The sequence below is a fragment of the Hypanus sabinus genome, unplaced genomic scaffold (assembly GCF_030144855.1).
Source record: "Hypanus sabinus isolate sHypSab1 unplaced genomic scaffold, sHypSab1.hap1 scaffold_421, whole genome shotgun sequence".
Taxonomy (NCBI): domain Eukaryota; kingdom Metazoa; phylum Chordata; class Chondrichthyes; order Myliobatiformes; family Dasyatidae; genus Hypanus; species Hypanus sabinus.
In genome coordinates, this window is record NW_026781300.1 from 47,957 (window position 1) to 120,045 (window position 72,089).

At 44.9% G+C, this 72,089-nt stretch overlaps 2 protein-coding genes across 7 annotated transcripts in view; one reads left to right on the forward strand and one right to left on the reverse strand.

The window, feature by feature from the left end:
- Positions 1-16,298: 16,298 nt before the first annotated feature.
- Positions 16,299-52,678, reverse strand: LOC132388829 (zinc finger protein 235-like). Of its 3 annotated transcripts, none has more exons than XR_009510352.1 (4): positions 52,623-52,669; positions 33,518-33,631; positions 20,662-20,828; positions 16,299-16,618 (listed from the first exon to the last, which is right to left on the reverse strand). XR_009510352.1 is itself a non-coding variant. In XM_059961257.1 (2 exons), the coding sequence occupies exon 2, from the start codon at positions 45,122-45,124 to the stop codon at positions 43,994-43,996; it is 1,131 nt and encodes a 376-aa protein (XP_059817240.1). In that variant the 5' UTR covers positions 45,125-45,531; positions 52,623-52,678; the 3' UTR covers positions 41,609-43,993. The 3 variants fall into 3 exon arrangements, 1 of the variants encoding a protein (XP_059817240.1); XR_009510353.1 differs by lacking the exon at positions 52,623-52,669 and adding an exon at positions 37,019-37,105; XM_059961257.1 differs by lacking the exons at positions 16,299-16,618; positions 20,662-20,828; positions 33,518-33,631 and adding an exon at positions 41,609-45,531 and having other exon boundaries at positions 52,623-52,678.
- Positions 52,679-61,204: 8,526 nt separating this feature from the next.
- Positions 61,205-72,089, forward strand: part of LOC132388828 (zinc finger protein 420-like) — an 18,745-nt gene continuing 7,860 nt past the window's right edge. Inside the window, exons 1-2 of one of the 4 annotated variants that reach the window (XM_059961253.1) lie at positions 61,205-62,026; positions 63,421-63,571. The gene's annotated coding sequence lies outside the window, so the exon portion shown is untranslated. The other 3 variants (XM_059961255.1, XM_059961254.1, XM_059961256.1) reach the window with 3 other exon arrangements.

The following is a 72,089-nucleotide window of genomic DNA, read 5'->3' on the forward strand; positions in this document are numbered from 1 at the left end:
TATTTGTCTTCCACATTTAAATTTCAATCAGGTTCGTCTTTAGGAACAGGACAGAAATATTTTGTTTCTCCTTTGTATTGTTAATGGGCTTCATTATCTCTCTGATTAAAGTGACACCTTTGGTGAGAGACCTATTGGAAGAAAAGCCCAAATCTGGAAGCAAACCACAAACGTAGACGAGGGAACAGCAACAACTGAACCAGCACGAAGACTGAGAACATCAATTGGAGAAAACCCTTCTGACTCAAAGCTTCCATTGATTCAGTGAGGAGAAAACTTGTTGAGTGACATTCACTCAAACTCTGGTGCTTCAGACAATACATATCTGTACAAAGGAAGGTACGAAATAGTTGGAGTGAGACTGAATGTGCCTAGAAGTACGGGTTATGCATCTGTGAGATCGAGTTGCAATCTCTCCATTACTGGTATTGTGCTGTCAGCAGCACAATTCATTAAAGTCACTCACATTCCCTCACAGCGTTTGTTCACTTTAGGATCTTGTATCTTCCGACGCAGCTTTTGGTCAATTCAGATGTTTCTTTGCTTGGCTGTGTCACGTCATAATCATCTGGAAATGAGTTAACAATTTCCTCCCTTTTCAAGATCCCCGAAGTGCTTCGTGCTGTGCTAATTGCAGAAATGTGTAATTGTGATGAACTGCACAGACATGTTTTTGATTCCTTTGGATATTGCTAGCTGCAATGATATACTTACTCTCCAGTATATCGTCGTGCAAGCCTCTGCTAAGAGCAAACCCTCTTGAAGCAAGGTGCCCCAACATCATATTTGCTTCAGTCCACACTAGCAAACGACAACAAAGTATTTATATTTACGTACATCAGGCCTCATCAAGTTTTTATTTAACTAATTAAATTGTCAGAACCTGTGGACCACTAATAAAACAGAAGTAGTAAATGGAATGAAGTTATGTTCCATTTTAACATGTATAAAATGGTCGAGATATGCCAATGTACTTGTTGTCAAATCTACAAGAGCTGCAGGTTAGGGTTTAACTCGTCTAGCTGGAGACTGTGAGTCAGATTGGTAGGTCGGGTTTTTCGAGCAATTGATATAAAGTGATATGCAAAGTTCAGAGAAAATATGAGTAGATATCGTGCAGTCAGTTGAACCATGTTTACTTTAACACAATCAGTATTAAGAACAAGAATTAACTTAGAACGTGTGGAAAGCGGCCAGTGAGTGAGTGGGCCAGTGAAGGAGTGGAGATTTGAAGCTTTGACTCTAGTGGGATCGACGAGGAGACGCAGGACGAGCTTGTTCCCAGTTAGTCTTTACAATGCCTGCTGAGACGTTGATGTCCTTCTCCTGTGAGATGTGGCAGTCTTGGGGGAGCTCCGCTCTCCCGCAGATTCACATCTGCTAGAAGTGCTGGCAGCCGGGCGATCTGGAAGACCGTGTGAGGAATATGGAGCAGCAGCTGGATGACCTTCGAATCACAAAAGGGAGAATGAGGCAGAGTTAGATGAGAACTACAGGGAGGTAGTCACACCTAGGCTGCCGGAAGCAGGTCCCAGGGGAGAAACCGAAGGAGTGTAGACAGGTAGTGCAGAGCATACCTGTAGTCATTTCCCTGAATAATAAGTATACCGTCCTAGATGCTGTTGGCGAGGACGACCGACCAGGTGTGAGCCACGGTGGCAGGGCGTCTGGAAATGTGTCTGACCCTGTGGTGCAGAAGAATGGGACGGAGAAGTGGAGAGCTGACGTCATCCAAGTCTCTATAGTCAGGGGAGCAGACAGGAGATTTTGTGGACGTGAGATAGAAACCCGCATGGTTAGTTGCCTCCCGGGTGCCAGGGAAATGTACTATGGACATGTGGTCGACGTTTCAGGATCTCTTGCAGGATGTTAGGGATTAATTTGTCCCGGTGAAGAAGATAAAGAATGGTACAGTGAAGGAACCATGGGGGACGTGGAAAATCTAGACAGGTGGAAGAAGCAAGGTTCAGATGACTCTATTGAGGAATATAGGGTAGCAAGAGGAGCTTAAGAAGGGGCTTGGAAGAGCAAGAAGGGGTCATGAGAAGGCCTTGGCGAGTAGGGTAAAGGAAAACCCCAAGGTATTCTTCAATTATGTGAACAAAAGGATGACAGGAGTGAAGGTAGCACCGATTAGAGATAAAAGTGGGAAGATATGCCTGGAGCCTGTGGAAGTGAGCGAGATCCTCAATGAATACTTCCCTTCCGTATTCACCACTGAGAGGGAACTTGATGACGGTGCGAACAATATGAGTGAGGTTGATGTTCTGGAGCATGTTGATATTAAGCGAGAGGAGATGTCGGAGTTGTTAAAATACATTAGGACGGATAAGTCCCCGGGGCCTGATGGAATATTCCCCAGGCTGCTCCACGAGGCAAGGGAAGAGAATGCTGAACTTTTATGGCTAGGATCTTTATGTCCTCGTTGTCCACGGGAATGGTACCGAAGGATTGGAGGGAGGCGGCTGTTGTTCTTCTTGTTCAAAAAAGTTAGCAGGGATAGTCCAGGTAATTATAGATCAGTGTGCCTTACGTCTGTGGTGGGAAAGCAGTTGGAAAAGATTCTTACAGATAGGATCGATAGGCATTTAGAGAATCATGGTCTGATCAGTGACAGTCAGCATGGCATTGTGAAGGACAGATCGTGCCTAACAAGCCTGATAGAGTTCTTTGAGGAGGTGCCCAGGCATATAGATCAGGGTAGTGCAGTGGATGTGATCTACATGGATTTTTGTAAGGCATTTGAAATGGTTTGAAAAGGCAGGCTTATTCAGAACGTCAGAAGGCATGGGATCCAGAGAGGTTTGGCCAGCTGGATTCAGAATTGGTTTCCCTGCAGAAAGCAAAGGGTCGTGGTAGAGGGAGTACATTCGGATTGGAGGGCTGTGACTAGTGGTGTCCCACAAGGATCTGTTCTGGGACCTCTACTTTTGTGATTTTTATTAACGACCTAGATGTGGGGGTAGAAGGGTGGGTTGGCAAATTTGCAGACGACACAAAGGTTGGTGGTGTTGTAGATAGTGTAGAGGATTATCGCAGATTGCAGAGAGACATTGATAGGATGCAGAAGTGGGCTGAGAAGTGACAGATGGAGTTCAACCTGGTGAAGTGTGAGGTGGTACACTCTGGAAGGACAAACTCCAAGTCAGAGTACAAAGTAAATGGCAGGATACTTGGTAGTGTGGAGGAGCAGAGGGATCTGGGGTAAATGTTCACAGATCCCTGAAAGTTTCCTTACAGGTAGATAAGGTAGTTAAGAAAGCTTATGGGGTGGTAGCTTTCATAAGTCGACGGATAGGGTTTAAGAGACGCGATGTAATGATGCAGCTCTATAAAACTCTAGTTAGGCCACACTTGGAGTATTGTGTCCAGTTCTGGTCTCCTCACTATTGGAAGGGTCTGGAAGCATTGTAAAGGGTACAGAGGAGATTTACCAGGATGCTGCCTGGTTTAGAGAGTATGGATTATGAACAGAGATTAAGGGAGCTAGGGCTTTACTCTTTGGAGAGAAGGAGGATGAGAGGAGACATGATAGAGGTATACGAGATATTAAGAGGAATATATAGAGTGGATAACCAGCTCCTCGAGCCCAACTACGTTGTGGCCATTGCGAATAATTGATGGTGGCAAGGGCAGGATGGGTTTTTTGATACTCCAAGGTTTCAAAAGGCATTTGTCTGGAGCTGAATGACTGACAAGTGTGATTACTAATAAGGTATGGCATCATTGCTGCAGAAAAGGAGGATATCATGGAGGGACTATTCTCAGATTCATTTTGGGTGATAGTCAGAAACAGGAAGAGAGCAATCCCTCTAGGAGTATTCTCCGGGACCTGCCAATTGCCACCGTGAAAATGAAGAATAGAAAATTTCGAAAATTTTTGAAAAATGCAAATATAACAGGATTGATAATCAATGAGACAAAATGTGTAGCGTGTCCTGGAAGAATTCCTTACATAGTATGTCAATGGGCCAACTGGAGGAGATGCCATACAGTACCGAGTACTAGGCAACGTTTCTGGTCATGTGACCAACGTCCTGGGTGTTGCACCAAGTCACCAAAACACCCCGGCTTTCAGCATGTGTCCAGGTCCCTAGTCATAACTAACCTCTCAAAGCTCTTCATCACCGTAGATATGCGTGCCATCTGATGATAGTCATTAAGGCAGCTTAACCTGCTCTTTTTCCGCATTGCTATGATTGATGCCCTTCAGAAGCAGGTGGGAACTTCCGACAGTATCAAGAAGAGTTTGCAAATGCTTTTGAACACCCGACATTTCGTTGGCAGATGTTTTCAAAGGCCCACCAAATGCATTATCATTTCCTATCGCCTTGCGAGGGATCACTCTCTTCAAAGACGTTATGACGTCGACCTCCGAAACAGAGATCACAGTGTCACCGGGCGCTTCACAGATCCTCAGAACTGTAGTTTTATTGTCCCTTTGGAAGCAAGGATAGAATAGGTTGAGGTCATCTGGAAGCGACGGACGCATCGTTTCCATTCATGATGTTGGGTTTCGCTTTGTAGGAAATAATGGCCAGAAAATCTTGCCGAAGTTGACGTGCATCCGATTCAGCCTCCAACCATGATCGGAATTTTTCATTTACTCATGAGATATCCCTCCGTAAGTCGTGCCTGGTCCTTCCGTATATTCCTGGATCACAGACCAAAATGCATAGAGCAAGCCCGCAGTAGTCTATAAATCTTCTGGTTATCCATAGGTTCTGATTCCGGTATGAATGGTATATTCTCGTAGGCACACACTCATCCATAAAGTTTTTAATGAAGTAAGTGACAACTGTGGTGTATTCATTCAGACTCGTAGATTTATCCCTGAATACTCTCTAGTCTAACAAGTCAGAGTTGTCCCTCGTCTATATTTATTTGCTCCTCTCTGCTGGTTCTGCGGGCTGCGGTCATTGCCTGTAATCAAAGAATAGTAATACAGCCAGGCGATCTGATTTTCCAAACTGCAGGCGTGGGATGGCATGGTAAGTTCTCCTGGCGGTCGTATAAAAGTGGTCCAGTGTGCTGTGTTCTCTGTTTCCACAAGTGATATGACTTTTTAAAACACCTAAAATGGTGGGGGATGCGTCAGAGTGAGCGGTTTCATGCCTGTGGAATATGTCACTTAGCTCATGTAGAGCTTGTCTCTCACGGGACTAAGGTAGGATGCATACCGCTCCTACCAAACTGATGGACGGCATTTATACCCCGGTTGTTTCACCCGAGTGAGCAGGACTGAAACAGAACAGTCACATTTGTTCACCACAGGAAATTAATCATAATACATAGTCCACCTTATCTGCCTGTGAAAGACTCATCAGTCATATCTTGCTGGTGAATTGAGAAGACAATGACTTGGGTTGCCGCGAATGGAATGGCAGGCAATATATCCGTTAATAAAAAAACACCAACCCTGATGCCCCTCTGGTGCAGCAATCGCACTCCGTGAACTTTGAATTTCATTTACCGGGGACTGTATAGTTGATAGCAGAATCGCCTAGGTGAACCCGGGCTGGTTTTTTAAATCAATGCCTAGATTGACCAACAAGAGGAGAAGCTACTGGATATGGTGTTGGATAATAAGCCCGTCCAGGTAACCGGCCTTTCAGTAGGGTACATTCAGTAATCTGTAAACACAACTACATGTTTTAAAATAGCTATAGATAAGGATAAACATGGACCTTGTGACAGAGTATTAGGGGAAAAACAACAAGAGAGTAGCAGGACAGATTACGAAAGCATTAGGCAGGAACTAGGAGGATTTAATTGGGAATGGCTGTTTTCGTGCAAGTCTATACATACATCACGAGCAACAGGACAAATAGGGACGATTGAAAGATAAGAGAGGGAGTCATTTGCTTGGATGCGGAGGGTGTGGGTGTGGCCATTGATGAGAACTTTCCATCGATATTTACAGAAGCAGAGGACGATGATGATGGGGAGATCAGTGCTGAGAGTATTAATATGCTGGGGCATTTCAAACTAAAGTGGGAGGTAGTTTCGGGTCTGTTGAATATCATTAAGGTGGATAAGTGCCAAGGCATTATGAGATGTACCCCAGATTATTGAGACAGACAGGTGAAGAGACTGCTGGGGTCTTGAACAATATACAGTATCCATGTCCTCCCTAGCTTCAAAGCGTGGAAGTGGCTAACAGGAAGGGGCATGGTTTTCAGGTCCTCGGAAGTAAGTACAAGGGAATAGAAGAGGTTTTTTTTTCACAGAGAGAGTGGTGGGTGAGTGGAATATATTTACTGTGACGTTGGTAGAGACGGATACAATAGGGTCTTTTATGGGACTAGAAGAGATTAAACGATGAGAGCCCATGGAAGTACAGGAGAGTTACAAACATTGGTGGAGCATTAGCTGATCGGCAGAAAGCAGAGATAAAGGGAACTTATTCTGGCCGGCTGCCGGTTACCAGTGGATATCCATGGGGTCGGTGTGCTGATCGCTGCTTTTTACGATGTGTGTCAATTACTTGTACTTAAATTCAATAAGCATAGCGTCGCATCTCTTATACTCAATAATTTAAGAAGCCCAATATGAAAAGAAAACAAAAGCTTTCTTTATGGCCCTGTCTACATGTGACGCCACTTTCAACGAATTATGGACCTGTAAACTTCGATCCCTTTACCCTACCATATTCCTTATTGACCTACCGTTCACTGTGTAAATCGCACCCTGGTGGATTCTATCTAAGTCAATTCTATCTGATTCAACATCTCGCAAATCTGCATTATTTTCCATCTGCCATTTTCATCCCATTTTACCGGTCGGTCCACATCCTGCTGCAACCCATGACAGCCTTGCTGATCTGTACACCCCACTACACCCCCGATCTTGGCGTTCTCGGCAAATGTGCTGATGCAGTTAACCACATTATCGTCCAGATCGTCCACATAGATGACAATGAACAACGGTATCAGCACCGATCCATTAGTCAGACCTCCAGTCAGAGAAGCAACTCTGTACCACCAGCTTCCCACAAACCCAGATCAAATCGAATTTACTACCCCAGCTGGAATACCGAGCGATTTAACCTTCTCTAACAACCTCCCATGAGGGACCGTGCCTTACTGAAGTTTTTGGCAAACGACATCCACTGAATTGTTTTCATCATGTTTCCTGATAAATTCCTCGAAACATTCTAGTAATTTGGTGAGACATGACCTACCACGCACAAACCGATGCTGACTATCCTAAAGCACTCCATGTCTATCCGATTACTCATACATCCCAACCCTCAGATTACTTCCAAAATCTTCCACTACTTATATCAGAATCACATGCCTATTTTTCCTTGTTTTATATATAGAGCCTTCCTTGAACTGCGGAACAAAATTGGTCATCCTCCAATCCTCTGCTAACTCCCCTGCCACCAAGGATGATTTAAATATCTGCATTTGCCTCTGACAGGGTCGAAGGGAACAGCTTGTCAGGATGTGGGGAATTATCTTCGCGATGGCAAGAACCTCCTTCTCTGTAATCGGTAGAGGGTCCATGAAGATGATACCACATTGCCTCACATATATTGATCCTGTGCCCGTCGCTGCGTAAATACAGATGCACAAAAATAAGATCTCTCGTTTGGCTCCACGCATCGATTAACCATCTGATCCTTCAGATAACCAATTGTGTCCCTTGCAACCATTTTGTTCTTATCATATCACTAGTGTCCTTAGGATTCTACTTCAACATGTCTACTCAGGCAAACGCATCCCATCTTTTTGCACTACGGATTAATTTCTTAAGTGTTCTCTTGTATTTCGTATACACGACAGGACCCAGTTTGTTGGGTTTTGGCAATGCCTGGTTTGCACTTCCATTTTTCTTTCTTAACTAGGATTTCATTAATTCCTTAAAAAAAACTAAGATCGTTTACACCTGTTATTCCAGAATATGCAAAACTTACACTCTCACAATTTCGTTTTTGAAGGCCTCCCACTTACCAAGTATACTTTGTCCCAGAAAATATCCTACACAATCCATACCTCACACATACTTTCTGATACCATCAAAATTGCCTTTAATTTTCAAAAGAATTTCAACCTGCAGACCAGACCTATCGCTTTGCATATTTACTTTGAACTAATAATATTGCCATCAGGTTTTTCCCTGCACAAACCTTTGTCAGCTGCCATGTCCCTAATAGTAGATTGTGTCGCGCTCAATCTCAGTGGGATTTCTGTGTACTGTTAAAAAAAAACTTTCTTGAAGATGCTTGAAAGATTATATCTCATCTTATTCTTTTAGAATATGGGAATTCCGGACTATAAGCTACTATAACAATCATATGTTTCTTTGAACAGTCTGCGCTCTCTTCACAAATTTGTCTCTCTAAATCTCGCAGACCATTAGTTGGTCAGTATTATAGCCCCATTAAGGTGATCACACTTCTTTTTCCTCCATTCTACATATAGGTTTCCATACGAGTTCTCCAGTCTATCCTGCCAAAGCATTGTCGTGGTGTTTTCCATTGATTATACGGCTAATAGGAAGGGCTTTGAGAAGGAAATTAGGAGATCCAGAAGGGGCCTTGAGAAGGCCTTGGCGGGCAGGATTAAGGGAAACCCCAAGACATTCTACAAGTATGCAAAGAGCAAGAGAATTAACCATATATAACCATATAACAATCACAGCACGGAAACAGGCCATCTTGGCCCTCCTAGTCCGTGCCGAACCCTTAATCTCACCTAGTCCCACCTACCCGCACTCAGCCCATAAACCTCCACTCCTTTCCTGTCCATATGCCTATCCAATTTTACCTTAAATGACACAACTGAACTGGCCCCTACTACTTCTACAGGAAGCTCATTCCACACAGCTATCACTCTTTGAGTAAAGAAATACCCCCTCGTGTTTCCCTTAAACTTCTGCCCCCTAACTCTCAAATCATGTCCTCTAGTTTGAATCTCCCCTACTCTGAATGGAAACAGCCTGTTCACGTCAACTCTATCTATCCCTCTCAAAATTTTAAATACCTCGATCAAATCCCCCCTCAACCTTCTACGCTCCAATGAATAGAGACCTAACTTGTTCAATCTATCTCTGTAACTTAATTGTTGAAAAAGACGTAAAAGAATAGGACCTATCAAGTGTGACAGTTGGAAAGTGTATATGGATCCAGAGGAAATAACAGAGGTCCTTAATGAATGCCTTACTTCAGTATTCACTATGGAAAAGGATCTTGGTGATTGTAGTGATGACTTGCAGCAGACTAAAAAGCTTGAGCATGTAGATATTAGGAAAGAGGATGTGCTGAAGATTTTGGAAAGCATCAAGTTGGCTAAGTCGCCGGGACCGGATGATAGGTACCGCAGTCTATTGCGGGAGGCGAAGGAGGAAATTGCTGAGCCCCTGGCGATCAGTTTTACATCATCATTGGCGACGGAAGAGCTTCCAGAAGAATAGAGGGTTGCGGATGTTGTTTCTTTACTCAAGAACAGGAGTAGAGATAGTCCAGGAAATTATAGACCTGTGAGTCTTACCTCAGTGGTTGGTAGGTTTATGGAGATGATCCTGAGAGTCAGGAATTATGATGATTTGGAGAGGAAAAATATTATTAGGGATAGTCAGCTTGGCTTTGCCAAGGGCAGGTCGTGCCTTATGCCCCTGATTGATCTTTTTGAGGATGTGACTAAACACACTGATGAAGGTAGAGCAGTCGAAGTAGTGCATATGGATTTCAACAAGGCATTTGATAAGGTATCCCATGCAAGGTTTATTGAGAAAGTAAAAAGGCATGGGATCCAAGGGGATATTGCTTTGCGATCCAGACATACCTTGCCCACAGAAGGCAAAGAGTGGTTGTCGACGGGTCATATTCTGCATAGAGGTAGGTCAACTGTGGAGTGCCGCAGGGACTTGTTCTGGGACGCTTACTCTTCGTGATTTTTAAAAATGACCTGGATGAGGAAGTGGAGGGATGGGTTAGTAAGTTTGGAGGTGTTGTGGATAGTGTAGAGAGTTGTCGGAGTTACAGCGGGACATTGATAGGATGCAAAACTGAGCTGAGAAATGACAGATGCAGTTCAACCCAGATAAGTGTGAAGTGGTTCATTTTGGAAGATTAAACATGATGTCAGTATATAGTAATAATGGTAAGACTCTTTGCAGTGTGGAGCATCCGAGGGATCTGTGTGTCCCAGTCCATAGGACGCTCAAAACAGCTGCGCAGGTTGACGCTGTGGTTCAGAAGGCATACGGTGTATTGGCATTCATTAATCGTGGAATTGAAATTAGGAGCCGAGGGGTATTGTTACAGCTAGATAGAACCCTGGTCAGACACCACATGGTCGCATCAGTACAGGAAGGATGTGGAAGCCGTAGAACGCGTTCACAGGAGATTTACAAGGGTGTTGCCTGGATTGGGGAGCATACCTTATGAGAAGAGGTAGAGTGAGCTCGGCCTTTTCTCCTTGGAGTGACGGAGGATGAGAGATGATCTGATAGAGGTGTATAAGACGAAGAGAAGCATTGATCGTGTGGAGAGTCAGAGGATATTTCCCAGGGCTGAAATGGTTGCCACAAGAGGACACAGGTTCAAGTTGCTTGGGAGTAGGTACAGAGAGATGTCAGGGCTGCCGACAACGGTGGTGGAGGCGGATACGATAGGATCTTTTAAGAGGCTTTTGGATAGACAGACAGACATACTTTATTGATCCCGAGGGAAATTGGGTTTCGTTACAGCCGCACCAACCAAGAATAGTGAAGAAATATAGCAATATAAAACCATAAATAATTAAATATTTATAAGTTAATCATACCAAGTGGAAATAAAGTCAGGGACCAATCTATTGGCTGGCACACCGAGGGAGGAGTTGTAAAGTTTGCTGTCCACAGATAAGAATGACTTCATATGACGCTCAGTGTTAAATCTCTGTGGAATGAGTCTCTTGCTGAATGTAATCCTGCGCCTAACGAGTACATTATGGAATGGATGGGAGCCATTGTAGAAGATGGCATGCAACTTGGATAGCATCCTCTTTTCAGACACCACCGTCAGAGAATCCAGTTCCACCCCCAAAACATCACTGGCCTTACGAAGAGAGTTTGTTGATTCTGTTGGTGTCTGCTCCCCTCAGCCCGCTGCCTCAGCATACAACAGCGATCATGATAGCACTGGCCACCACAGGCTCATAGATACTCCTCAGCTTCGTCCGGCAGATGTTAAAGGACTTCACTCTCCTCAGGAAATAGAGACGGCTCTGAACCTTCTTGTAGACAGTCTCAGTGTTCTTTGACCAGTCCGCTTTATTGTCCATTCGTATCCCCGGGTATTTTTTAATCCTCCACTATGTCCACACTGACTCCTTGGATGGAAACAGCGGTCACCGGTGCCTTAGCCCTCCTCGCGTCCACCACCATCCCTTTAGTCTTTTTCACATTAAGCTGCAGATGATTCTGCTCACACCATGTGACAAAGTTTCCCACCGTAGCCCTGTACTCAGCCTCATCTCCCTTGCTGATGCATCCAACTATGGCAGAGTCATCAGAAAACTTCTGAAGATGGCAAGACTCTGTGTTGTAGTTGACGTCCGAGGTGTAGAATGTGAATAGGTACATGTAGCTTAGAAAACGGAGCGCTGTGGCTAACGCTAGCAATTTCTAAGGTAGGGACATGTTTGGCACAATTTTGTGGGCCGAAGATCTTGTATTGTGCTGTAGGTTTTCTATGTTGCTATGACGAATAACGCCACCGCTCCATCTTTCTTCCCTTCCACTGTGTCGTGTCTAAAACAATGAAACCCCGGACTATTGAGCTGCCAGTCCTAGCACTCCTGCAACAATGGCAGGAATATCATAATTCCGGGTGTTAATCCATGCCCTGAGCTCATCCCCCTGTCGTACGATACTTCTTGTTGAAATATACGCAACTCTGGAAATGAGTCGCACGATGCTCAACTTCCTGTTGTTTCTGACTTTGCTTGAGTTGTTCACAACATCTTCCTCCACAACGTCTTCACGAACTGCTCTGACACTCTGGTTCCCATCTCCCGGCAAGTCAGGTTTGAACCGCACTGTTGAGGATGAAAATAGTAATTCCACTCCGGTTAATGTACCACCCATCTCTTCTGCCCAGGTTCCAACTTCCCTGTAAGAAAGCCCAGAGATCCAAAATTTTAAGCCCTCCCCTCTTCACCAAACCATAGGCCACATGCTTACTTCCGGCCTGAATACCTCGTTGCGCCGGTAGCAATCCTGAGATTACAACGCTGGAGTTCCTCCCTTTTCCTCATCACCTAACGCCATGAACTCTCCTTGCCGAACCTTGTCACATTTCCTACCGCCGTCACTGGTACCAAAATAGACCATCTCCAACGGGATCACACTAACGAATACATTTTTCCCTCCCTCTCTCTTTCCGCTTTTCGCAGGGATAGCCCACTACGCGACTCCCTTGTCCACTCGTACCCCCCATCTCTACCCACCGATCTCCCTCCTGGCACTCATCCTTGTAAACGGAACAAGTGCTACACCTGCCCTTACACTTCCTCCATCACCACCATTCAGGGCCCCAGACAGTCCTTCTAGGTTAGGCGACAGTTCACCTGTGAGTTGGCTGGTGCGGTATGCTGCGTCCGGTGCTCCCGGTGTGGCCTTTGGTGAGACCCGACACGACTGGGAGACCGTTTCGCTGAACACTTACGCTCGGTCCGCCATAAAAAGCAGGATCTCCCAGTGGTCACACATATTAATTCCACGTCCCATTCCCATTCTGATATGTCTATCAGAATTTATTTATTTAAAAAGGGCAATAGACAGAAGGCTGGGAATTATAGGCCAGTTAGCCTAAAATCTCTGGTTGGAAAAATATTGGAATCGATAATTAAGGAAACAGTAACAGGGCATTTGGATAAACATAGCTTAATAGGACAAAATCAGCATGGCTTTACAAAAGGGAAGTCATGTTTGACAAATTTGTTGGAGTTCTTTGAGGACATAATATATAGGGTAGATAAAGGGGAACCAGTGGATGTGGTGTAATTGGACTTCCAAAAGAAATTTGACAAGGTGCCACACCAAAGAATATTACTTAAAGTAAAAAATCATGGGATTGGGGATAATATTCTTACATGGGTGGAGGATTGGCTTTCTAACAGAAAACCGAGAGTTGGGATAAATGGTTTATTCTCAGACTAGCAGTTGGTGACTAGTGGTGTTCCGCAGGGGTCGGTGTTGGGACCCAAACTCTTTACAATCTATATTAATGATTTGGAGAAAGGGACTAAGTGCAACGTATCGAAGTTTGCTGATGACACAAAGATGGGAGGGAGTGTAATGAGTGCGGAGGACATTGAAACCCTGCAGGGGGACATAGATAAGCTGAGTGATTGGGCAGACATTTGGCAGATGAAATATAATACTGACAAGTGTGAGGTCTTGCACTTTGGCAGGAAAAATAATTGAGCAAGTTACTATCTAAATGGAGAGAAACTGGAAAGTGCTTCTGTGCAAAGGGATCTGGGGGTCCTGGTGCAGGAAACACAAAAAGTTAGTATGCAAGTACAGTAGGTGGTCAAGAAGGCCAATGGAATGCTGGTTTTTATTGCTAGGGGGATGGAGTATAAGAACAGGGAGGTCTTACTGCAGTTGTACCGTGTATTGGTGAGACCACATCTGGAGTAATGTGTGCAGTTCTGGTGTCCATATTTAAGAAAGGACATACTGGCTCTCGAGGCAGTGCAGAGAAGGTTCACTAGGTTAATTCTGGGGATGGGTTGGTTGATGTATGATGAGAGGTTGAGTAGATTGGGACTCTACTCATTGGAGTTCCGAAGAATGAGAGACGATCATATTGAAACCTATAAGATTGTGAAAGGGCTTGATCGGGGGGATGTGGGGAGAATGCTCCCAATGATGGGTGAAACTAGGACTAGGGGGCATAGTCTTAAAATAAGGGGATGCCGTTCCAGGACTGAGGTGAGGAGAAATTTCTTCACTCAGAGGGTAGTGGGGCTGTGGAATTTACTGCCCCAGAGAGCTGTGGAAGCTACTACACTCAATAAATTCAAAACGGAGATAGACATTTTCCTGGATAAAAATGGTATTAGGGGACACGGTGAGCAAGCAGATAAGTGGACATGAGGCTAGGTTTAGATCAGCCATGTAATCTCCTGGGTCAGTTTTCGATAGTCTGGATGGGTCGGAGAGGAATTTTCCAGATTTTTTCTCCTCAATTGACAAATCGTTTCCCCCCCCCCCCCCACCCCGGGTGGTCACATGGGTTTGGGAGGGATGAATAATAAAATAAAATGGACGGCATGGTATCCTGTTGGTTGGCACTGTTGCCTTGTGGGATTCGGTGAAAACTAGAGTTAAGATTGGATCAGCCATGATCTTGTTGAATGGCGGAGCAGGCTTGAGGGGCCGATTGGCCTACTCCTGCTCCTATCTCTTATGTTCTTATGTATCCATGGCCTCCGCTATTGTCAAAATGAATTCAAACTCAGGTTGGAGGAAAAACACCTTATAATCGGCTGGGTAGCCTCCAATCTGATGGCATGAACATTGACTTCTCTAACTTCCGTTAATGCCCCTCCTCCCTTTCTTACCCCATCCCTGACATATTTAGTAGTTTGCCTGTTCTTCCTCTCCCTCTGGTGCTCCCCCTTTCTTTCTCTTGAGGCATCCCGTCCCCTGATCCTTTCCCTTCTCCAGCTCTGTATCACTTTCGCCAATCACCTTTCCATCTGTTCGCTTCATCCCAGCTCCTCCGGTCTTTAATCATTTCGCATTTCCCCCTCCCCCACCACTTTGAAATCTCTTACTATCTTTCCTTTCGGTTAGTCCTGACGAAGGGTCTCGGCCCGAAACGTCGACAGCGCTTCTCCCTATAGCTGCTGCCTGGCCTGCTGAGCTCCACCAGCATTTTGTATGTGTTATTTTTTGAATTTACAGCATCTGTTTCCAGGAGTTTGTTTGTTGAAATGTTTAGAGATGCGCTGTATTGGATATACTGTACACCACATGTACCGCTAACAAAAATACATATCCTGGCATGCAATGACTTTGTACAGCGTTACTTAGAAGATATTGTAACTATGTTTAAGAAAACCTTGTGTTTGGATGAGACTAACGTGGGACTGATTGTCCTGAAGACAGAGCAAGACGTGTAGCATAATTCTAATTCTGCGCATCAGCCAGGTAATATCAACCCTACTGTAAAGACGTGTGGAGGTTTCGTCATGTTATAGGGAAGCTTGTCAACAACAGGGATCTGGAAATCTGTTCAGAACTGTTGGAAAGAAGAATGCTGTTGAATATAAATAAACCTTGGCTAAAACTTGTTGGGGTCTGCCTTTCAGCTGTACAACGCCGCAAAAGATACCACCAGTCCAACCATGGAGTTGCTTCAAATGGAGAAAATTGAAGTTTTTGAGTGGAGACCTGGCCTAAACCCCATCAGAGACCCCTGGCAAGACCTCAGAAACGCTCTGCTATTCGGGGAACAATGAAGCCTGATATTAATTCCAAATGAATCAAAATCGTTGCTGCTACCCGTGAACAGCGAGAGGTGTTTCAAATAATTACGCAACAAAGATAGACGACTAGGTTTAAACTGCTGACATTACAGTTTTTTGATTTGTTTAGTTATTTTTATCATTTATAAACATAGAAAACCTCCAGCACCATACAGGCCCTGCGGCTCACATAGTTGCGCCGAGTATATCCCTACCTTAGAAATTACTAAGCTTACCCATAGCCCTCTATTTTACTAAGCTCCATGTACCTATTCAAAAGGCTCTTAAAAGACCCTATCATATCCGCCTCCACCACCGTTGTCAGCAGCCCATTCCACGTACTCACAACTCTCTGAGTAAAAACCTTACCCCTGACATCTCTACTGTAACTACTTCCTCATCTGTACCTTCTCCAAAACACCTTAAAAACGTGCCCTCTCGTGTTAGCCATTTCAGCCCTGGGAAAAAGCCTCTGACTATCCGCACAATCCATTCCTCTCATCATCTTATACACTTCTATCAGGTCACCTCTCATCCTCCGTGACTCCTGGGAGAAAAAGCCGAGTTCACTTTACCGATTCTGATAAGGTATGCTCCGCTGGATTTGAGCTCAACTGTTGAAAAGAGGGGAGCATGTGATTCATAAATAAAATCCCTGGATCAAAATCCATGGTTGTAATTTCGATTTATGTGAGCCAAGGGTTCGGGGCTGAATGCCTTTTCAAAGTCGAATCCGGTGAATTGAGCTAGCCGCTTATTTGGGACAGTCTTTGAAAGCAAAAACAGTCGATACAAAACTCGGGATTTCTATTGTTTATTTGGGACACTGTACCACTTAATTGGGACAGGAGACTGTTGCTGGCAGTTTCTAACTTCTGTCAATCCCGTGTTTCATAACTCTTTAACCTGGGTTTGCATTTTGCAGAGAGAAACGCAACTGACATGGGTGTCATAATTTCATGCTTGGAAACTCTGCTGGAATGTTTCACGGATAGAGGAGATGATCGTGACACAAAATCGAGTGACAGTGAACGAAGATATTTGATTGAACGTACTCAACGCAGAGGAGATCCAGACGCAGGAGACATAGCCATTTTTCATGAACTTTCTCCTGTCAGCAGAGATGTTTCGGAACCGTCTGAAAGCTTTGGAAATAGAGCAGGTTAGTAGATTGCAAGTAGTTTTAAATTAGCCATTAAGTGATTTGTCAAATAACACATAAGAATACTGTCTAATTCTGAAATTGATGAAAGGATAGCATACTATGACAACAGACTTATCAAGGGACAGACATGATGGATTAGTCTGCTGGACATTTTCATAAAATACAGCTGGTGAGGTAGATTAGCGTGAGTCAGTGGACACGTCATACAACGTAATTCTCCATCCCCTATTCTCCATCCGTTGCTACGTATAGCAAGTCGTAAAATCCATGCCGCTAATTGTACGCGTATGTCAAACTAACCTATTAGCCCAAACGTCTTTGGAATAAGTCAGAAAACCGGAAAAGTATAGACACTTCTGTTCTTACATCGTCGAAGTTGAAGACCTCGACACCATTTGATGATGGTGTCGAGACTAGCTCGGGATTTGGATTTAAGTGAGGGAGAGTTGCGCAACGTCAGGCTCAATCTCTCTTCCCAAATGCCATCTGGTTCCATTGGCAGCACAAGAGTCGAGATGGCTGGAGATGGGACTGGGCGCAGTGGATGACCAGGACAACTTCTGTGTCTTGTGCTCTACGCGTTCCACGACGCTTGAAGAGATCGCCTTCTTGACCATTGGATCTTCCATTGGTCTCGTCGGCTCAGTCCGCCGGAGCCAGTCTTCACATGCTGGGAAAGACAACTCCCTATCTCACCGAGGGTTTGAGACCCATAGGCTATCCTTACCTGGTTTAGCCGGCTTGTCGAAGCCTTTGCCCGGAGTGTGGCCGCTGTCGCATGCAAACAGCTACGGGGAGTCACAAGTAATAGTGTGGACCAAAGGTGGACAATGCTTCCTGAAATGGACGCGACATGTTCCCCCACCAGAGGCGCTACCCCTCCCTGACACCCCATGCACTCCCTGTCAAAGAATTAAACTGGCAGCTGAAAGGAGGAGAGAACTGTGTGGAGTTTTAAATAGCCGATATGGTGGCATTGTTGTGACTCTACAGTCCCATCAACGTTGGACAGGATACAGGTTCAAAACTCAACACGGGATTTGGAATAGTGATGTGAAGAAATATCATAAATCAGTGGTGAACGGCCAACGTCCATAATTTTCAGAAGCAAATTTGTTCATATAACCCACCCAAGGAACACGACCTGAGCCCGTTACTCCACATCAAATATAGCATGTAATCTAATGGCAAGAAATCTCAACTTTGCTTTAATAAGACTTAAAAACCTACGTCCAGTTGACTTCAGTCTCCCACATGCCTTTTGGGAAACGAGGTTAGATTTCATGTGAGTTTTTTTATCAGTGCCTTTCTCTTTGACACTCTCCCATAAAGCTCTGAACTGTGAAGCTCCCAGGAAAAGGTGTTGTCTGCGCAGACTCTGCTATCTCAGCCAGTAATGCTTGTGACTCCTCCGGAGTTGTCATAGGTCTGTTGGTGGCCTCTCTCACCAGTCCTCTTCTTGCACGGTCACTCAGCTGCTCTAGGCAGATTTACAGCTGTGCCATATTCTTTCTATTTCTTCATGATTAAGTTAACTGTACTCCAGAGGATATTTAATGACTTGGAAAGTTTCTTGTATCCATCTCCTGACTTGTGTTTTTAAGCTTGGAGTATTCTTTAGTCTATTGGGTGTAGGTTTTGCCAGGATACTGACTCACCAACAGCTGGACCTTACAGATACAGTTGTATTTTTCTACAATCAATTGCAACACCTGGACAACATGCATGCCTCCAAAATCATATATCCATAAAACTAATTATGTGAGTTCTAAAATCATTTGGCGGCTCCAGTGTTGATTTGGTGTGTCATATTAGAAGAGGACGAATACTTACACAATCAGTTATTTTGTGTTTTATATATGTAATTAATTAAGATGACTTTGCAGAGATCTGGTTTTTACTTTGACATAAAGGACATTTTATGTTGATCAGCGTCATAAACACATGAAATCTACAGCAACATTACAGTTCCACAATGTTGTGCCGACCATGTGACCTACTCTAGCAACGGCCTACAACTTCAATACCTCATAGCGCTCAATTTTTCTGAGCATCTAAGAGTCTCTGAAAACGTATTATTGTATCCCCCTCCACCACCGTCACTGGCAGTGCATCACACGCACCCTTCACTCTCTGTGTGAATAACCTATCACTGACATCCCCCTTTTATCTGCTTCCAAGCATCCTATAACTATGCCCCCTCGTGTTAACCATTTCAGCTCTGGAAAATAGCCTCTGGCTATCCACAGGATCAAATCCTCTCATACCTCATACCTTTTACACCTCTATCAGGTCTACTCTCATTTTCCTTCGATCCAAGGAGAAAAGGTTATTCACTAAACCTTTTCTCATAAGTTACGCTCTTCAATCCAGGCAGCATCCCTGTAAATATCTTCTGCACTCTCCCTACGGCATCCACATCCTTCCTGTGTTAAGGTGACCAGAACAGAACACAGTACTCTGTGGGGCCTAACCAGGATTTTATATACGTTGAACATTGTCTCACGGCTCCTGAACTCAGTCTCACAATTGATGAAGGCTATCACACCATACGCCTTCTTAACAGCACTGTCAACCTGCACAACAGCTTTGAGTATCTTATGGGCACAGATTTCAATCTCTCTCTGAACCTCCTCAGTGCCAAAAGTCTTACAATTAATATTATATTCTGTCTTCAAACTTGACATTCTGAAAAGAACCACTTCATACATCTGGATTGAACTCCATATGCCACTTCTCAGCCCAGTTCCGCATCCTATCGATATCCCGTTGTAATGTCTGACAACCCTCCAGACAATTGCCCATCATTGCGTCATCAACAAGCTTAATAGCCCACCCTTCTATTTCCTCTGAAAGAGGAGGGGTCCCAGAACAGATCCCTGCGGAAAACCACTGATCGCCGTCCTCCATGCATAATTCGAAACAGCTACAACTACCTTTTGTCTTCTGTGGGCAAGGCAATTCTGGATCCACAAAGTAAGGCCTCTTTGGATCCCATGCCTGATTACTTTCTAAAAGAACCTTGCATGGGAACCCTTATCAAATGTCTTACTGAAATTCATATACACTACATCCACTGCTCTATCTTCATCGATTTGTTTTGTTACATCCTCAAAATTTCAGTCAGGTTCAGTAGGCATGATTTGCCCTTGAAAAAGCCATGCTGACTATCATTAATCAGCTTATGCCTCTCCAAATGCTCATGAGTCCTGCCTCTCAGAATCTTCTCCAATAGCTTGCTCAACACTGAAGTAAGACCCATTGGTCTATAATTTACTGTCTTACCTCAATTCCTTTTCTTGAACAAGGGAACAATCTTTACAACCTTCAAATCCTCTGGTACGTCTCCCGTCAGAGGCTCAGCAATCTCCTTCTTCGCTTCCCAAAATAGACTGGGGTATATTTCGTATCAGCGGTTATCTAACTTAATACCTTTCAAACGTTCCAGTTCAAGCATTTTCCTAATGTCTATACACTCAAGTTTTCAGTCCACTGTAAATCATCCCCAGAATTGGCAAGGTCCTTTTCGTGGTGAATACTGAAGCAAAGTATTCATTAACTACCTCAGAATATTTAAAATTATCTGCAGGTTCAGAAACAGCTGTTGAGAATGTAGCAATGAATTCTAACTAAACTAAGTTGCCCTTGCTGGCGAACCCACGGATTTATTACACTTGCATGACGTCCCATGATCTCCAATAATGGTTGTAATAAAAGTCGATGCACAAGTGTAAGTTCAACGTATTTCAGTGGATAACAACAAAAGGTATGACATCCGTCAGTCCCCAGCCGTGTACCGCACAGAACAAATCACAAATATGTAACTGAGCAGCCACCCACGAGTCTGCGGTGTCTTTTCACTCCTTTCTATCACAGGTTCAAATTCACATTTTTGTGATTGTATATACAGTATCTATTTCCCGGTTGTTATTTAATCTAACTTGATATCCAAAGAATCAGAGTTCTGACACCTATCAGTCCTGTGATGTGTGAAAATTCAAACCCATTCTCCCTCCCACTCACCCGATGTTCCTCTCCGCTGAACTGATTCTCGGCCGTTAACGCCAGGCTCACTCCGTGCACCGCACCTTCCATCGCCTGCTCCAGCCTGTCCCGGTAGAAGTCCGTCAACTGCAGCAACTGGAAATCGTCCCAGCTTGCCAGGAGCTCGGTGATCACTGAGCTCAGACCTGTGAAGGAAAATGGGGAGCATTAAAGAAATTACTGACACCATATAGGGAAGTAACTTTCTGTCTGGAACCTGAAAATGGTGCGCGCCAGGTCACCAAACACAGTCTGAAGTATATATGGGGGGAATGGGCGCAGTCAGGTGGGGGGGGTGGTAGGCGGGGCGTGGATCGTGGGGTTATAGTTCCATCTTTTGAAGGCTGCTGTTTCTTGTCACCGAGAATAACCACTCGGTTTGAAAAAGACTCAGCTTATTCCTGAGAATATAGAGACCCATGAACATCACTATCTTGGTACTGCCCATCGCCACCGCTTTGGTCTGGTCAGTTTCTAGTGCTCTGCCTGCCTGGTCAACCGCTTCCTCGGCAAATCTCTGGGATTTCTCACAAAATGCTGGAGGTACTCAACATGTCAGGCAGCATCTCTGGAACAGAATAAACAATCAATGTTTCAAACCAAAGTCATTCATTTGTACTGGATATGAGGGGACAGAAATTTTAGATATTATATAACCATATAACAATCACAGCACAAAAACAGGCCATCTTGGCCCTCCTAGTCCGTGCCGAACCCTTAATCTCACTTAGTCCCACCTACCCGCACTCAGCCCATAACCCTCCACTCCTTTCCTTTCCATATACCTATCCAATTTTACCTTAAATGACACAACTGAACTAGCCTCTACTACTTCTACAGGAAGCTCATTCCACACAGCTATCACTCTTGTGTTTCCCTTAAACTTCTGCCCCCTAACTCTCAAATCATGTCCTCTAGTTTGAATCTCCCCTACTCTCAATGGAAACAGCCTGTTCACGTCAACTCTATCTAACCCTCTCAAAATTTTAAATACCTCGATCAAATCCCCCCTCAACCTTCTACGCTCCAATGAATAGAGACCTAACTTGTTCAACCTTTCTCTGTAACTTAATTGCTGAAACCCAGGTAACATCCTAGTAAATCGTCTCTGCACTCTCTCTAATTTATTGATATCTTTCCTATAATTCGGTGACCAGAACTGCACACAATATTCCAAATTTGGCCTTACCAATGCCTTGTACAACTTTAGAATTACATCCCAACTTCTGTACTCAATGCTTTGATTTATAAAGGCCAGCGTTCCAAAAGCCCTCTTCATCACCCTATCTACATGAGACTCCACCTTCAGGGAACTATGCACAGTTATCCCTAGATCTCTCTGTTCTTCTGCATTCCTCAATGCCCTACCATTTACTCTGTATGTTCTATTTAGATTATTCCTGCCAAAATGTAAAACCTCACACTTCTCAGCATTAATCTCCATCTGCCAACGTTCAGCCCATTCTTCTAACCGGCATAAATCTCCCTGCAAGCTTTGAAAATCCACCTCATTATCCACAACACCTCCTACCTTAGTATCATCGGCATACTTACTAATCCAATTTACCACCCCATCATCCAGATCATTTATGTATATTACAAACAACATTGGGCCCAAAACAATTCCCTGAGGCACCCCGCTAGTCACCGGCCTCCATCCCGATAAACAATTATCCACCACTACTCTCTGGCATCTCCCATCTAGCCACTGTTGAATCCATTTTATTACTCCAGCATTAATACCTAACGACTGAACCTTCTTAACTAACCTTCCATGTGGAACTTTGTCAAAGGCTTTGCTGAAGTCCATATAGACTACATCCACTGCCTTATCCTCGTCAACATTCCTCGTAACTTCTTCAAAAAATTCAATAAGGTTTGTCAAACATGACCTTCCACGCACAAATCCATGCTGGCCACTTCTAATCAGATCCCGTCTATCCAGATAATTATAAATACTATCTCTAAGAATACTTTCCATTAATTTACCCACCACTGATGTCAAACTGACAGGTCTATAATTGCTAGGCTTCCTTCTAGAACCCTTTTTAAACAATAGAACCACATGAGCAATACGCCAATCCTCCGGCACAATCCCCGTTTCTAATGACATATTAAAGATCTCCGTCAGAGCTCCTGCTATTTCTACACCAACTTCCCTCAAGGTCCTGGGGAATATCTTGTCAGGACCCGGAGATTTATCCACTTTTAAATTTCTTAAAAGCGCCAGTACCTCCACCTCTTTAATTGTCATAGGTTCCATACCTTCCTTACTTGTTTCCGACACCTTAGACAATTCAATATCCTTCTCCTTAGTGAATACCGAAGAGAATAAATCATTCAAAATCTCTCCCATCTCCTTCGGTTCCACACATAGCTGACCACTCTGATTCTCTAAGGGGCCAATTATATTCCTCACTATCCTCTTGCTTTTAATATAACTGTAGAAACCTTTCGGATTTACTTTCACCTTATTTGCCAAACCAACCTCGTATCTTCTTTTAGATTTTCTAATCTCTTTCTTAAGATTCCGTTTACATTCTTTATATTCCTCGAGCAATTCCTTTACTCCATGCTGCCTATATCTAATGTAGACATCCCTCTTTTTCTGGACCAAATTTCTAATATCCCTTGAAAACCATGGTGCTTTCAAACCTTTAACCTTTCCTTTCACCCTAACAGGAACATAAAGATTCTGTATCCTCATAATTTCACCCTTAAATGACCTCCATTTCTCTATTACATACTACCCATAAAACAACTTGACCCAATCCACTCTCTCTAAATCCCTTCGCATCCCCTCAAAGTTAGCCTTTCTCCAATCAAAAATCTCAACTCTAGGTCCAGTCCTGTCCTTCTCCGTAATTATATTGAAGCTAATGCTATTGTGATCACTGGACCCGAAGTGCTCCCCAACACATACATCTGTCAGCTGACCTATCGCATTCCCTAACAGGAGATCCAACACTGCCCCATCTCTAGTCGGTACTTCTATGTATTGTTGCAAAAAACTATCCTGCACACATTTCACAAACTCTAAACCATCCAGCCCTTTTACAGAATAAGCTTCCCAGTCTACGTGTGGAAAATTAAAATCTCCCACAATCACCACCTTGTGTTTACTACAAATATCTTCTATCTCCTTACACATTTGCTCTTCCAACTCACGCGCCCCATTAGGTGGCCTATAATACACTCCTATCAGTGTTACTGCACCTTTCCCATTCTTCAATTCCACCCAAATGGTCTCCCTAGAGGAGCTCTCTAATCTATCCTTCCAAAGCACCGCCATAAGATTATCTCGGTCAAGCAATTCAACACCTCCTCGTCTGGCCCCTCCTACTCTATCACACCTGAAGCAACTAAATCCAGGAACATTTAGTTGCCAATCACACCCTTCCTGCAACCATGTTTCACTAATAGCTACAACATCATAATTCCAGGTATCAATCCACGCTTTAAGCTCATCCACCTTTCTTACAATGCTCCCAGCATTAAAATAGATACATTTAAGATACTCTACATCTCCTCCTCTCTTTCCATCCCTAACAATGCATTCAAATTTATTATCCTTTTCTTTCCTCTCCCCTACATCTTCGGGCTGAGCGCATCCCTTCTCCATCACCTGCCTTTCCTCCCTCACACACTGTCTATTTACTTGCTCTACTTGTGAAGGATATTGCCTCATAAGTTTCCGTTCCTCGTGGTCCTGATCCGAAACGTCAGATGTTTATTCCTTTCCATGGATGTTGCCTGACCTGCTGTTCTGCAAATATCCTCTGTGTCTTTGTGTTCCTCGAAACTTTCAGCACCTGCAGAATAACTTTTGTTCTGGAACACCTCACTGTTTTAACGTGCATCACTGTATGCTAATAGGAACAGGATGTAAACAGTAACGATACTCAACAAATTATTCCCTCGATTTGTTTAAATTCAAACAGACTCTGATCCCTCCCATCGATCAAATCCCACTCGAAGTTTACTCAGGATTCTCAGTGAGTTGAAAGGTAAGTGAACATGCGTTAAAAATTGAACAGTACAACAAGGGATTAGGCCATTAGATGTATAATATTCTGCCGAACCAGCTAAGAAGTAAATGAAACTCACCCAAACTCTAATCGCTCCTTCCTACACTATGTCCGTCCGCCTCCATCTTCCTTACATCCATGTGACTGACCAAACGTCTCTTAAAAGCTTCAAAGAATTTGCCTCTACCATCTTACCAAGCAGTGCGTTACAGGCATCTATGACACTCTGATTTAAAAAAAAAAAGATCCCTCACATCCCCCTTAATCCAACCCCCTCTCACCTTTCCTGCAGTCCCTCCAGTAATAGACATTTCAACCACAGGAGACTGATTATCTAACTCCCCCAGTTCCTGCAGATGATCTTTTTTTAGAGTTGGGCGTCCACCGAAGTTCCAGTCACAGAATAATAATAGTAGCATCACTTTAATTAGAAAAGCAGGTAACATTCCAACTGGTCTGTTCAACCACAGAGCAGCAGATGAACCACGCTGTGTTCACATATGCACTCCCTAGTGCAAACACTGCTGCAGTGTTAGAGACGGTGAGACTGGGGGATATATTCCTCAGCTCAGTCCACAGAAGCTGAAATTCCTGTCAGCCGGTGTTGTGTGATGGACACTGTGGAAGGGTGAGAGATGGAAATTAGGACAGGGAAACCGAGGGTTGTGGGATCGCGCCAAGTAAGGTGGAAAGGACTGAAAATATCTATAAATAATATTGCAATTAGTTAAATTGTGACCATCTGGATGGGAAGCTCACTACATCCATAAGCCCATCATGTCTGTGAAAATGGAGCCCGGGGCAGTGCATGGGCTCAGAGATTGTAAGGCTTCAACATCGCAGACTGAGTTGGATCACTCAACTGCACACTTAACAGAAGAGAGAGCGTAGGAAATACAAATATCTCAAAACTTAATTTTGCATCAGCCCATGTTGTTTTTTCTGATTATTCGAAGCTTTTAACAGAAATATAAAGATTTTCGGTCAGAACCTTGGTTCAGTCTGTCTCATTTACAAGAACAAATCCCAAAGATGATAATTTAAATATGGGACCAGAGCCATGTGAATCAGGAGGTTTACAAACTACTCGCGTCTCTCTCACTCCTGTTAATGTTGTTCCAGTCCACATACGGTCAATGATGTCAGTGTCCCTAAACCATAGATTTGGTAAATCGCTACAAGCTTGTTCTTCACTATTCCTCATGTTGTTTGCCGACGGAACAGACACGACGTAAAATTCCCATACCCATTTCTGAATATGAAATAGATGCACTCCCTGATTCATTGAACATCATTACTGCCACATTCTCAAAAGTAAATATGTCCACAATCAATGTATTTCTACGTTCCCTATCACAACCGAATACATTGAATGGAGTCCCCACACATACCCGGCAGGGTCCTGACACATCTAAGACCCCACACACTCCCAGCAGGGTCTTGACAGACTGTGAGACCCCACGCACCCCTGGCTGGGTCCCGACACACTGTGAGACCTCACACACCCCAGACATACTGTGAGATCCCACACGTCCCTGACAGGGTCCCGATACGCTGTGAGATCAGATCTCAGCAGGGAGATTAAAATAAAATAATATTAATGTACTTCCTTTGGAGACAGCTAGGGACTGCATAAAATAAAAGGAAACGCAATATAATGTAGCAAAAGTGAGTGGAAAGTTAGTTGATTGGGAATATTTTAAAATCTAACAAAAGGCAACAAAAAGCATAAAGAAGAAATGAAGGCAAAAGAATTAAAATTATCGGCGAACACACAGAAAATGATGGAGAGACTCAGCAGTCCAGGCAGCATCTATGGAGAAAGTACATTCAACTTATCGGGCCGAGAACATCCGGTGGGGCTGGCGAAAAAACTTGGTGGTGGAGGGATGAGCTAAGAGCTGGGAAGTTGGTTGGTGAAAGCGACAGAAGGCCATGGAAGAAAGGAAAGAAGAGGGAGGTGTAGATGATCTCGGTGTGGCCTCTTGTATATCGATGAGACCCAACGTAGATTGCGAGACCGTTTCAACGAGCATCTACGCTGTGTCCGCCAGAACAAGCGGCATCTCCCAGTGGCCACCCATTTTACTTTCACTTCCCATTCGGATACGTCAGTACAAGGCTTCCTCAAATGTCGGGATAAGGTTGAAGGAACAACACCTTATGTTCCGTTTGAGTAGCCGCCAACCTGACGGAATGAATATCGATTTCTCAAACTTCCAGTAAAGCTTCCACTCCCCTTGCACATTTCCCTATGCAAGGGCATTTCCCTATGCCCTTCTATCTATGCCCATGCCGTCTCATGTTATCTCTTTGCCTGTCCATCGCCTCCCTCTGGTGCACAGCCCCACCCCCACCCTTTTCTTTCTTCCAGGGCCGTCTGTCAGTCAAGAATCAACTTCCTAGCTCTTTGCTTCATCCCTTCCCTCCAAGTTTCACCGATCGCCTGGCATTTCTCTCCCTCCACCTACCCCCCACCTTTCAAATCTACTCCTCAGCTCTTTGTCTCCAGGCCTGCTGAAGGATCTTGTTCCGAAACGTCACCAGTTCTATAGATGCTGCCTGGCCTGCTGAGATTCTCCTGCATTTTGTTTGTGTTGCTTGGATTCCCAGCATCTGCAGATTTACTCCTGTTTATTAAATTGTAGGCCAGTTTGTCTCACCTAACTAATTAGGAAACTGTTGGAGTCTATAAATTATTTTAAATTACTATAATTGCACATTGCAGATTTAGATGGTGACGTAGCGTAAAGGTTTTTACTACTCATGTATGTGAAGGATGTAAGAAATAAATCAATTTAAATAAATTATTAATGTAGAGGTTTCGAGATATTTGGAGCTTAATGATAAAATAAGTCAAAGTCAGCACAGGTTATATGAAGGGAAATCTTGCTTTACGAATTTGCTACAGTTCACTGAGTAAATACTGAGCAGGCTGGACAAAGGAGAGGTCGTGGATGTCATTTACTTGGATTTTCAGGAGACGTTCGATATGTTGCCACACATGAGGCCGCTTAACAAGTTAAAATACAATGGTGCTTCAGGAAAGACACTGGCATGGATAGAGGAATGGCCGACAGGCAGGAGGCAGGGAGTGGGAATAAAGGGGACCTTTTCTGGTTGGCTGCCAGTGACTGGTGATTTTCCTCAGGGGTCAGAATTAGGACCGCTACTTTTCACATTGTTTTGTCAGTGATTTAGATATTGGAACTGATGGCTTTGTGGCAGAGTTTACAGATGACTCAAAGATAGGCGAAGGGTAGGTATTGCTGAGGAAGCAATGCGATTGCAGCAAGACTTAGACAAATTGGGAGAGTGGGCAAAATGTGGCAGACGGAATACAGTGTTGGAAGATGTATGGTAATGCATTTTGGTAAAGGAACAACAATTTCTTCTGAGGAGAATGGGGAGAATGTTTAGACATCCGAGTTTAATGTGGCAACATGCTGACACCAACGTTGTGGGCCGAAGGGCCTATTCCAGTACTGTTCTGTGTTCTATGCAGGTCCTGTGACAGCTGAAATCCTGTACCACCCCTTTACCGAAATTCCTCGGTCTCTGCTCTCGTCTGCACCACCCGACCTGTATTCAGCATGGCTTTAAAACGTATTTAAGGTCATGGAACAGTAGCATCTCCCCTTTCTCTCCTTTCCACAGACGTTGTCTGACCTGTACTCACATCTACACTCCAGTCCTTTTATAGCTGTGCTGCGGAGGGCAGGTCAACATGCTGTATAACTGTGGCGGTCTGGAACGCCCGACAGCGGGTAGTCAAAATTACCCAGCGCGTCACCGGCGTGCCCAGCCGACCATCCATCAGGGACGTATATGCAGAAAGGCTCCGCAAAAGGGCCAGCAACATCAGGAAGGATCCCCCCTATCCAGCCTATGGGCTGTTTGCCCCTCTCCCATGAGGTAGGAAGGATTCCACCTATCCTGCCTGTGGATTGTTCCCCCCTCTCATGAGGGAGGAAGAAGTCCACCTATCCTGCCTGTGGGCTGTTTGCCCCTCTCCCATGAGGGAGAAAGCTACGTAGCATCCACAGCAGGTCTACCAGACTCAAAATCAGTTACTTTCCTCAAGCAGTAAAACTGATCAACACCTCCAATGATTAAGACATCCCTCCACAACTAACAACCCCTATCCCCCCACCAGCACGATTTAAAAATTTTCTGTCAGAAGCACCTGTCGTCAGAGTGACTCCTGTATCGTGTGTATTTATTTATTTTTATTGTGTTTTCCATTGCGCTCATTAACTTTTTGTGTTGTACCATATCCGGGATAACAATTATTTCCTGTTCCTTTACACTTGTCTATCTTGAATCTGTTGTGCGTTTGGAACACATATTGTTTTTGAGACACGGGCAGCATCTGTGCTGATGAAAGGGGGGAGGACTGTCTGCATTGTGTGTGAAAATGCTGACTGTCTCAATCTCCCTAAATAAGACGTTGACATTTTCTCCCCCAATTACCCATGCACAGCGCACATGCTGATCAACAAAGGTAATTCCTGTTATTTTGAATCTGTGACGGTGTGATTCCCTGACCTGCTCCTTTGCCAAATATCCACTACCCTCTTCTCTATCTCCATCCACCACATCGGCACTTGGCTTTCAATGTGTTGATGCGGCGTAAGGAGAACTACCAGGGAAATACTCAACTTCACAGCACAGTTATTGTGGAAATGTGATGATCTGGTGCTTATCTAGACCAGAACTCTCTGTCCAGTCAGGGGTCTGTTAATCAAATCTACTTTGCTGCACGAACATCCATTCATGAGTCCTTTAATGCAATAGCTTTGAGCTAACTCCTGTGTGCTTAAATACTGAGTTCTGAGTTGAGGCATCTAACAGTTTGTCCACTGTCTGTTTCCATGGAAGATGTACAACAGAAACACAAGGAGACTCTGCGGGCACAAACTGAAACACTGAGAGTGAACACGATCCTGATGAGGGAGAAGGTGAAGGTTTTCCAGCTGGTTGATCGATACGCTGAGCTCACGGTCATTTCTACTGTTCGAGATCGGAGACTGGTGGAACATGAGCTGCTGGCAAGAGGCAGAGACCACGAGGAGTGGAGACAGAAACATCTCCGCGGAGAGCTGGAAAACATCCGGACTGATCAGTTGTTCCAGAGCAGCTTTTCCCGGAGTAAATCCAAATCGGGGAGTTCGGCAGCAGTGGCCGGAGTCTCAGGGATCGGGAAAACAACAATGGTACAAAAGACTGTTTATGACTGGGCCGCGGGGAAATATACCAACAGTTCCAGTTTGTCTTCAGTTTCAAATTCCGGAATTTAAACTCCATTAACTGCAGAGTAAACCTGAGGGAACTGATTCTGGATCAGTATCCTTACTTTGGGAACATCCTGAGAGAGGTCTGGAAGAACCCAGAGGGATTGCTGTTTATATTCGATGGTTTGGATGAATTCAATGACAGAATTGACTTTGCTGACAGTCGGAGAGACACAGAACATCCGTCCACATGCACAGATCCTGAATTCAAGTGCAAGGTGTCTGACATTGTGTACAGTTTAATCCAGGGCAAGCTGATCCCAGGGTGTTCAGTGCTGGTGACCACCCGCCCGACATCATTACATTTATTGGAAAAGGCAGAGATCAATGCCTGGGCTGAAATCCTGGGATTTGTTGGTGACGAAAGGAAATAATATTTTTTCAGGCATTTTGAAGATCAGACGGTGGCAGCAGCTGTTTTCAAACACGTGAAGGAGAACGAGATCCTGTACACCATGAGCTACAACCCCTCCTACTGCTGGATCCTCGCTCTGGGACTGGGTCCCTTCTTCACACAAAGAGTCAGGGACCCACAGCGAGTTCCCAAGACCATCACCCAACTGTACTCCTACTATATTTACAACATCCTGAAAAACCACGGCCATGACTTTGAGAGACCCCGTGATGTGTTACTCAGGGTTGGTCAGATGGCCTGCAGAGGAGTGTCCGAGAAGAAGATTGTGTTTACAGATGGAGATTTGATCAAGTTCGATCTGCAGCCTTCCCAATTCCTGTCCGGTTTCCTGATGGAGCTTTTGGAGAGAGAGGATTCTGCCCGGAGCGTGGTGTACACATTCCCACACCTCACCATCCAAGAGTTTGTAGCTGCACTCGCACAATTCCTGAATCCACATCCCGGGGATATCCTGAAATTCCTCACTGAAGCCCACAACACGACAGATGGGCGATTTGAGGCATTTCTCCGTTTTGTTGCTGGTCTCTCCTCACCAATGACAGCTCGGGGCCTGGAGGAATTTCTGGGTCCATTTCCTCATGAAACAACCTGCCGGGTGATTGACTGGGTGAAGGAGGAGGTTAAACGCCAGATTGGAAACACATGGAGTGAAGCTGGTAAAAGGAGCCTCCTGAAAACATTGCACTACCTGCTTGAGTCTCAGAATCGTGTACTGGCTCAGGCCGCACTGGGATCTGTGGAAATACTTTCATTCAGTGGAATGACACTGACCCCGATTGACTGCGCTTTCCTGTCTCATGCCATCAGACTCTGTGATACAATAAAACACCTCGACCTGGGGAACTGCCACATTCAGTGTGAAGGAATCCAGCGGCTGGGACGCGGGCTGCACAAGTGCCAGGAGTTGAGGTAACTTAATTCGTTCTACATCTCACTCTGAACTGTGAAACTGTTCCATTGTGTTGTTTCAATGTTAAGGAATTGGTGTAAAACTGTAGTAAATGAGATTGTGAAGAATTCTGACAAATGCCCAGGGGATTAGTCAGTAATTCCCAGAGGACGGGAGGGTTCTGGTTCCTTGTGAAGGGATGTTGGAGACTTCATTAGATCAGTGAATGACGGTCATTGGTTTAATGGTAGTAAATCACAGGAATCGCCGTGTTTCTCGCTGCCTGTGACACGTCCATTGACAATGTTCCTTCTCACTGTTACTGATACCCAGACCGACACTGACTGCAGCAGGTAGGTCAGAGATTCACACCCTCTTCCCGTTGAGGGACAAGAGACCGTCGGCAGACTGTCCCAGCTTTACACCTGCGTGAATGTGCTCACCAAGAGATACCCAAAATCTATGGTGGTTCTCCTCTCCCGATTGTGTGCTTCAGTTCCTCTGACGCTCGCTCTGTAAATCTGTCTTCCTTTTAAACTCTTCTCGCTGTTCTCACTGGCCGACCTGCCCAGTCGTGCTGAAGAAATATCAGTAATTGTGTTACTGATAAACACTGGGGATTTGTACCGTCTCCTGTCTCTCTGTGTCCTTCACCCTCACTCTCTCTCATCTCCAGGCTGAGGGGTGTCGGTCTCACAGATTCCGGTGCCGCGGATCTCGCCTCCGCTCTCAGTACAAACCCACCACTGACGGGGCTGAGCCTGAGTGATAATAAACTGGGAGATTCAGGAGTGAAACTGGTGTCTGTGGCTCTGAGGAAGTCAGAGTGTAAAATACAGAAACTGCGGTAAGTACCAGACAGTGGGAGATTGTGTTTACAGTAACTGGGTGTCTGACACTGAACATTAATGTGATCAGTAATTGTGTTATTAATAAACACTGGGGATTTGTACCGTCTGCTGTCTCTCTTTGTCCTTCACACTCACTAGATCTCTTCTCCAGGCTGAGCAATGTCGGTCTCACTGATTCTGGTGCAGAGGATCTCGTCTCCGCTCTTAGTTCTAAACCATCACTGACGGAGCTGAACCTGGGATTGAACTATCTTACAGACCGATGTGTCCCCGCTCTCCGCCGCCTCGTACTGACACTCCCGAGTCTAACATGGATTGAGTGAGTGTGTTAATGTTCAAAGTGATAAAATATCAGCGGATACTATGGTGATATTTTACTGCCACTGTTGTGCAATCTGTTTATTTCTTCTTTAATCTTCCATCTGTTTCAGGCTAGTGAGGAACCGGTTCAGTGAGACCGGGGAGAAGAAACTGAGATCTCTGCAAGTACCCAGACCTGGACTGACAGTGTTCGTGTGAACATCTGAATGTGTGAACATCCCCGCCTGCGGGATGATTTCAAATTGCAAAATACCTTGGCAGTGACTGAATCTACAGCGATCTCGGACTCAGCTCTGAAGTGTGATTTTATAATCATCGGTTCCCCGATGCAGGATGACGGTGAGAAACGGGACTGATCATTCAACCGATCAATCGTTGTCGCCAGTCAGTGACTGTGAGTGAGTCGGGAGCAGCTTATTTATTCCCGCACATCAGCAGCTCACACATTGTTTAATTTACATTTGTCATAATGGAATCAATAAACCGCTGTAACTTCCTGTCTTGCAGTCGGACTTGAGTCTCATTGGAGGAGAAACAGTGACCTGGGGTTGCTGGTCGCACCCCTCGCCCCCGCACCCAGTGAACTGCAGTAATAACAGGTCTGAGCTCCTCACACTAGTACAGCAGCGTCTCAGCTCCAGGCTGAGGGACATCAGTCTGATGGTGTCTGCTCCCCATCACCATCCAGGCTGACCACCGCCTCCTCGCACTCCAGATACGTGCACTATCCTGGCCCCCACTTTCCTGCGCGCTCTCCTTGCTCTCACGGACAAAATGATAAAAGAGCTTGGAAGCTCATATACTGTATAATATCTGACCTGTGTCCACAAAGGTCACAAAATAGAGAATGGAACAGAAGCAATCAACATGGGGTGTCAGACTCAGACTGCAGCTCTGTCTGCCTCGTCCCATCAATCTCACTCCGGGATGTTGAATTGTAATATTCCTGAATCAAACACAGAGTGAAGATCCCTCCTCATCATCACATCACACACTCACTGGCTGAGAAGAGTGAATCTCCCATCGCAACACCTTACCTCACACTCCCCGGATCTGAGCGAGAGTGAAGCTCCCTCCACACTGTCCCATCACACGCACCCCAGCTCAGACGCAGAGTGAATCTCCGTCAAGTCCGTCCCATTTCAGAATCCCTGGATTAGACACAAAATGAATCTCCTTCCACATGCTGTCATCACACTTAGAGGCACAGACACAGAGAATTCCCTCCACACCTTTCTATGTTACACTCCCAGGATCAGACACTGGGAAAATCTCTCTCCAGGCTGTATCATGACAAACGTCCTGCGTCAGACACAGAGTGACGCTCCCTCCAAAACGTTACATCACACAGTGACAGTGTCAGACTTTGAGAGAATCTCCCACCACACCGTCCATCCCTAGATCAGACACAGGGTGAAGCTCCCTCCATATCTTCCATCAATCATTCCTGATACAGACCAAAACACTCTCCACAAAGAGCAATCAATCGTTCCCGAGGTCAGAAACAGAGTGCAGCTTCCTCCGCCATGTACCGTCACACGCTCCGAGGGTTAAAACACAGAAGCTCCCTCTGCACCATCACATCACACACTCCCTGGTCAGAAACCGAGTGAAGCTCTCTCGACGCAGTCCCTTCACACATTTCCCGGATAAGACACAGAGTGAATATCCCTCTGTCCTGTCGGATCACACAGTCACAGGGTCAGACACAGAGCGAGCCTCCTTCCACAACGTCACATCACACTGTCACAGGGTCAGACATTGACCGGATCTCACTCCGGCCGGACCCATTACAATCTTCCTGTGTCAGACATAGACTGTAGCTCACTCCACACCATTCCATCACAGAGTCCCCCGATTATACATGGAGAGAATATCCTTCCACAGCACCCTATCTCCAGTCCCCGGATGAGACACAATGTTTAGCTCCCTCCGCACCGTCCCATCAAACTCTCTCTGGATCAGACACAGAGTGAAGCTCCTACCACACTCTTCCATCTCTAAGTATCAGCGTCAGACAAAGAGTGAAATTCCCTCAACACCGTCTCATCACACAGTCACGGGGTCAAGTATTGAGAGAATCACTCCACACCACCCTACCTCACACTCCCTGGATCAGACACAGGATAAAGATCCCTCCACACAGTCCGATTACACACACTCGGGATCAGACACAGAGTGAATCTGCCTCCACACCGTCCCATCACACGCTCCCAATGTCAAACACACAGTGAATTTCCGTCTGCACATTTCCATCACTAACTCTCATGGGTCAGACACAGAATGAAGCTCCCTCCACGCCGTCCCAACACACGCACCCACGCCTGTACCCAGAGTGAAGTTCCCCTTAAACCCGTCCCATCACCCACTTCAGACTCAACGTGCAGCTCCCACCACACTGTCGGATCACACACTCACAGAGTCAGACACAGAGAATTCCCTCCACACCGTCCCATGATACTCTCCCAGAGTCAGACTAGGAAATTATAACTCCGATTCAGCCCCTTACAAAATTCCTGTCAGATACTGAGTGAAGCTCCCTCCGCACCATCCCATCACACAGTCCCGGAATCAGTAACAGACTGAAGCTTCCTCAACACAGTCCCATTACACACTCCCCGGATGAGACGCAGAGTGAAGCTCCATCCACACCATCCCATCACAGAGTCTACGGATCAGACACAGCATGAAGCTCCCTTTAACCCGTCCCATCACATACTCCAAGGATTCGACACAGTGTGGAATTCGCTACACACTGCCCATGGATCAGACACAGAATGAAGCTCTCTTTAACCCGTCCCATCATCCACTCCAAGGATCAGACACAGCGTAAATCTCGCTCCACACTGTAGGATCACACACTCACGGGGACAGACACAGAGAATTCCCTCCACACCAACTACTCCCATGGCCGGACATTGAGAATATATCACTTCGGCCTCTACCATTACAAAATTCCTGTGTCAGACACAGAGCAAGCCTCCTTCCACAACGTCACATCACACAGTCACAGGGTCAGACACAGAGCGAGCCTCCTTCTACAACGTCACATCACACAGTCACAGGGTCAGACACAGAGCGAGCCTCCTTCTACAACGTCACATCACACAGTTACAGGGTCAGACACAGAGCGAGCCTCCTTCCACAACGTCACATCACACAGTTACAGGGTCAGACACAGAGCGAGCCTCCATCCACAACGTCACATCACACAGTCACAGGGTCAGACACAGAGCGAGCCTCCTTCCACAACGTCACATCACACAGTCACAGGGTCAGACACAGAGCGAGCCTCCTTCCACAACGTCACATCACACAGTCACGGGTTTAGACACAGAGCGAGCCTCCTTCCACAACGTCACATCACACAGTTACAGGGTCAGACACAGAGCGAGCCTCCATCCACAACGTCACATCACACAGTCACAGGGTCAGACACAGAGCGAGCCTCCATCCACAACGTCACATCACACAGTCACGGGTTTAGACACAGAGCGAGCCTCCTTCCACAACGTCACATCACACAGTTACAGGGTCAGACACAGAGCGAGCCTCCATCCACAACGTCACATCACACAGTCACAGGGTCAGACACAGAGCGAGCCTCCATCCACAACGTCACATCACACAGTCACGGGGTCACACACAGAGCGAGCCTCCTTCCACAACGTCACATCACACAGTCACGGGGTCAGACACAGAGCGAGCCTCCTTCCACAACGTCACATCACACAGTCACGGGGTCAGACACAGAGCGAGCCTCCTTCCACAACGTCACATCACACAGTCACAGGGTCAGACAGAGACTGTAGCTCCCTTCACATCATCCCACCACACAGTCCGCCGATTATACACGGAGGGAATCTCCTTCCACATCGCAACAACCTCCACTCCCCGGATCAGACACAGAGTGAAGCACGCTCCACACCGTTTCATCACACGCTCAAAGAGTCAGACCGTCTTATAGAGCTCCCTCCACAGAGTCTCATCAGACTGTCACAGGGTCAGATATTAAGAGAATCTCCCTCCACTCCAACCCACAGGATAAAGCTCATTCCACACTGTCCTGGAGCCCTGCACCCAGACCTTAGCAGTTAGTAGTAAGCAAAGGTATGGAATAATGTAAACTGAGAGGAGGCCAGGCTCTCTCACTCTCAGCAGGCTGCCAGTGGATCCCTAGGACCTCCGTTGCTGGAGTCCACCTCGTACCTGCCTCCTGGGGAGGGTGATATACTCTGCAGGCCGGGGCCATGAAATTATGGCTCGCAGGGAGTTATTGGGGATTATCCCTCCATTGTTGTAACTGTGGATAAGACTGACGCGACGGGGGAGCGGGAAGGTTAGAGTGAGGTACCCGCTGCGCAGTCTGGGTTACAAGTGCAGCTACCTTCCAGAACACACGAGGAGGAAGATGGGGAATCTGTCTGCAGTGAGGGGTTGGAGGCAGACTCCTTTGATAGTGAGACAATGGACATCCTCACCCCTGCTGAGAAATCCCTGTTGATACCTGTAGAGCAAATCAGAGAGTTCATTCTCACCTCTGTGGGTGCAAAGCACCGGCCTAAACTAGCCTCGCTTCGTTGGTCTAGCATGCCGAGGCTGGTGAAATCTCTGCGTGTCATCCTCGGACGGAAGGGGAAGGGGAAGAGGAATGCTGTGTCGGGGAAATGACAGACGGCAGCTGAAAGCCTTTCTGGATGACCTAGTGAGGGACATCACAGTGGGAAGCAGACTCGCTCCTTCGGGAGACGGTGGGTCACAGGGTGACGTTGGCACCACTCGGGCCCGGAAAGCAAAGATCATTCTTGCTTCTTCTCAGGATAGTGTGGTTGAGGGCGCCTCCGCTCTCACCGGGAAGTGTATTGTTGCTGAGGCCTAGTAAACTCCCAACATGAAGCTCACTGTAGCTGGTCTAAATGTCAATGGTAGCAATGGTTCTCTCCGCAGAGAAAACAATTTTGCAGTCTTCAGGGATGGGAGATACGCGGTGAATTTCCTGTAGAGAACCCATACCATCCCGGGGGTCGAGTCCGCTTGGCTACTGGAGTAGCAAGGAGGGGTCTACATGAGCCTCCTCAGCTCCATCTCTAGCGGGGTGACGATCCTGTTGGCCTCGACCTTCCAGCCGGAAATGGTTAAAGCTCGAGATGTCGAGCCCAGCCGCCTGCCCCATCTGGCCGTGCGCCTGGCTGCTGTACCTCTGCATTTCAACAACGTGTCTGCCTTGAGGGGCGGGGTGATGCTGACTCACCTATTCCCTATTCCGTCAGCTGTCCACTCTACTGAGCTCCATGGGTCCTGGGGTTGGGGACTTCAAATGTACCTTCGAGGTGGGGAACCTCTGCAGTCTCCAGCGCGACACAGCATCGGCAAAGAGGCTGAAGGAGTTAGTCGGCTCCTTTGTTTTGGTGGACGCCTGGCGGGATCTACTTCCTGACTCTGGAGCCTTCTCCAGAAGGTCTAGAGGGAGAGATTCCCGAATAGATCGCTATGTCTCTCAAGCATACAGCTCCCTGCGATGGCAACCTGAATGTGGCAAATGCCGTCCTCGAACCATCACCTTGTGTGGATGGAATTTGCCCCTCGGCACTCTGAGGCGGGGCCGACTGGTGGCGTCGTGGCATCAGCGCCGGACTCCGGAGCGAAGGGTCCCGAGTTCAAGGCCAGCCGGCTCCCTTGCACGCTTTCCATCCGTGCTGGGTTGAGCGTCGAGCTGGCAACTCGACCCCGTAAAAATAAAACTGGAGAATGCCACAGAAACGCCATGAGCAATCACCAGAAAGATCGGTGCAAAAACTTGTCATGACGGCGCCCGAAGACTCCACCAGGAGTTAAGGACATTCTTCTTCTTCTACTCTGAGCTGGGATCCAGGCACATGCGCTGTCAGAACCAGCTGCTGGAGGAAAGCCGACTCCGAGCGTCCTTGGTCGCCTGGAGGGAAAGACAGGGTTAATTGTTTTCATGTCGGGAGTACACAGAGACTGAACTGTTTGAGAGAATATTGCTTGACCCAGTGTATCGGAGGGGTCGTGACTGTCACGTGACATCACTGCCCACTACCCGGTCGGAAGGCACGTCACCTGCCAATCAAGGTTTAACCCCTCCTCGCCCATCAATGCACTGTTACGGACCCGCAGGTTTCGTTCACTGTGGACTGTCACTTTAACAGAGCGCTTCAGTGAGGCAGGACTATGACGTTGTTCACTGACCGACTCGCAGCTTGTTTACCTTTAAAACAAGGACACAGACAGTCACGGTCAGGAGTCGGAAGAAGAGAGAGAGAGAGGAGCGAACCTGGAAAAGGCAGCAGTTCCAGCTTGTCGAGGCTGGGGATTTGGAACTCTGCTACACCCACAAGGGTGGGGTGATCATCGATCCGATGCACTTCGGATGTGTGGCTGTAACTCCCTATAATCCAAAGGAGTGGCTCTGGGAATGTCCTGTGGAGCCTCTCGAAGTTACCCCTTGCCTGTGTGTGTGATGTGGTAACCCCTTGAAGACGGCATCCCTGTGACAGATCACTCTGGTGGTAATTCGTGTGTGGATTTGGAACGACTCGACGGAGGATCTTCCACCACTGATATTTATTAATTACCACCGCGGAACCCGTGGAATTCGGCGTGATTGCCTTCTCTCTACGTTTTACCTCTCGTTATCATCGCTGTGTGTATGTTATTCAGAGCACGTCTGTCTTTCTCTAGTTCTGTACAGTCACATACAGCGTTAACCTTAGAAATAGTTAAGTGTAAGACTTCCATTAAGATATAGCACTTTCCTTCTCACTCTGTTACATGTAATGCTTGGCGAGTGGCGTGGATCCGAGGGGTAGACTGTATTGGAGGGGTCGTGACTGTTACGTGACAAACCTACCCACTACCTGGTCAAGGCACACCACCTGCCAAATACACACCTCACCATTGGCCCCTTTAATTAGCCTTGTACTTGGCCTCGAGCAATCGGCCTTTCTAATCGGCTTCACTCTGCTGGCACGGAGCCTTTGGCCCCTCTGTAGATGACTTGGGCTGGACCCTCCATCCCTGAGCACTATAAAGGAGCCGCGTGTGCTTTCCCTTTGCCATCTCCGAGAGGCACCCTGCTTCACTCCAGGCTGAGAACCGTGGAACGGCGCTGGAGAAATTGTTAGTGAGCTGAGCATTGAATAGGGTTGGGAGCGTTGATTACTCTCTTTAATAACACAGAGCTGTGCCTGCACAGGGTCAAGGGCTGGCGGATATCGTATAGAATTTTGGCTTGTGTGCGCGCGTGTGTGTGCGGGTGTTATGCGCGTGCACTTTGTTCCCAGGCGATATTCCCACGTTCGTTAGTAATTGTCCGTGTGTGTTTTATTCCCGAACCGACTTTCCCCACGACTGCTGTAAATTGTGCGTGTTGCTTCTGTTGCCGTTTTCCCACGTTTGCCTTCTGTAAATAAAATCATTTTCTGTCCAAAGTCCTTGCTTCTGAGACATATTAAATCTGTTTCCCCACTTACAACACTTGCTCAGCCAATTTACATTTTTCTACGTTCATGTGATATGGGTGTTGTTTAATCGGTTTGGCTTGACCAATATCTACGTTCTGTACTGCAACTGCTGTTTGCTTGGGAATATCGGGAAATAAATCCTTAAACTTCAGAATTAATTCTTTCAGCTGTTGTTGTTGCTTTGGCTGCAGATGAGCCAACTTGTTATCAATGTTTTCCAGAACAACCGAGTTCATTAGCCTAACTGAGACCACGTTTGACTTGTGAAAAGTCTCAGACAAGTCAATTGTTTCATTCTCAGGGTTACCAGATTCATATGTTTTGACTACAACACTCACAGATGGTGCCTGCTTGTCAAAATAAGGCTTTATCATATTTATGTGTACCAACTGCGTTAGTTTATGTCAGTCGGGCATATTAATAACATAATTCACATCATTAATTTGAGAGACTATTTCATACGGTCTGTTGAATTTCGCCTGAACTGGATTTGTCAGCATTGGAGATAAGGTAAGCACCTTATCCCCCACCTGGTATTTTCGTTTGCAAGCCCGCTTATCAAACCAACACTTCATTTTGTTTTGAGAAATCTTTAGGTTTTGTCTCAATAGACTACAGGCCTGGAGTAGTTTATTTCTGAACTTCAAAACATAGTCTAACAAGTTAACATGTACATCCCCATCAATCCACTGTTCCTTTAACAAGGTCAAAGGTCCCCTCACTCTCTGACCAAATACAAGTTCAAATGGACTAAAGCCCAGTGATCTCTGCACCGACTCTCTTACTGCAAACAAAAACAAATATATACCTTCATCCCAGTCTTTTCCATTTTCAACATTTTAATGTCATAATCATTGTTTTGAGGGTAGAATGAAATTTTTCTAACGCCCCTTGTGATTCTGGATGGTATGCAGATGATGTAATTTGTTCAGTTCCCAGTTCATAAACTACCTGCTGGAATAATCCAGATGTAAAATCACGTCCTTGATCAGACTGGATTTCTTTAGGCAAACCAGAAAATGTAGAAAACTTGGTAAGAGCCTTCGCCACAGTTTTAGCTTTAACATTTCTGAGAGGTATTGCCTCTGGGAATCCAGATGCAGTACACATAATAGTTAGTAGATACTGATGGCTAGCTTTAGTCTTTGGCAATGGGTCAACACAATCCACTATAAATTTTGAAAAGGGTTCACCGGATGCAGGTATAGAGCACAGTGGGGCACTGGGGTGACCTGATTAGGTTTACCCACAACTTGACAAGTGTGACAGGTTCTGCAAAAGCTCATAACATCTTTCCACAGATTAGGCCAGTAGAATTATTTCGTAATCCTGTTTACCGTTTTACTCACTCCAAAATGGCCACCTAAGGGTATACTGTGGGCCAAAGTTAAAATTTCAGCCCTATAAACTTTAGGAACTTCAACTTGGTGAACAATTGCCCATTCCTCACTCGCTGGTATAGCAGGTGGCCTCCACTTCCTCATTATCACTCCATCCTTGAGATAAAATCCAACTGGCACTTTCTCATTCTCATCATCTGAGAGAGCTGTTACTTTTAAAGCTTCAATCTCAGGGTCTCGGTTCTGTTCTGCTGTAAGCTCGTCTGCGTCGGCAGACATTTTAGCCATACTTCGAGTTCCTGTGCAGGAAGGATAAATGTTAAAATCCATCTGTGGGTCGTCAGTGGTTGAGTTAGTTGTCAACTGCACTGCAGGAACAACTTTACAATCTGCCAGGTCATTCCCTAACAGCAAACTAACATCTTCCACCGGTAAACTGGAGCATAATCTGATCTTAACAGGTCCTGAAATCAACCCTGACAGTAAAGTTACCTTGTGCAATGGCACGGAAACCATGTCGCCCCCAATGACTTTAATAAGATTTACCTCACCAGTGTTAGAATCATCACCAAACTTTAGAACGCTGTCTGACATAAGTGACTGAGAAGCCCCAGTAACTCAAAAAATGTTCACTGTTACCGGGGTTGACCCTTCCTTTACTAATATAAACCCATCTGACATAAAATGATCTAATCCCTTCTTAACTTGGTCAGACCTCTCAGACCTCAAATGAGCCTCAATAGAATGTCCAGGACCCTGCGGATTTATAGGTGCTTCAACATACTGACCACGGGCATTTGGGACTGCCTCCTTTTCCTTTTTCATCTTCAGGACAGAACAATCAGCCATCACATGACCAGCTTTCTTACAATAGTAACAAGTAAGACCAGAATATTTCTCCTTCAACTGTTTCCCAGACTCCTGCAAAGTGGCAGCATCCTTTCCATCTAAATATGTCTTTATGTCATCAGGGACGCACCTTTTGAATTCTTCAATTAAAGCCAACTCTTTCAAGCTGTTAAAATCATCATTCACATTTTTATATGTGCACCAGCGGTCAAAACACACTATCTTCTCATAAGCAAATTCCATAAAAGTCTGGTTCACGGATTTCCTCAAATTTCTAAACTTTTGCCTGTATGATTCTGGGACAAACTCGTAGCTTTGAGCACAGCCTGTTTCACTATGTCATAATCAGCTGCTTCATCAACTGTCAAAGCAGAATAGGCTTGCTGTGCCTTCCCCTTAATTACACTTTGTAAGAGAATAAGCCAAACCCCTTCTGGCCACTTTAAACTCTGAGCAACCTTCTCAAAATGCTGAAAGTATTTATCAATCTCTGCCTCGTCAAATGGAGGGACCAATTTAACTTCCCAACTGGCCTCAAATTTATCACCAGAGAAAAACGCTGGACTCCTTTGCAGCAACCTCTTTATCTTTTCCAGCTCAAACAGCCTCTGTCTTTCTGTTTCCTCCCTCCATTTTTCTGCCTCTTCTCTGTTTTTTCTGCTTCTCTAGCCTCAAACTGCCTCTGCCTTTCCGCAGCCTCCAGTTTAATTTTTCTCACTTGTACTGGAGCTCAAGCTCACTAGGTTTACTTTCAGGAAACACCTCCAACTCCTCCACTTTAAAAACACCAACAAATTCATAATGTTCAGCTATTATCCTCTGCATCTGTGCCCTCCTCATTGTCAATTTCACCATAGCAAGTTTTACCCTTCTAGCAAGACTCAACAACTCAATCCTTCTGGCGTCCTCTAATGCCGCAGAGGTTGGTGCTTCCAGACATCTAACAGCATCCATTTCTGCTGGTTTTCCACACACAAATAAATGAAAAGGGATGAAATTGATAATTAATGAATACGCCCCCAAATCTGTTCATATACAGGCCCCAATTTTGTTACGAATCATAACGTTTTAGAAACGAACCAGCAGCAATAGACTATACCTGGAGTCTGTTTTTAATGTTAAAACTATCTTTATTAGAATCTACTTGTAATATAGTAACTTATGCAAGATAAACAAAAGTTAATAATGTTATGTGTATATATGTGTTTAAATAAAACTCCCAAACTATTGAGCTCTGGAGAAACAAGGCTTGGATTCTTGAGATAGCAAAGTATGAAAGTTCAGGTGATGAGAGAGATATTTGTAATCCAGGGTAAATGTTGAGAGAAGGCAATTATGTTGAATTCCACAGGTTCCATGGTGGTAAAACCACACAACAGTCGCTGTCGATTTTATTTGTCGTCATTCCAAACCCTCATAAGATTTATCACCGAAAGTGACTTGTCACAAGCGGTATCGTCTTCAAGTGAATTACCACACCACACCTAGGGAAGGGTTAACACATCTGTGGTCTTCATAGGACACCCCAAATCAGATCCACTCCTATGGATCAAACACGGTGACAACTACAAATTTGATGTATGGTGAATTGATAATTAACCCGACCTTGTGGGCATAGGAAAGTTCCAAACCTCTAGTTGGCCTCTAGTTCCCAGGTGTCGATCCTTCCATTTTTCCTCCTTCGTCTCTGTCTGACTCTGATTGTCTGTGTCCTTGGTTAAAACGAAACAAGCTGCAAGGGATGCAAACAAGCTGCAAGTCAGACTGATTCACCTTCGTAATCTCTCTCGCTCTCTCTTAAAATGACAGTCCGCAGCAAACGAAACCCAGGAATTCATAACTATGGCCACTCCCCATTGTGAACTGACTGGTGAGACAGTAGTTGGGATGACTGAGTGAATCCCTTCCCACTGACTGAGCAAGTGAACGGCTTCTCCCCAGTGTGAACTTGCTGATGTCTCTGTAGGTTTGATGATCCAGCGAATCTCTTCCCACATTTTGAGCAGGCGAACGGCCGTTCCCCTGTGTGAACTCGCTGGTGTTTCAGTAGTTGGAATGACAGAGTGAATTGTTTCCCACAGACTGAGCAAGTGAATGGCTTCTCCCCAGTGTGAATTCGCTGGTGTGCCTGTAGGGTGGAAGATTGAGTGAATCTCTTCCCACATTCTGAGCATGTGAATGGCTTCTCCCCAGTGTGAACTCGCTGATGTCTCTGCAGGTGGGATGACTGAGTGAATCCCTTCCCACATTCTGAGCAGGTGAACGGCTTCTCCCTAGTGTGAACTCGCTGATGTACCAGTAGGCAGGATGAATCCGTGAATCCCTTCCCACATTCTGAGCAGGTGAACGACTTCTCCCCAGTGTGAACTCGCTGATGTTTCTGCCGGGTGGATGAATCAGTGAATCCCTTTCCACAGACTGAGCAGGTGAATGGCTTCTCCCCAGTGTGAACTCGCTGATGAACCTTCAGATGGGATGACTGAGTGAATCCCTTCCCACATTCTGAGCAGGTGAAGGGCCTCTCACCAGTGTGAACTCGCTGATGACTCAGTAGGCTGGATGACTGAGTAAATCCCTTCCCACATTCTGAGCAGGTGAATGGCCTCTCCCCGGTGTGAACTGGCTGATGATTCTGTAGGTTGCATAAGTGAGTGAAGCTCTTCCCACAGTCTGAGCAGGTGAACGGCTTCTCCCCAGTGTGAACTCGCTGGTGTCTCTGCAGGTGGGATGACTGAGTGAATCCCTTCCCACATTCTGAGCAGGTGAATGGCTTCTCCCCAGTGTGAACTCGCTGATGATTCTGTAGGTTGGATAACTCAGAGAATCTCTTCCCACATTCTGAGCAGGTGAACGGCTTCTCCCCAGTGTGAACTCGCTGATGACTCAGCAGGTGGGATGATTTAATGAATCTCTTCCCACAGACTGAGCAAGTGAATGGCCGCTCCCTGATGTGAACTCGCTGGTGAGCCATTAAGTCAGATGACTGAGTGAATCTTTTCCCAGAAATTCAGCAGATGACCAGCTTCTGCCTGGTGTGAACTGACTGGCGTGTCCACAGGAGGGAAAACTGATTGAATCCTTTCTCACCCACAGAACAGGTGAATGGCCTTGCCCAGTGTGAACTTGCTAATGTACCTTCAGTTGAGATGACCGAGTGAATCCATTCCCACTGTCTGAGAAGGTGAATGGCCTTTCTCCTGTGTAAAATGACAGACATGCCAGTTGGTCAGTTAACCGAGTGAATCCGTCCCCACAGTCTGAGCAGGAAGGATGGTCGATTGAATCCCTTGCTCCACTTCTTAAATATCTAGACAGAGACAGCAAAACTGGCGTGTCATGTTTGAGCTTCCTGGAGACAAATTCCTTCTCGTTTTTAACCTGTAAAAAGATTTGCAAAATCCATCAATGGGTGTAGGACAACATTTCAGATGAGATTACTTGAGTTGCCAAGGTTTGATCTGGTATCACACTGTGACAGTGAGGTTCAAAACAAGCTGGACAGAGATATCATCTCCTGACTGGGCAGAGTGCTGGTATCTGGAATGACCATCAATTCTCTGATGCTCTTCCTGTCTCTATAAGAATGGGGCATTTGGCCACCTCCAATTTGAACCCTCGCTCAGTTTGACTCTCTCCATTGGTATTATTCCCTCCTCCTGCTGAGCTGCATGGGTGCCTGGCCCCACAGTAACTGAAACAGTCTCACACAAATAGTCTTTCTTGACGTGCAACTGGGATTTTCTTTTATGTATTATTAACTTAACATGCCACAGTTTTAACACCATATAAAAAATTCCTGCTGAGATGAATGGTTGGTCCACACGTCTGTTAAAAAGGATTTAGAGTGAATTTTTGTATTATTTCAGGTTCTTGTCAGTCATAGAAAATTACAACACAGAAACAGGCACTTTGGGCCATCTAGTTTATGCCAAACTATTTAAATTGCCCACTCCCATACCCTTACCATCCAGGTACCAAACAAACCTCTTAAATGTTGAAATCGATCTCGCATGCACCAGTCGTGCTGGCTGCTCATTCCACACCCAGATGACTGTCTGTGTGAAGAAGTTTCCCCATGTTCCACATAACATTTCACCTTTCACCCTTAACCCATGGCCTCTGGTTGTAGTTCCACCCAATCTCAGTGGAGAAAGCCAGCTTGCATTTACTCTATCTATGCTCCTCTATCACAATCAAATCTCCCCTCAATCTTCTGCATTCCAAGGAATAAAGTCTGGACCTGTTCAATCTTTCCTTATAACCCAAGTCCTCCAGACCTGGCAACTTTATTGTGAATTTTCTCTGAACTCTCTGAACCTCTTTTACAGCTTTCCTGTAGGCAGGTGACCAAAACTACTCACAATACTCTAAATTAGGCCTCACCAATGTCTTCAACAAGTGAACATAAAATCCATCTATTGTTGTCAGTACTTTGGTTCATGAAGGCCATTGGGCTGAAATCTTTTTTTCCGTCTCTATCTGACTGTGATACCAATTTCAGTTAATTAAGGACCTGTACTCCCAGGTCCCTTTCTTCTACAACACTCCTCCGTGCCCAACCAGTAAATGTGAAAGACCTCCCTTGGTAGTCAGACCAAAGTGCAACAACTCACACTGGTCTGCATTAAATTCCATTTTCCATTTCTCAAACCATTTTCCCAGCTGGTCCAAATCACACTGCAAGCCATGATAGTCTTCCTCACTGTCCACTACACCATCAATCTTGGTGTCATCCACAAACCTGATGATCCAGTTAACCACACTATCATCCAGATTACTGATATAGATGACAAACAACATCAGATCCAGCACTGATTGCTGTGGCTACCACTAGTCACAGGCCTCCAGTCAGAGAGGCAACCATCTGCTACCACACTCTGGCTTCTCCCAAAGAAGGTGTCTCATCCAATTTACTGTCTCATCTTGAACGGTGAGTGACCGAACCTTCTTGACAAACCTCCCATATGAGTCTTTGTCAAGTGCCTTGCTAATGTGGACAACATCTGCTGCTTTGCCTTCATCCACTTCCCTGATAACTTCCTCGAGAGACTCTATAAAATTGGTTAGACATGACCTACCATGCATGCTGTCTCTCCTTAATCAGTCCACATCTATCCAAACACTTATATATCGGGTTCCTGCACATAACATTCCAAGACCTTTCCCACTACTGATGTCAAGCTCACCAATGTGCAATTTCTCAGTTTATTTTTAGAGCCTTCCTTGAACAGCAGAACAATATCGGCTGTCCTCCGATCCTCCAGTACCTCACCTGCCACTTAAGATTATTTAAATATCTGTGCTTGTGCCCGGACAGTTTTGACACTTGTCCTCCGCAGGATCCTAGGGAACAACTTATCAGGCCCTGGGGATTGATCCACACTAATTTGCCTCAAGACAGCAAACCACTCCACCTCTGTAATCTGTACAGGGTCCATGAAGTTGATGCGGCTTTGCCTCACTTCTATAGACTCGGTGTTCATCTCTTGAGTAAATACGGATGCAAAAAAATCTCCCACATCGATTTTGTCTCCTCATATGAATTATCATTCTGATCCTGCAGAGGATTATTTTTTTTCCCTTGCAATCTTTTGGCTCTTAACATATCTGCAGAATCCCTGAGGATTCTCCTTCACCTTGTCTGCTGGGGCAACCTCATGCCTTCTTTTATTTCTTTCATATGTGTTCACTTGAATTTCCTGTATTTCATAAGTACCCTATTTGTTCCTATCTGCCTGTACCTGGTATGCACCTCCTTTTTATTGATCTGGGAGAGGAAAGCCAAAGGGGTGATAGATCTGCATACTGGGAGGTGAGTATAAGGATGGTTAAACCAAAGTTGCAGGGGGAATGGGAGCCTGAATAACAGAACAGGTAGTGGAGACAGTTTGTGGAGACAGATGTTGTTCAGTCCTCAAAGTCAGGAATGAAAACGTTGAGCATGGTGCAGTGAATATGCTGAGTCCTGTATATTTCAATACAAGGAGCAGCGTAGGAAAGGTGGATGTGTTCAGGGCATGGATCAACGCCTGGAATCAACACTAGGATCTGGCAACTGTGGATTGGGACAGGCTGCTTTATTGCAATGGTGTGCCTGGTAAATAGGAGGCCTTCAAAGCAAAATTTTGAAAGTACAAAGCGGGTATCTCCTTGTCAGAATAAAAGGTAAAGATAGAAAATGTAGGGAACTTTGGTTTGCAAGAGATATTGAGACCCTGGTGAAGCACAAAATGGAGTTGCATAACAGGGATTGACAGGCAGTTTCTTATGGAGTATAAGAAATGGAAGAGAACACATAAGAGATAAATCAGGATGGCTAAAAGATGGCATGAGGTTGCCGTCACAGAAAAGATGAAGGATAATCCTCAGCGATTCTAGAGATAGATTAAGAGCAAAAGGATTGCAAGGGAGAAAGTTGGTCCTCTGGAAGACCAGCGTGGCAATCCATGTGTGGAAACAAAGCAGAGAGGGAGATCCTCATTTTCTTTCATCTCTGTTTACTCAGCAAATGGGAGACAAAGTCAATGGAAGTGTGGAAAAGCAGCATTAACACCATGGACCCCGTACACACTAAAGTAAAGGATGTGGTTCCCATCCTGAGGCAGATTAGGGTGGATAAATCTCCAGGGTATGGCCAGGAGCTCCCTCAGACCCTGTGGGAGACAAGAGCAGAAATTGTAGGGGCCCCAGCAGAGATAATTAAGTCATCTTTAGTGACGAGGGTGGTAATAGAGGATCGGCGAATAACCGAAGTTGCTTTGCTCCTTCACATAGAACAGAGATATCTACAGCACATTACAGGCTCTTTGGCCCACAGTCCTGTGCCGACCATGTAACCTACTCTAGAAACTGCCTAGAATTTCGCTAGCGCACAGCCCTCTATTTTTCTATGCTCCATGTACCTATCCAAGAGGCTGTTAAAAGACCCTATTGTATCTGCTTTGACAACCACTGCTGGCATACATTCCACGCACCAACCACTATCTGTGTAAAAAAAAACCTTACCGCTTACATTCCCTCGGTATCTATTTCCAAGCACCTTAAAACTATGCCCCCTCGTGTTAACCATTTCAGCCCTGGGAAAAAAACCTCTGGTTATCCACATGATCAATACCCCTCATCATCATATGCACCTAAAAAAGGCTCCAAACATACACAAAGAAATTATACATTGGATGGACGACTTGTTAGAAGTATATAGTACCATGAGAGTATAGATAGGGCAAATGCAAGCAAGAGCTGAGTGATCAATATATCCCAAGGAAGTGAAAACATTGAGGACGCAACAGTGGCTGGAATGAGAAGCCAGAGCCAACATAAAAGTCAAACAGAGGGCAAACAAAAGAGCAAAAACTATTCGGAAGCTTTTAGAAACCAACAGAAGATGACAACAAAAAAGTCAGATGAGCTCAGTGTGTGGAATTGTGATTTGTAGTCATTAATGGATCTCAGTAGCACCCAACAGTCTGAGGCATTTAGAGGAACAAAATATCCGGGGCTTCAATTTCTCTTGAAAATCAAGGTTCCCTGGACCAGTTACCTTTCAACTTTTACTTTGGCAGGCACATGCAAGCTCTATATCCCTAAAATTTCACTTCTGAACAAGTCCCATTTACCAAGTACTCCGTTGCCAGGAAACAGCCTGTCCCAAACCACACTTGTCAGATCCTTTCTGATACCATCAAAATTGACCGTTCTCCAATTTAGAATCTCAACCCGTGGTCCAGACCTCTCTTTTTCCAACATTACTTTGAATCTCATGGTATGATGTTTACTAAATTCTGTCAGCAGCCCTGGATCATTTCCTAACAGCTTATTGCACACTTCTACATCGGGAATTCTACGTACTGATTAAGGGCACATTTCACAAACTTTACTCCATCTAGTCCTTTTACAGTATGGGAGTCCCAGTCAATATATGGAAAGTTAAAATCACTTACTGAATTATCCTTTGTTCCTTGGCATTGTCTGTGATCTCTCTACAAATTTGTTCCTCTAAATCCCTCAGACTGTTGGGTGTAAACAAGTCCCAATAATGGCTACAATATCACAATTCCCTGTCCTGAGCTCATCTGGCTTTCTTACGAGGCTTCTTGCATTGTGACATACACAGCTCAGCACATTCATCGCACCATGCTCAACCATTTGATTGCTGACTCTGCCAGCAATTATTCTGACTGGTGTCAAGAAAACAAACTCTCCCGCACTGTCACCAAAACAAAGGAGCTGATTGTGGATGACAGGAGGAATGGAGACAGGCTGATATCATTGGATCTGCGGTTGATACTGACTTCATTGGATCTGGGGTTGAGAAGGTGAACAGCTTTAATTTCATCGGCATAAACGTCAGCAGGCCTCTCAGATTGTCTGTACCTACCGGCTGTGTTGTGAAAAGAGCACAGCAGCACCTCTTCCACCTCAGATGGCTGAAGAAGTTCGGGATGGGGCGAAATCCTAGGAATTTTCTACAGGGAAACAATTGAGAGCACCCTGACTGGCTGCATCACTGCCTGGTATGGGAACTGTACCTCCCTCAATCACAGGAACCTGCAGAGAGTGGTGTGGACAGCCCAGCGCATCCATAGTTGTGAACTTTCTGCCATTCAATACATTTACACAGACATGTGTGTAAAAAGGGCCCAAAGGATATTGGGAGCCAAATTCACCACAACCACAAACTGTTCATGCTGCTACCATCCAGGAAACGGTACCACAGCAAAAGGACCAACAGGCCCTGGGACGTCATCTTCCACCAGGTCATCAAACTGATTAATTCATGCAGATACAATTGCATTTCGATGTTATCTTGACTGTCCTATGTACAAACTATCTATTATAAATTACTATAAATTACACATTGCAGATTTAGAATGAGATGTAATGTAGTTTTCTCCCTCTCATGTTTATGAAGTATTTATGTAATAAAGTCAATTCAATTCGATTCACCCTCTCCACTATCTTTTCTGTCATTCTGGCTCTCATTCCCCCTACAACTTATTTTAATCATATCGCCCCCCCCACACCACGCTACATCTAGCAAGCCTAAGATATTAGTCGCCTTTTTTCTGTCCCCCTAACTAACGAATCCCCTATCACCCCTTTGATTTTCCTCTGCCAGTTAATTCTCCCCACAACACTTTCTAAAGTGGTCTACCTGTTGTTGTGGGGGATGGCCACAAGATTATTCAATGATGACCATTTAACCGCATTCCCCTTCCTGACTCTCACACAGTTTCCTGTGCCCTGCACCTTAGGTGCAACTCACCTCACTTCATGTCACATCCATCACCACATCCAACTGCCGGATGATGTGGAATTCATCTACCTCAAGTTCCAACACCTTAAAGTGCAGGGTTACAAGCTGCAGCTGGATGCACATCTTGTCAGTGAAGGCATCAGGGACACTGGATGTCTCCCCTCCTTCCCTCTAATATCTCCTCTAATTTGGAATAACCAGTGTGCACATAAATCTTGTACTGTGCATTTTGTTGCCAGTGACAATATGTGCACAGTGAGTTTTATACAGAGAGGTGTTCATCTTATGAGCTAGCAAATCACTGTCAATAGGAACTTTGATCTCCTCTGGGTTCAGTCCAGTTCATTTGCACTCTCACACAACCTATGTAGCAGGCTTGTAACCGGAAATGAAGGATTTTCTCAACAAAGCTTTTGCATACTGTCCATATGTGGTTTGCTTGCTAAATTATGTTTGAAAAGTCAGATTTCCAAATATAACTCCACTTCTTCCAACTTGCAAATTCTGCAGCAATTTTTCATCACCAACAATGCACACAGGTATCACCAGTTTCTGTATTCTACATAAATATTTTCCCTGAAGTCTCCCCCAATTGACTTACAGTGATGGTAAAGCCAATGAATATGAAGGGAAGGGCAGTAGTCTGTCTCATTGGAGTCCGGCACATTTGTGATGTGAAAGTTACTTGTTGCCCAGGACAAAGTTGTTTGATATCATTATGTACCCAAAGAGAATGGGACAAAACATATTCTCACCGGTAGAAAAGTCCAGAACAAGAACACACACAAAATGCTGGAGGAACTCAGCAGGCCGGGCAGCATCTATGGAAAAGTGTACTAAAGCTGAGTTCATCCAGCAATTTATGTTGCCAGCAATCCAGATGCAATCCAGCATCTGCAGATGTTCCCTTGTTTGTGATTGAGGAAAGAACAAAGGTGATTTTCTCAACTGGTGATGTAAAAGATTTTGTTCCCTTTCTCCGAGATCCTGATCCTTGCATTTAGATAGCTGGAGCTCAGCTCTGTCTGAGAGATCCATCGGTTCCCATTCCCTCATCAGCCGGTAGCTCCCCGGGGCCCGTGTACGGATCGTGGTGCTGAGAGAGAGGGGAGAGAGCAGGACAGTCCCGGGATTGCGGGTAACGGTGTCCGGATTTCACAGGAATCGTCCCTCAGTCGCTGTTTAAGATAAAAACGTAGAGAATCGCTCTTACCTGCACCTGGTATTTGCAAGGCCTTCTGTGCACTGTGCGCATGCGTGATACTTGGGGACGTCATCAACCCTGACGCTTGCGCATTTGTTCGGTGCTTCAGAGTAAGCGAAATATTAAATGCACTGCCATATGGGTAATCACACTGCCATTAACGATTTCTGCAGGGACTGTTTCAATATACATACCTCATTTTTTTCGTGTGTGTATAGAAAATTCTGCAGCTGTTTTAACGCAGAAAGCGGCTCCCATAAACAATATACTCAATATCAACGTGTATCATATGCCAAAGTAAAATGCAGTTATAAAACACAGGAGATTCTGCAGTTGCTGGGAATACAGCGACGCACACACACACAATGCTGGAGGAATTCTGTAGTTCAAGCAGCAACTAAGCAGCGGAGTACACAGCCTAAGCGTGCAGAAGCGGCGCGGCCTAAACGTTGTCCATTTATTCCTCTCCACATTTGCTTCCGGATCTGTTGATTTCCACCAGAGTTTTGCAGAAATTAACCACATTTCTTTAGGTCAACCAGTTTCCAAATGTTTCTGATCTTTCTTTTGTAACCACATCCTGCTGGTTTGATTCCTCCTCCTCTTAAACTCTAGACCCCATCTCTCTCTGGAGCCCCAAAGCCCTGACTCAGGCCGGCAACACTTTGGTTTCTGACTCGAAGTTTCACTCGCTAGTCTGCTGTCAGAATTTAGTGGAGCATTGTGTTGCGAGACCGCAGATTTGTTCACTGTGAATGTCGCTTTAAGTGCCTGAGTGAGGCGGGACTGTGACGTCAGTCACACAATGCGGCAGCGAGAGAGAGAGAGAGAGAGAGAGAGAGAGAGAGAGAGAGAGAGAGAGAGAGAGAGAGAGAGAGAGAGAAAGAGAGAGAGAGAGCGAGAGAGAGAGAGGAGAGACAGACACACACACAGGCACAAGCTGTTGGACCTTCAGCTTGCCACTTCTAAGGTTGGAGCTCTTCCACGCCCAGAAGATTGGGTTGATTATCGGCACGCAGTGCACAGTGGATGTCTGACTGTCACTTCGTATTATCCGTATGTGTGGATTTGCTGGAGTATCCTGTGGTATCACTTTTGTTGGCCCCTACCTGGAATCCGACTGTTCTGTGGTAACCACTTGGAAACGATATTCCTGTCACTGTCACCTGGTGATATTTCTAAGTGGAATTCGGAACTAATCGACGGATAAGATCATCGGCGACTGTTATTTCGTTTACCCAGCGTGGAATGTGTGTGGAATTCTTCGTAATTGCTTTCTCTCTACATGATCGTGTGGATTTACAAATCTCTCATTTCACTCACTTATTCCGTGGATTACTAAACTTTTCCACGTTACCATCTGGAGACATTAAGCATTGTTTCCCAAGCTTGATAGTTTGGGAGCTATACATACGCATTACACTGTTAACTTCTGTTCATTTCGTTTAATCTTTTATATTTGGAGTAGATACTAATAAAGATAGTGGTTTTCACATCGAAACCAGACTCCGTTAGTGATCTATTGCTGCTGGTACGTAACAATTGCAACAACCAAGCTGTCTGAGGCACAGTCCTTTAAAATTGGTGAAAATGACCCAAAACGTTGAAAAGAGCGGGGAAGAAGGAGTTTAACCAACTTCGTCCGGAGCCCTGAACAACGTCACAACCACAGTGAGCTCATCGTCTTGTTCAGCCCGGAGAAAATCATGCAGGAAATTCATGCAGGTGTATAAGATGATGAGAGGCATTGGTCGTGTGGATAGTCAGAGGCTTTTTCCCAGTCTGAAACAGCTAAAACGAGAGGGCATAGATTTAAGCTGCTTGGAAGTAGGTACAGAGGAGATGTCAGAGCTAATTTTTTCTAAGCAGAGTGTTGTGTGTGTGGAATGCACTGCCAGCGACGGTGGTAGAGGCGAATACAATAGGGTCTTTTAAGAGACTCTTAGATAGGTACATGGAGCTTAGGAAAATAGGTGGCTATGCGGTAGGGTAATTCTAGGCTGTTTCTGGAGTAAATTACATGGTCGGCACAACATTCTGGGCCAAAGCATCGGTAATATGTTATAGATTTCTGTGATTTTATGAAATTCAAGGGAAATCTCCTATCCCACAGAGTGGTGACTAGTTGCAACCTGTAATCTCAGGGAGAGTGAAAGGGGAACGGCATATACTGATATGGAAATGAAACTTGGGCAGGGACCAGATGGTCCGAGTGGCCTTCCTAGTATACAGTGTGAGTGTGGTGGAGACAGTAAGTACCTGAGACGCGGGATTTGATACAGAACTGATTTACCTTTCACAGATCCACAATATTAAACACCAGTCTAGTTTAAGGCTAACATCAGCAGAACAGACTCCTCCAATGCTCAGTGACCAGGATTCAGTCCTGGGTGCGATGAGCAGCCGCCAGAACTGCAGAATCTGACAGTAACAGTCCCTCATGAACCTGCAGCTGCCTTCAGTCACCGTGATGGTTAAACATTTAACACGGAGCTGATTTGAACTTCCTCCCTGATGTGAAGTTGCTGGTGTTGCAGCAGCTGGGATGATTGAGTAAAACTCTTTGCTCACTCCGGACAGAAATGTGGCCTCTATTTATTGTAAACACACCGGAGCGTCACAAGGTGGGTTAACTGAATGAGTCTCTTCGCACACACGGAGCAGGTGAACGGCCGCTTCCCAGAGCGAAGCTGTTGGTATATCTGCGATGCCCGACTGAATCCCTTCCAAAATGAGAGCCAGTGAATGACGTCACAGTGCTCGGAACGTCATGGCGATGTATCCAATCAGATCACGTACATGGACACGTGCTCGGGCTCTCCTTGTAGCGAGTGGGGCGCTGTCTTCTCCAGCATCTCCGCCTCCACATTCAAGGATCGGCGGCATTCAAGCGCTGGTGAACTGACAGATACAGCGGAACTATCGTGCTGTTGTGTTTGTGATTCCCATACACAAATCCTTTGCCTTTTCTACATTGTTAAAAGTTTACAAAGCACGTCAGTGGGTGAAGGACAACATTTCAACTCAAATAACTTTAGCGTCCATGGTGCCTTCATATAAATAAAACATTTTCACAGTTCAAAACAAGTTGGAGGAACAAGACTTCTAACTGGCCACAGTTCCGGCATCAGGCACAACATCAAATTCTCTGCTTCCCTCTCTGTATCAAAATGGATCATTCCTCTCCTTCATCAGTCTGTGACGTGGCTCAGTCTGTCTGTCTCCTTCGCATTCTGAGCATGCGCCACACACCCACTGAGATCACATTGTATTTACACGGCTGCGACTGGAGACTTTCTGATTATTATGTCCCTCCCGGCATTTGACAGTGGTAAACTCAGAGACAGCTATGGTATTGAACATTGGGAATAGGTGATTAGGCTTTTTCGTTGGAGATGATAAACTGCCGGTAGTGTGTGTCTGGATGACTGGGTCGGTTTCAGACTGGAAGGAGGTAGCGTTTGGAGTACCCCAGAGATCAGTCCCTGACCACAGTTGTTCACAGTTTAATATCCTGGCGGAGGCAGCGAGATGTGAGATGTCCCAGTCTGCTGGTGAGGCAGAAAGAGTGGAGTTGGTGGAGGGGAGGCGATTCACATGCAATTTCGCAGCTTTGCAATCAGCACATAGTGCACTGTGGGGCTGCAGTGGCGGGTTCCAATCTGCTAAGTAGATTTGCTGACCACACTACATTGATCGGCCGAATCCCAAATAATAACGAGGCAGCCGACAGAGAAGAAGTCATCACCCCGACACAGTGGTGTCAAGAAAACAACCTCTCCCTCATTGTGACAAAAACAAAGGAGCTGGTTGTGGATTACAGGAGGAATGGAGACAGGGACCAAGTTCAACATCTCCAAGTCTGTTATTGACACAAAATGCACATTTTAATAGTGATCATGACGCAATGTATTTTAAATATCGTTAATAACTTAAAACATATTTATAGATTGTTACTGACAGAGAATCGTATCATTTGTGTTCCGTGTGTTATCTGAATGTACTTGCCTGTGATGCTGCCACAAGTCAGTGTTTCTCGGTACCTGTACCTTCCCGTTCTTGTGCACTTGGCAATAAATTCAACAGGACCTGAGAAATCTCAATGAGATTTGATTAGTGATGATCACCTTGGCAGCTCGGTAGGTCGAATGTATGCGACAGTACACTGTTAAATGCAAAACCCTGAACAGTGTTGATGATCAGAGGGATCTTAGACTCCAAGTTCATCGCTCCCTGAAAGAGACTGCACAGATTGATCGGGTGGATAAGAAGGCAAATGTCATGGTTGTCTTTCTTAGTTGAAGCACTGAGTTCAAAAGTCGGGAAGTTGCGTTGCGGCTGTTACGAGCCTGCGGTCGTACTGTGACTGTTTCTTTAAGAGCGCCGGCGTGAGGAGGCGGGACTATGACGTCAGTCACAGGCTGACAGCGCTGACTGTGGACTGAACCATAAGAGAGAGAGAGCGATCTGCAGACAGGCAGTCGGGGGGGGGGGGGGGGGGGGAAGAGGGAGGAGAAGCGAGAGAGAAGGGGAGGAGAGAGAGACTGACAGAGAGAGGGAGAGGAGAGAGGGGAGAGACTGAGAAAGAGAGTCAGAGAGAGAGGAAAGAGAGACAGAGAGAGAGAGAGAGAGAGAGAGAGATCGCTTCAGTTAGTCGCAGCTGAGGGTTGAAATTCTCCTCGGCCCACAAGAGTGGGTTGATCATCGGTACACGGAACCACAACGAATGTGTGTGGCTGTCACTTCGTATAATCCATAGGAGTGGGTTGTGGAATATCTTGTGTTAACCCTTGCCTGGGTCCGTTGTGTGGTAACCCCTGGAAGACGGTATTCCTGTGACAGGTCACTTTCGCTGATAACTCGTATGTGGACGGATTCAACGGATAAGAACTTCGTCGACGGTTATTTTGATGTAACGGCCTTTTCTCTACGTTTCACCCTGGATTACAAATATCTCTCTCCCGTCATTTATTCCGTGGATTACTGAACTTTCCTACTTTACCATCTCAAGACTCTGAGCTTTGTTCCCTCAGGCTCGATAGTCTGGGAATTATATTTACACATATATACAGATAACACTGTTAACTGTCCTTTATTTCATTAAGTTACTATATTGTAAGTAGATGCTAATAGAGAGAATGGTTTTAACATCAAAACCAGACTCCATTGTGAACTCTATTGCTGCTGGTTCGTTTCTAAAACGTTGCAGTTCGTAACACAGTTTTATAAAACTAGTTAGAACACATCTGGAGTGTTTCATACAGTTCTGGTCGCCCCCATTCTCGGAAGGATGTCGGGGCTTTGGAGAGGGCGCAGAAGAGGTTTACCAGGACACTTTTGTAAATGGTTCTATTACCGGTATCTATAACTTGTTGATTGATTCTAGACAAGACTTCTTTGATAAAATAAAAAGAGCTTGGGAGGATGACCTAAATTGTCAGATTTCTGATGATAGATGGAATAAAATTCTTAAACGGGTTAATAAATCATCTTTCTGTGCTCATCATTCTCTTCTACAATTTAACGTGGTTCATAGAGCTTACATTTCTAAACAGAAGCTCTCCAGTTTTTACCCGAATGTTTCCCCAGTTTGTAATAAATGCAGCTCTGCTGATGCCTCTTTAATTCATATGTTTTGGTTTGGCCCTACAATTGAAAAGTTTTGGCGGGAAGTATTCCATACCTTTTCACAACTTTTTAGGGTCCAATTTGACCCAAATCCCCTTACTGCCTTGGTTGATATAGCTATCTTTTTAACTAAAAAAATTTTCGATCAAATTGAGTCTCTTATTTCTTCCTTTATTTGGAATAATAAGAGACAAAGAATTAATAAGTACAATTTACAAAAATCTAAAATAGATGGTGGACTTGCACTTCCTAATTTAAGACTGTATTATTGGGCTGTGAATATTAGACAATTATGTTTTTGGTTATATTGGCTTAATAAGAAACAAAAACCATTATGGGTTGATTTGGAATTAAAAGCTGTTAAACAATTTCAGTTAACTTCAATATTAGGAGCTCCATTAGCTTTACAGCTCTCTAAAATTCCAAATTTAAATCTTTACCCGGTTCTTAAACTATTCCAACGGATTTGGGTTCAGTTACGTAATTTTTTAAATTTGAAACAATTCAGTTGTCTAGATTTTTATATCGAAACTTTTCATATAAACCTTCAGCAACTGACCCCATTTTTCTCCTATGGAAAAAATAAAGGGATCCGTTCTTTTACAGATTCATTTTGTGATGGTCAATTGATGACCTTTGAAGAGTTAATTAACAAATTTTCTCTTGCTCATACATATTTTTTGGAATATGTTCAGTTTCGACATTTTTGACAACAACGCTTACTTAAGTTTCCACATTTACAAGAATCTGATTTGTTAGATACCATTTTGAAATTGAATCCCTTAGAGAAAGTTTCCATTGGCAGAATGTATAACTTATTTTTGTTACAAAAAGAGAACATATCACTAAAGATTAAACAAGATTGGGAGAGAGAACTTACTATGACCTTTGTTAATGAAGATTGGCTTCGAGTTTTGAAAAACGGAAATTCTTCTTCTATATGTGCCAACCATTGTTTAATTCAATTTAAAACTGTGCACTGTTATTATTTAACAAAGGAGAGACTATCTAAAATATTTCGTAGTATAGACAAATGCTGTGATAGATGTAAAACTGAAGTAGCTGCTTTGTCACATAAGTTCCGGCATGTTCATCATTAAAGTCGTTTTGGAAATCTTTATTTCCAACAAGTTCTAAAGCTCTGAAAATGAATTTACAACCTAATAGGTTGACTGTTCTATTTGGTATAGTTCCACATCATATTCAGGGTATTTCATCTTCAGATCTAGTTGTAATTGCATTTGTTACACTATTGACAAGAAGGGCCATTTTATTAAAATACAAAGAGACTTCTTCCCTTGAATTAATTGATTGGTTTTCTCAAGGAATCTTATATCTTATTTTGAAAAAAAAATTGGGAGAACTTTTGATCCTCGATTCGATTTTGAGAGAAGATGGGGTTCTTTGTCAAATATTATCATTTAATTTGAATTATGCTATATGGTTTCCTTCCACTTTTATATTTTTTATAAATATGAAATGGCGGTTGATGATTCTATTTTTATATTTAGATGATGGTTAAACGTATTGCTCCGGGGGGTTGATTCCTAATGGGTTTTTTCCATCTTTTGTTGTTCGTGGGTTCCCCCCTAGTTAGATGGGGTTCTTTATTTCCTTCTTTTTCCTATATATATTTTCCATTTTTATATTTTACGATTAGTTTTTTTTCCTCAGCTTTATTAATTTTATACATATTAATCCATTGAAGTCTTGTTTCATTCTATAGCTGTAGAAGATTATGTACTGGTAAAAAAGATTATAAAAATGAAAAATGAAAATGACAAAACAACGATGTAACAAAGCATTATAGCTGCAGAGATAGTGCAGTGCAGATAGACGTATGGTGCAGGGTCACGTCGAGTTACATTGTGAGGCCGAGTCCATTTCATCATTCTTTTGGATTATGACCACAGACAGGAAGCCGTCCTTGAGCCGGGTGGTTCGCTCTTTAAGGCTTTTGTATCTCGCCCCGATGGGGGAGCGGGTTTGCAGCGAGAATGTCCAGGTTGTGAGGACCTTTGAGTACATGGCCTGCTTTTCCGAGGGAGAGGAAGTGTAGGAAGAGTCCATGGAGTGGAGGCTTGTTTCTCTGATGTTCTCTGCAGTTCCTTGCAGTCATGGGCAGAGCAGTAGCCATACAAAGCCGTGAAGTATCGACAAGAAGCTCAGAGACCTCGGTCTTCACCCTGCCTTGTGTAGCTGGATCCTGGACTTCCTGTCAGATCGCCGGCAGGTGTTAAGAGTGGGCTCCCTCACCTCGGTCTCGCTGACCCTCAGCACACATATCCCACAGGATTGTCTCTTTGCCCCCTCCTTTAATCTCTGTATTCCCATGACGTGTCGCCACCTACAGCTCCAATCTGCAAATTAAATTTACTGACGACACTACTCTGACTGGCCTAATCTCAAATAATAACGATGCAGCCGACAGAGAAGAAGTCATCACCCCGACTCAGTGGTGTCAAGAAAACAACCTCTCCCTCATTGTGATAAAAACAAAGGAGCTGGTTGTGGATTACAGGAGGAATGCAGACAGGGACCAAATTTAACATTTCCTTGTCTGTTATTGACACAAAATGTACCTTTTAATATTGATCATGACACAGTGTATTTTATATAACGTTAATGATATGAAACATATTTACAAATCGTTACTGACAGAGAACCGTATAAGTTGTGTTCTGTGAGTTATCTGAATGTACTTGCCTGTGATGCTGCCATAAGTCAGTGTTTCTCTGTACCTGTACCTTCCCGTATTGGTGCACTTGTCAATAAATTCAACAGGACCTGAGAAATCTCAATGAGATTTGATTAGTGATGATCATCTTGGCAGCTCGGTAGGTCGAATATATGAGACAGTACACTGTTAAATGCAAAACCCTGAACAGTGTTGATGATCAGTGGGATCTTAGACTCCAAGTGCATCACTCCCTGAAAGAGACTGCACAGATTGATCGGGTGGTTAAGAAGGCAAATGACATGGTTGTCTTTATTAGTTGAAGCATTGAGTTCAAAAGTCGGCAAGTTGTTTTTCGGCTGTTACGAGCCTGTTACTATATACTAATAAAGGTAATGGTTTTAACATCAAAACCAGACTCCAGTGTGAATTCTATTGCGGCTGGTTCGTTTCTAAAACTTTACAGTTCGCAACAAGGCTTTATAAAACAGGTTATACCACATCTGGAGTGTTTCATACAGTTCTGGTCGCCCCCATTCTCGGAAGGATGTCGGGGCTTTGGACAGGGCACAGAAGAGGTTTACCAGGACACTGCCTGGATTAGAGGGCATGAGCTATAACGAGAGGCTGGACAAACTTGTGTTGTTTTCTCCAGAGCGGAGCAAGCTGGGGTGAGACAGGATGGACGATTATAAGATTACGAGAGGAATAGATAGAGTGGACAGACGATGTATTTTTCCTGGGGGTTGAAATGTCTAACACATTTAAGGTGAGAGGAGATATGAGCGGCAAGTTTGCTTCTTTCCACAGACGAATGAGTAGCTGGAGTCTCTGCCTGGGAGAGTGGGGGGGGAGGTGGCTCCAATCCTGCACGTGATCCCGTTTGCCCCTCCCATTTAACCGTAGATTGGCAGCACCTGCGCGTCAGTTTCCGAGGCCCCGCCTCCCGATGATGTAACAATCTCTTCGCGCATGTTCACAGTCTCCGGGTGGACGGTGTTATCCTCTCCGCTCAGAGCTGAAGTGGGTCGGCTGTATTACCGGGAAAGACTTTGGTCTCTTCCGTCGGGATCACTGTCTGCGGGCCGAAGATATCACTTCCCCATCGGTGAGTATTGAGACCGATCCCGAGCGGGGAGATCCGATGTTGGCCGTGAGCCCCGAACTGAGGGCCAGGAATTCAATTGTTTCCCAACTATCTGGGCTCGTCAGAAATGTGTCGACTTCACTTAATCTGCATTGAACGATCCAAACCAGGAGCCCAGGTTGTCTGTTTCCGCAGAATTGAAATGGAAGTCCCGCCGACAGGTCTCGTGAGGCTGTGTGCCGCAGATTCGCCCCGCCCTCCGCGTTATGACGCCAGATCACGTGGTGCGATTTTGGCCAACGAGTCCCATTAACTTGCCCGAACTCGTCTCGCTTCCTGAAGCTCCTCACATTTGTCCTGGAGGTTTATGGCTGTTGTGTGTTCTCCCGGACTGGGGTGGGTGAGAAAGGAGAACGTCCCAGGTTGTGGGGATCTTTGATTTCACTGCCTGCTTTACCGAGGGACTGGGAAGTCTCGGGGGAGAATGGTTTCAGCCTCAGCTCCACGCAGTAGAGCTGAGCCCCACATAACTCCTGCAAGTTTATCGTCCAGCGACTGCGGTCGGTCAAGTACAGACAAGACAGGATCTGTAATACAAATTTCCTGCAATGGTCCAGTTTTAACCTGGAAATGGAGTGATAGTATAACAGTAAAGGAAGCACAACTTGACCTTGTAAATGATCCTGGAACCGATTTGACTGTTATTCCCGGAAATGTGTCCGGTGCAGTTGTTGCTAACAAGGCTTACAAGAATAATCTCAGGAACGATCGGATTTATGTTTGAGGAGCATTTGATGGTTCTTGACCTGTGCTCGGTGGAGTTCAGAGGGACGGTGGGGGTGGTGGAGGGATGTATGGTTAATAAACCTACCGAATGCTGAAAAGCCTGGATACAGTGGACATGGAGAGGATGTTTCCATTAGACAGAGCATCTGTGATCTGACAGCACAGTCTCAGTATAAACTTGCTTCCCTTTAAAACTGAGATGAGGAAATTATTTTGGCCAAAAGATGTCTGATATTTGGAATTTGTGATTTTGTTTGAGGATGCCGTTTGGGTATATTTGTGACAGATTAATATACTGATGATTGCTGAGTAGCTTCAGGGTTACAGGAGGAAGACAGGAATACGTTGTTGGAATAAAAATCAGCCCTGGTTGAATGGTGGACAGACCAGATGGATCGAATCACCTAATTCTGTTCCTGTGTCGTATGTCTTACCATGACTGAATGATGGCTCTTTCTTATCCCATATCGTCTGTGTCATGTGAGGGACAATAAAAGATTGTTCACTGAGATCATTATATTTGCCTTCAATGGTTAAATTTCAGTAAGTTTTATTCCTAGTAACATTAAGCAGAAAAGTTTGGTCCTCTTTTGTATTGTTAACGTGCTTCATTATCTTTCATGTTAAAGTTAGACCTGCAGTGACAGATTTATTGGAAGAAAAACCACAACTGAAGACGAGGGAACAGCAACAAGTGAACCAGCCCGAGGACTGAGAGCACCAACTGGAGAGGACCCATCTGACTTGGAGATTCCAGTGATTCAGTCAGGAGAAAGTTTGGTGAGTCTCATTTACTCAAACACTGGTCCTTTAGACATTACATACCTGCACAAAGGAAGGTAGGAAATGGTTGGGAGTGAGACTGAATATGCCCAGAAGGACCAGTTATGCCTCTGTCAGACCCAGTTGTGAAGAAGCCCCCCCCCATGTTCCCTTTAAACTTTTCCCCTTTCACACTTAACCCATGTCCTCTGGTTTTTTTTCTCCCCTCGCCTCAGTGGATAAACCCTGCTTGCATTCACTCTATCTGTACCCATCCTAATTTTATATACCTCTATCAAGTCTCCCATCATTCTTCTACACTCCTAAGAATGAAATCCTTACCTATTCAACCTTTCTCTGTAAAACAGTTTCTCAAGTCCTGGCAGCCTCCTTGTAAACCTTCTCTGCACTCTTCCAACCTTATTAATATCCTTCCTGTAATTCGGTGACCAAAACTGCACACAATACTCCAATTTCAACCTCACTAATACCTTATACGACCTCACCATAACATTCCAACTCTTATACTCAATACTTGGATTTATAAAGGCCAAAGGATTCAACAGATGGGAGATGCCAGAGAGTAGTGGTGGATAATTGTTTATCGGGATGGAGGCCAGTGACTAGCGGGGTGCCTCAGGGATCTGTTTTGGGCCCAATGTTGTTTGTAATATACATAAATGATCTGGATGATGGGGTGGTAAATTGGATTAGTAAGTATGCCGATGATACTAAGGTAGGAGGTGTTGTGGATAATGAGGTGGGTTTTCAAAGCTTGCAGGGAGACGTATGCCGGTTAGAAGTATGGGCTGAACGTTGGCAGATGGAGTTTAATGCTGAGAAGTGTGAGGTTCTACATTTTGGCAGGAATAATCCAAATAGAACATACAGGAATTGAGGAATGCAGAGGAACAGAGAGATCTAGGAATAACAGTGCATAGTTCCCTGAAGGTGGAGTCTCATGTAGATAGGGAGGTGAAGAAGGCTTTTGGAACGCTGGCCTTTATAAATCAAAGCACTGAGTACAGAAGTTGGGATGTAATGTTAAAAGTGTACATGGCATTGGTAAGGCCAAATTTAGATTATTGTGTGCAGTTCTGGTCACCGAATTATAGGAAAGATATCAATAAATTAGAGAGAGTGCAGAGACAATTTACTAGGATGTTACCTGGGTTTCAGCACTTAAGTTACAGAGAAAGGTTGAACAAGTTAGGTCTCTATTCATTGGAGCGTAGAAGGTTGAGGGGTATTTGATCAAGGTATTTAAAATTTTGAGAGGGATAGATAGAGTTGACGTGAATAGGCTGTTTCCATTGAGAGTAGGGGAGATTCAAACGAGAGGACACGATTTGAGAGTTAGGGGGCAGAAGTTTAAGGGAAACATGAGGGGGTATTTCTTTACTCAGAGAGTGATAGCTGTGTGGAATGAGCTTCCTGTAGAAGTATTAGAGGCCAGTTCAGTTGTGTCATTTCAGGTAAAATTGGATAGGTATATGGACAGGAAAGGAGTGGAGGGTTATGGGCTGAGTGCGGGTAGGTGGGACTAGGTGAGATTAAGAGTTCGGCACAGACTAGGAGGGCTGAGATGGCCTGTTTCCGTGCTGTGATTGTTATATGGTTATATGGTACTAAAAGCTCTCTTTACTGCCCTATCTACATGTGATGCCACTTCTGGGAATTTTATATCAGTATTCCTAGATCCCTCTGTTCTAGTGCACTCCTCAGTGCCCTGCCATTTACCTCGTATGTTCTACCTCGGTTTGACCTTCTAAAGTGCGATACCTCACACTTGTCTGTATTAAACTCCATCTGCCATTTTTCCAGCTGGTCCTGATCTCTCTGGAAGCTTTGAAAACCTTCTTCACTGTGCATACACCTCCAATCTTTGTATCATCAACAAATTTGCTGACCCTATTTACCAAATTATTATCCAGATCATTGATATAGATGACAAATAACAATGGATCCAGCACTGATCCCTGTGGCACACCACTAGTCACAGGCCTCCACTCAGAGTAGCAATCCTCCACTACCACTCTCTGACTTCTCCCATTCTCAATTTCCAATCAAATTTACTACCTCACCATGTATACATAGTGACTGAATCTTCCTAACTAACCTCCCAAGTGGCACCTTGTCAAAGGCCTTACTGAAGTCCATGTAGACAACATCCACTGCCTTGCCTTCATCCACTTTCCTTGTAACCGCCTCGAAAATCTCTAATATATTTGTTAAACATGACCTACCATGCACAAAGCCGTGTTGACTCTCCCTAATAAGTCCCTGTCTATCTAAACAATTGTCAATCCTATCTCTTAGTACTCCTCCAATATTTTACCCATGACTGACATTAAACTTACCAGCCTATAATTTCCCGGATTACTGTTAGAGCCTGCTTTAAACAACGGAACAACATGAGCTATCCTCCAAATCTCTGGCACCTAACGCGTAGATAATGACATTTAAATTGATCTGCCAGGGTCCCTGCAATTTCAACATTAGTCTCCTTCAGGGACCGAGGGAATACCCTGTCAGGTCCTGGAGATTTATCTACTCGCCTCAAGGTAGCAAGCACCTCCTCCTCTTCTATCTGTATAGGTTCCATGACATCAATACTTGTTTGCCTTATTTCCATTGACTCCAAGCCAGTTTTCTTAGTAAATTCAGACACAAAAAAACCATTTAACATCTCCCCAATTTCTTTTGGTTCCATGCATAGTCGACCACTCTGATCTTCAAGAGGACCAATTTTATCCCTTAACTATCCTTTTGCTATTACTATACCTGTGGAAGCTCTTACTATCCTTCACCTTGACTGCCAACGCCACCTCATGTCTTCTTTCAGCCCTCCTGATTTCTTCCTTAAGTATTTGTTTGTACTTTTTATACTACTCAAGTACCTTATTTGCTCCGTTTCTTACACATGTCATGCATCTCTCTCTTCTTTATCAGAGTTCCAATATCCATCGAGAACCAAGGTTCCTTATTCTTATTCACTTTGCCTTTAATCCTGAGACTTTGTTCCCAGGGTGTCCTCGTGGGACATCCGGAAATGATTTAAGCTGGTGACAACCCTGTTTTCCCCTGTGGGGTGACCCTCATGTGGAATCGGGCTAATGGTCGGACCTTCAACCAAGTGAGTCCAGTCTCCACTGTTAGTCTGGCCAGTTTACTCTTCAGAGTGCCATTGGCTCTTTCCACTCTGCCAGCGGCCCGTGGGTGGTGTACACAGTGGAATTGTTGCTGGATAGCTAGTTTGTTACATACTCCTTCATTTACTTTCACCATAAAGTGTGGGCCATTGTTGAACTCAGGGATTTATTTCCCTTAATAATACCTTCACAACAGTCAGCAATATTAATGGTAGTTGGAACAGCTGCAATCCATCTACTAAACACATCTATAATACCTACGCAGTATCTATAGCAATGTACTCTAGGCAATTCAATAAACTCAACTTGTAGACATGAAGAAGATCCACATGGCAAGGGAATCGTACCCGGTGTGCAGGGTACAGGATACCAACCATTCCCTCCTTTCCCAGGTGTGTTTAATTATGTATATGATCAACCAATATTGGTAAAAACTGTGTAGGAACCCAGACCTGTACCACTGGGTGATCCAAAAACCTAGGTTAGGGTCTTTCTGGCACCCCACCTGGGACCACAGTTTTCACTCCTCCTCAGAGACGTCCCCCTGAGAAGAACAAAACTCGAGGTAGCTGTAGAGCGGTGAGTAAGTTGTTTACAAAGGTGGCATTACTAATGGGGTGGCCATAGGAAGTCAGGAATCCCCATGTTCCCAGAGAGCCCCCTAGTCATGTACAATCCCAAATGCATAACGGGAGTCTGTGTAAACGTTCCCACTTTACTCTGTTGCTGGGATACAGGCACGAGTCAGAGCAAACAGCTCAGCCTTCTGGGCAGAGACAGCTGCTTCAAAAGAGGCCTGTTCAATTACTTCACTGTCCATCACTATCGCATTGTTTCCCTGCTGGATCCACAAAAGAGCTTTCATCATCATGAAAAGGTGTCTCAGGCTAGAGGGGGTATTGCAGAATGGATGAGAGAGTCTGTCCTTCTTTCACTGTGATCCGGTCGGGCTAGAGGGGGTATTGCAGAATGGATGGGAGAGTCTGTCCTTCGTTCACTGTGATCCGGACGGGCTAGAGGGGGTATTGCAGAATGGATGGGAGAGTCTGTCCTTCTTTCAATGTGATCCGGACCAGCTAGAGGGGGTATTGCAGAATGGATGGGAGAGTCTGTCCTTCTTTCACTGTGATCTGGACGGGCCAGTGGGGATATTGCAGAATGGATGGGAGAGTCTGTCCATCTTTTACAGTGATCCAGACGGGCTAGAGGGGGTATTGTAGAATGGATGGGGGAGTCTGTCCTTCTTTCACTGTGATCCGGACGGGCTAGAGGGGGTATTGCAGAATGGATGGGAGAGTCTGTCCTTCGTTCACTGTGATCCGGACGGGCTAGAGGGGGTATTGCAGAATGGATGGGAGAGTCTGTCCTTCTTTCAATGTGATCCGGACCAGCTAGAGGGGGTATTGCAGAATGGATGGGAGAGTCTGTCCTTCTTTCAATGTGATCCGGACCAGCTAGAGGGGGTATTGCAGAATGGATGGGAGAGTCTGTCCTTCTTTCACTGTGATCTGGACGGGCCAGTGGGGATATTGCAGAATGGATGGGAGAGTCTGTCCATCTTTTACAGTGATCCAGACGGGCTAGAGGGGGTATTGTAGAATGGATGGGGGAGTCTGTCCTTCTTTCACTGTGATCCGGACGGGCTAGAGGGGGTAATGCAGAATGGATGGGAGAGTCTGTCCTTCTTTCACTGTGATCCAGACAGGAGGGCTGACTTCATGGACTGCAATTGCCTAGAGATGGGGTACAACGTATTGGGTTTGGTCAGTATTAAAAGAATGTCTTACCAGATGTCCCGTCTTCACCTCAGACTTCTTCCCGTATCAGAGTTGGCCCACGGCCAAGTCTTGCCAGTCTCCCTCGGTGCTGGAGGCTTGTTTCGTCAGGGTGTGGGCCAGGAGCCCTCGGCTCTTTACCTTGAACCCAGGGCAAACCCTAACGGTGGTATGGGGAACCTCCAGTCACCAAAAGAAATCTGGAACTTTGGCCAGAAATGCAATGCCGTCTCTTCCTTTAACCTCTCCAATCACCGTGACTGGGAACTTCTGTCCCTCAAGGGGTTTCCTCAGGTGAGCACCACGTAGGGTCATAGCACAGAGTCACATGAGAGCTGGCTGATGGCAGAAGGGGTTCAAATGTACTGGAGTCCAGATAAAGTGTCCACCACTGGGTGGTCAGAGGAAGCTATCAGTTGTTCGCAGTTCCAGCATGATATCCTTGTCCATGTATAGAATCTCGACGTCCAACAGACAGAGCAAGTCTCTCCCTACAAGATTACACCCCTGTCTGGTGGTGACTGTAAATGAAACCTCACGCTGGTTCCCCTGAAATTCCACCTGCAGTGGCTGGGTACGTGAATACATACGTTCTGTGCCTTCGAACCCAGACAGAGTGATTGTAGCGTCTGATAGATGGAATCCCTTTGCTGATACTATTTCCTGATCGAGAGTGGTTGTGGTCGCCCTCATATCAATCATAAACGGAATTGAAATTCCAGCACCTGTCAATATTACATTGGGCCCTTACTGAGGGATGATGCTCACAGTAGGAGGCATCCTTGCTTGTCAATTTCTAAATGGGTTGTTGTCCCCACCTGCCCCTTTGTAGGATTTTGTTCCCATTTCTGATCCCCAGATGTAGCCCGCTTGCGTCCTTCTTCCCGCTGAACATGTTCACTTTAAATATTAGTTCCTTTCGGGGTTGATCAGGAATTGAAAATCAGGTTCCAATAATATGTCAAAGCTCGTCACATTCGATTTCGGTCATTGTCAGGCCAATCCATATTATTTTTTTTAATCATGTTGGCTTAGTTGGTAAGTTTTGGAGCAGTAGGGCATTAAACTGGGAGTACAGATTCCCATTATTAAAAGGCTTGGTCTCCTGTGAAAGTGCCGTAGCAGGCCACAAATCGCTCCCAATAGTCTGGTCCTGATTCCCCAGGGTTCGGATTGCATTCAAGTACTTTAGTGATGTTTACAGGTTGCTGGCGAGCCCTTTCCAGGGCTTGAATGATCTGGTCTGTCTGTTCATTCTCATTATGGTTCCTGCCTGTAACTCCTGATGGGTTTGGTATCTCAATTCTGCCTTCCATTTCCCCCCTCATCAGCTGAAAGAATCATGCAGGAGAGACTGAATAAATCTTGTGGAGTCGCATTCAACATTTGTGTAGTACTGTGGACACACTGAGCAAACTGTGCTGGTTTTTCTTTTCTATCTGGGGCCTGATTCATGATCATTATCATTTCTTAAGGCTTCCAGGGTGTAGACACAGGAATCACTGAGGGCCGAACCCCCTCTTGCTCGTGGATTAGGCAGCATTTGGCTGGGCAGTTGTCTTTGTGGAGCCACTAACACTGGGGTTTTATTGGATTCTTCCCCCCTTGTCTCGGAATAATCCTCGGTATTCCCTTTTGGGATCTCAGGGTGTAGAGATCCCCTTCCCTGTGCCGCTGTTTTACCTGAGCGGCCACCGTATCTGGGTACTGAGAGGATTGGGGTTCGGGGGCACTGGGTGAACTTGGCCGCAGGTAAGGTAGGAGAGGTACGGTGGGTGCCCACTCCTCAGCATGGCCACTGTCCTCAAACAGGGTCGGTATGACAGACATGGGTTTGTGATCCCTTCTTTCCCTGTAAGTTTGAACTTTAGACTGATATTCCTGCCCTTCTCTCCTATCTGGACCAACCTCGGTTTGCTTACGTTTTTCCTGCTCTTGTTTTCGGTGCCCATCCACCCATTCACGCTCCACTTTTAGCGTCTCCCAACCTTTGGCGTTCCTTCTGCAGTACATACCTCTATCCCTTTCTCACATGTATTATTCCTCCCACTTGCTGATAATATACTGTTCCACTTTACATCTTCATTCAGCCCATCTGCTCAGCACTCCCTGTATTGGGATCGTGTTTGTGACTCCAAATGTTGAAGTTGAATAAAACTCGGCAGACCAGCTTCTTATCGTCACCACAGTTCATTTTTCAGCAGGAGTTTGAGACCCTGTTGTTAAAGGGAAGGCATGTAAGCACTGCCACCTTCTGACAAGTGGACTGACTTAGTGAGGTTACAGCCATATATTTATACATAGTAAGCCCCATACATTCCTATTGCAAGATGTTATTTGAACTGGTACGCCCACCAAGTCTGTTGGCTCCAAACTTAATTAGATAAGAGAGTTTGCTAACTGAAGGTTTTAATTACAGATGGATATACTGTCCAGTCCTTATCAGTTACTCCCTTTGCAAGGCCCTGACTTAATTACAAACAGATGTTTATTCCTGTCCCCATCAGTGAGTCCTCCTCCCTTTACTCAAAAGAGGGTACAATGTATAATGTTATCAACTAATGAGGGTACAGTGTATAATGTTATCAACTAATGAGGGTGCAATGTATAATGTTATCAACTAATGAGGGTACAGTGTATAATGTTATCAACTAATGAGGGTACAATGTATAATGTTATCAACTAATGAGGGTACAGTGTATAATGTTATCAACTAATGAGTGTGCAATGTATAATGTTATTAACTAATGAGGGTACAGTGTATAATGTTATCAACTAATGAGGGTGCAATGTATAATGTTATCAACTAATGAGGGTGCAATGTATAATGTTATCAACTAATGAGGGTACAGTGTATAATGTTATCAACTAATGAGGGTACAATGTATAATGTTATCAACTAATGAGGGTACAGTGTATAATGTTATCAACTAATGAGTGTGCAATGTATAATGTTATTAACTAATGAGGGTACAGTGTATAATGTTATCAACTAATGAGGGTGCAATGTATAATGTTATCAACTAATGAGGGTACAGTGTATAATGTTATCAACTAATGAGGGTACAATGTATAATGTTATCAACTAATGAGGGTACAGTGTATAATGTTATCAACTAATGAGGGTGCAATGTATAATGTTATCAACTAATGAGGGTACAGTGTATAATGTTATCAACTAATGAGGGTACAATGTATAATGTTATCAACTAATGAGGGTACAATGTATAATGTTATCAACTAATGAGGGTGCAATGTATAATGTTATCAACTAATGAGGGTACAGTGTATAATGTTATCAACTAATGAGGGTACAGTGTATAATGTTATCAACTAATGAGGGTACAGTGTATAATGTTATCAACTAATGAGTGTGCAATGTATAATGTTATTAACTAATGAGGGTACAGTGTATAATGTTATCAACTAATGAGGGTGCAATGTATAATGTTATCAACTAATGAGGGTGCAATGTATAATGTTATCAACTAATGAGGGTACAGTGTATAATGTTATCAACTAATGAGGGTGCAATGTATAATGTTATCAACTAATGAGGGTACAGTGTATAATGTTATCAACTAATGAGGGTACAATGTATAATGTTAT

Bases quoted from the DNA above. Each gene is read 5' to 3' on its own strand.
- LOC132388829 (XM_059961257.1), bottom strand. From the start codon at position 45,124: ATGGCTCACCAGCGAGTTCACATCAGGGAGCGGCCATTCACTTGCTCA.